The sequence below is a fragment of the Neoarius graeffei genome, chromosome 26, assembly GCF_027579695.1.
Source record: "Neoarius graeffei isolate fNeoGra1 chromosome 26, fNeoGra1.pri, whole genome shotgun sequence".
Taxonomy (NCBI): domain Eukaryota; kingdom Metazoa; phylum Chordata; class Actinopteri; order Siluriformes; family Ariidae; genus Neoarius; species Neoarius graeffei.
Window position 1 is genome coordinate 56,260,673 of NC_083594.1, and position 71,785 is coordinate 56,332,457.

Genomic DNA, 71,785 nt, shown 5'->3' on the forward strand with positions numbered 1-71,785 from the left:
TTCGAGGCTGTACAGATGAAGGAGTTCAGTTGTTTGGTCTCTTCTATGTATTCAAATGCAAGGAGCAGTGTGTGGGCTTCAGCTGTGAAAGTTTGAATTTTCTCCTGGGACGTGCAGTCCATAATGAATGTGTTCGGTTGCTCTTGGTGCAGATACGCAATTGTTCATTTTGGAACATCTGTAAAAATGGGTCTGTGGAGGGAGAACCAGCATCTTCTGTCTGAGAATTGTTGCAGGGAGACATTTGTGAGAGTCGCTGCCCTTTTTTATTTCATTAATCTCCTGGCATGTGATGAGCCACTCCTGGTGAACATCTGGGTCCTCTGCAGGCCCAGGGAGTGTGTGTTGAGTGTGTGGTCTCAGACAGTGACTTCATTCTTCATGAAGTAAAGGCTTGTGTATTTCACATTCAGGTTTTTTCATCTATAAATGAATATGCAAATTTGAAAACATCCCTTCTGTCATGATGTCGTATCTCTAACATTATCAACAAATGTATTTTTCCAGCCTCCTAAACCATCCCCCCCCCGTGCTGGGACTCTCTCTGACTGGGACACACGCTGGGGGTGTAAATATTCCAAGAGTTTGTTTTCACAGTTCACCAGAGAGAAACGACTTCTGAACACTCTCACGTTTGCTTGTGATTTATCGCTGAATAATTGTGATGTCATCTGGTCAGGTTTATGACTGGTTAATGATTTGTATATGCTTAACTTAAGCTCCGCCTTACTACCCCAGAAAATGCTTAAAAGACAGAATGGATACAAATTCATCTAAAAGAAAGAAATCAGTAAAATTTGTGAATAAAACGTTTAAATCAGAAATGTGTAGAGTCAAGAAGAGACACAACACACACACTTCTCTAAACCAGGGAGTGTTTTATATTTGTTAATTTTAATCACAGAAATCACAACAGATTATTTTTTTCCTCTCAAAGTTCAGTCAGAAGAAGGGCTTTGTGTTTTGTTGTTATTTACAACATCAAGTTAAAAATCAGGACAGATTTTAAAATCAACCACGTGTCTAAAAAAAAAAAAAAGACCAAACTGTACACATACACATGGACCTGGAGATTTAACGCTGCTCATGATCAGAACAGAAAAAAAAGAAAAAAAAAACAGGACAAAAGTTCACTTTATTTTGTCTGACATTGAGCATAAACAAACACATGACAGATTTAAGGTGGACTGGAGTTTAAACCTGATGGACCATCAGTGTAACTCAGTGGCACCTTAAGAACTGAAAGAGGAATTCCTGTAAACAAATTACTACAAATCTGGACTCATGGGTCAGATAGCCAACAGATTTAAGGTGGACTGGGGCCTTACATCCTAAATAATACAATTCCACCTTAAATTGATAATTAAATTTCATGAGCTGACCCACGAAACCGGCGGCTTTTTAACATCATTCACTGTTAGTTACGTTAGCCTCGGCGACACTGTGAGGGGAGGGACACTGTGAGGGGAGGGACACTGTGGATATTTTATTAAGACCTTTCCTTTAAACACACACACACACACGTACAAAGGCAAACATGAAACAAAAAACACACATTAGTGTGAAACATCATGATCATCTCAGTCTGAGTTACGGAGGTGTGTGTTGACGTGATTTCACGATTTGTGTAAATCACCTGATCATTTTATCACAATTTATGAAATTATCCCAAAACTTCCACATTCACACACAGACGTGACGATGAATCTGGTCCTTGATGATGATAGTGTGATTTATCACTTAATCAACTAGTGATGGATGAAAAAGCTGCGCAAAAAAAAAAAAAAATGTATTCATCATGTGACTGAAATCCATCTGGCCTCTATTTCATTATTATAAAAAATGCATAAAAGTTTAAAAACAAAAACGAAACTGTAAACAGTGCAAATTATATTTATCACAATTTGTTGAGGAAGTAAAGGTGGTTTAGAGAGAGTTAGAACAGGGGAGGGGCATAAACCCGAAGGGGCAGGACTTGGCATACAGGTGGTCACATGATATTGTTTCTCCAATCAGAAGCTCCACCCATCAGCTCCGCCTGGTTCTGGAGTGCTGGATCAGCCACTGTAGTGTGATATCTAGCACGCGCGCACACACACACACACACACACATTAAATACAAGTAGATTAAATATTTTGTGTGTGTGTGTGTGTGTGTGTGTGTGTGTGTGTGTGTGTGTGTGTGTCTCCTACCGATGTTGTCCTTCTCCTTACATGAGATGGAGTAGCAGCAGATCTCCCGGTCCTGGATGGCAGACAGGTTCCTAACGAAGAAGCGGAGTCTCCATTCATTAAGATACCTTGTTAAGATTTAACTCATTAAAAATCAGTGAATGAATCACACTCACATCCTCTCGATCAGCTCCTTCTCATCCAACGCCCCATGAAGATCCCTCTTATTCCCCAACACCAGAACCTGCAACACACACACACTGACTCACCATGCCTATAAAGACACACACAACTCTAAAGAGTTTAGATAATTTGTTGACTGTTTATTGAGTTAAGTCTGTCTGCCTGCTGTCTCGCCTGCCTCCCGGCTCGCCCATTTGCCAGTTTACCTGTCTTGCCTACCTTCTCGCCTGTCTCGCCTACTGGCTCGCCTGTCTCCCTGTCTGGCCTACCGGCTCGCCTGTCTGCCTGTCTGGCCTACCGGCTCGCCTGTCTGCCTGCCTGGCCTACCGGCTCGCCTGTCTGCCTGCCTGGCCTACCGGCTCGCCTGTCTGGCCTACCAGCTCGCCTGTCTGGCCTGTCTCGCCTCCCGGCTTGCCTGTTTGCCTGTCTCACCTCCCGGCTTGCCCGTCTCGCCTGTTTACCTGTCTCGCCTACCGGCTCGCCTGTCTCGCCCGTCCGCCCTACCGGCTCGCCTGTCTCGCCCGTCCGCCTTACCGGCTCGCCTGTCTCGCCCGTCCGCCTTACCGGCTCGCCTGTCTCGCCCGTCCGCCTTACCGGCTCGCCTGTCTGCCTTACCGGTTCGCCTGTCTCGCCCGTCTGCCCTACCGGCTCGCCTGTCTCGCCCGTCTGCCCTACCGGCTTGCCTGTCTCGCCCGTCTGCCCTACCGGCTTGCCTGTCTCGCCTGTCTCCCTGTCTGGCCTACCGACTCGCCTGTCTGCCTGTCTGGCCTACCGACTCGCCTGTCTGGCCTACCGGCTCGCCTGTCTGGCTTGCCTGTTTGCCTGTCTCGCCTCCCGGCTTGCCTGTCTCTCCTGTTTGCCTGCCTCGCCTCCCGGCTTGCCCGTCTCGCCTGTTTACCTGTCTCACCTACCAGCTCACCTGTCTGCCAGCTCACCTGTCTCGCCCGTCTGGCCTACCGGCTCGCCTGTCTGGCCTACCGGCTCGCCTGTCTGGCCTGTCTCGCCTCCTGGCTTGCCTGTTTGCCTGTCTCGCCTCCCGGCTTGCCTGTCTCGCCTCCCAGCTTGCCCGTCTCGCCTGTTTACCTGTCTCGCCTACCGGCTCGCCTGTCTGCCAGCTCACCTGTCTCGCCCATCTGCCCTACCGGCTCGCCCGTCTGCCCTACCGGCTTGCCCATCTGCCCTACCGGCTTGCCCGTCTGCCCTACCGGCTCGTCTGTCTCACCCCTCTGCCCTACCGGCTTGTCTGTCTCGCCCTTCTGCCCTACCGGCTCACCTGTCTCGCCCCTCTGCTTGTCTCGCCTGCCTGTCTGCCTGCCAGCTCGCCTGCGTGTTCCCTGAAGCTGTGTGTTAGAGTGTGTAGTTGTACTGTAGTAATGTGTGACAGAGTTCTAACATCCAGATGATATCAGTCGAACCATCTCACCACAGCTGAGGTATGGGACCCCAGAACCTGCTCTGATGAATAATAAAGTATGTGAGTGTGGTGGCGTGGGCGGAGCATGTAAAGGGTTTGCGGTGTGTGTGTTGTGAATCAGCTGTTAGTGGTTATTAGGACTACAGAGGTGTTCACAGACGGTGGATGAGAGTGATGAGTGTTCGAGACTCACAGGAATACCCTGCAGCTGGGGTTTATCTAACAGGTTGTGCAGCTCGTTTTTAGATGCTTCGATTTTCTCTGGATCTGCAGCATCCACCATGTACCTGACACACACATGCACGCGCACACACACACACAGATAGGCGTTAGTCTGCAAAAAGACTAAATGTGCTGTAAGGTAGGTGTGTGTGCGTGTGTGTACTCACACAATGGCACTGACCCCCCTGCAGTATCTCTCCCACATACTGCGGAACCGCGGCTGCCCACCAATATCCCACAGCTACACACACACACACACACACACACCAGTACAGCAGTGGTATAACAGGTGTGAGTGCAGACTCTCCTGTCACAGAAGAACTATTCTATCTGAGGGAAGGATATGGAGTTGAGTGTCTGATGGTGGATGGAGATCCAAACCCTTCAGGAAAGTGGGACATCACCAGAACTACTATATACTGTGTGTGAAAGCTACAGATAAAAGATAAAATCCTTGTAGAATGGCTACAGAGAGAGTTTCTCTGACGTCTGTCTCCTCTGTACATCAGCACTGTTCCTTTTAATCTCACAAGTTTCAAACGTTTATAACAAGTTTATAATAAAAAGAGATTTGAGTGGAAAAAAAAAACACCTCAGTCTCACCTTAATGGTAACGTTTCCTTTAGATATCTTACGCATGTTGAAACCGACAGTGGGGATCATGTCCTCGCTGAACTGTCCTGACTGCGTGCGCACACACACACACACACACACACACACACACACACACACACAACAAGGGAACAGTTAACTCTCATCACACAACATAGTTTAAAACTTTAGAAACAGACAGAGAGATTTGGAGCCCAGTAGGAAGTAAATTTAGTCCAAGCTCTGTGTGCGTGTGAGAGATGGTGTAAATCAGTTTTAGGGCTCCGAGTCGAGGGTTACCAATTTGTAAGGCATAAATTTATTCACAAATGGTCTTCCTCTGAGAGAGAGAGAGAGAGAGAGAGAGAGAGAGAGAGAGAGAGAGGGAGGGAGAGGATGTGTGATGCTAACACTAAGCAGTGACGTCTTCAGCCTCAGGGACAGTGCTGTCAAGGGGCGTGTCCATGTTCAGCTTAAATAAGCCACACCTTCAAATCCAAACAGGATGATGTTTCTATCAATGACTCTGTTGCTCTTGCTTTGTAAAAATCTGTCCAAATTATTCTCCTCCAAATGAACAAGCTCCACCTTCTAACTTTAGGCCACACCCCCAGTTGGGTATGTTGCTGGTGTGGAGTGACACCACACCGTGATGTGGGTTTGTTTATCAAGGTCCAACGGTACGGCCATGACAGCACTCAGCTCACAGGAACAGCACAAGGTTCCCCAAAGGTCTCGATCCTTTATCAGGTATTCAGGGAGCTGCGCTGTGATTACAGTGTGAACGGCACATCAGAACACTTCCTCATCAACAATCTCAGGAACACACACACACACAGTGACAGACTGTCTCACACACACACACACACACACACACACACACAGTGACCGACTGTGTCACACACACACATATATATATATATATATACACACACACGCACAGTGATCGACTGTCTCTCACACACACAAACACGCGCACAGCGACGGACTGTCTCACACGCGAACAGCGACGGACTGTCTCACACGCGCACAGAGACGGACAGTCTCACACACGCGCACAGCGACGGACTGTCTCACGCGCGCACAGCGACGGACTGTCTCACGCGCGCACAGCGACAGACTGTCTCACGCGCGCACAGCGACGGACTGTCTCACGCGCGCACAGCGACGGACTGTCTCACGCGCGCACAGCGACGGACTGTCTCACACGCGCGCACAGAGACGGACTGTCTCACACGCGCGCACAGAGACGGACAGTCTCACACGCGCGCACAGCGACGGACTGTCTCACACGCGCGCACAGCGACGGACTGTCTCACACACGCACAGCGACGGACTGTCTCACACACGCACAGCGACGGACTGTCTCACACACGCGCACAGAGACGGACTGTCTCACACACGCGCACAGAGACGGACTGTCTCACACGCGCACAGCGACGGACTGTCTCACACGCGCACAGCGACGGACTGTCTCACACGCGCACAGCGACGGACTGTCTCACGCGCACAGCGACGGACTGTCTCACGCGCGCACAGCGACGGACTGTCTCACACACGCGCACAGAGACGGACTGTCTCACACGCGCACAGCGACGGACTGTCTCACACACGCGCACAGCGACGGACTGTCTCACACGCGCACAGAGACGGACTGTCTCACACGCGCACAGCGACGGACTGTCTCACGCGCACAGCGACGGACTGTCTCACGCGCACAGCGACGGACTGTCTCACGCGCGCACAGCGACGGACTGTCTCACGCGCGCACAGCGACGGACTGTCTCACGCGCGCATAGACACGGACTGTCTCACACGCGCGCACAGAGACGGACAGTCTCACGCGCGCACAGAGACGGACAGTCTCACACACGCGCACAGCGACGGACTGTCTCACACACGCACAGCGACGGACTGTCTCACACACGCACAGCGACGGACTGTCTCACACACGCACAGCGACGGACTGTCTCACACGCGCACAGAGACGGACTGTCTCACACGCGCACAGCGACGGACTGTCTCACACACGCGCACAGCGACGGACTGTCTCACACACGCGCACAGCGACGGACTGTCTCACGCGCACAGCGACGGACTGTCTCACGCGCGCACAGCGACGGACTGTCTCACGCGCGCACAGCGACGGACTGTCTCACACGCGCGCACAGAGACGGACTGTCTCACACGCGCGCACAGAGACGGACAGTCTCACGCGCGCACAGAGACGGACAGTCTCACACACGCGCGCACAGCGACGGACTGTCTCACACACGTGCACAGCGACGGACTGTCTCACACACGCACAGCGACGGACTGTCTCACACACGCACAGCGACGGACTGTCTCACACACGCGCACAGAGACGGACTGTCTCACGCGCGCACAGCGACGGACTGTCTCACGCGCGCACAGCGACGGACTGTCTCACGCGCGCACAGCGACGGACTGTCTCACGCGCGCACAGCGACGGACTGTCTCACGCGCGCACAGCGACGACCTGTCTCACGCGCGCACAGCGACGGACTGTCTCACACGCGCGCACAGAGACGGACAGTCTCACACGCGCGCACAGAGACGGACAGTCTCACACGCGCGCACAGAGACGGACTGTCTCACGCGCGCACAGCGACGGACTGTCTCACACGCGCGCACAGAGACGGACTGTCTCACACGCGCGCACAGAGACGGACAGTCTCACACGCGCGCACAGCGACGGACTGTCTCACACGCGCGCACAGCGACGGACTGTCTCACACACGCACAGCGACGGACTGTCTCACACACGCACAGCGACGGACTGTCTCACACACGCGCACAGAGACGGACTGTCTCACACACGCGCACAGAGACGGACTGTCTCACACGCGCACAGCGACGGACTGTCTCACACGCGCACAGCGACGGACTGTCTCACACGCGCACAGCGACGGACTGTCTCACACGCGCACAGCGACGGACTGTCTCACGCGCACAGCGACGGACTGTCTCACGCGCGCACAGCGACGGACTGTCTCACACACGCGCACAGAGACGGACTGTCTCACACGCGCACAGCGACGGACTGTCTCACACACGCGCACAGCGACGGACTGTCTCACACGCGCACAGAGACGGACTGTCTCACACGCGCACAGCGACGGACTGTCTCACGCGCACAGCGACGGACTGTCTCACGCGCACAGCGACGGACTGTCTCACGCGCGCACAGCGACGGACTGTCTCACGCGCGCACAGCGACGGACTGTCTCACGCGCGCACAGCGACGGACTGTCTCACGCGCGCACAGCGACGGACTGTCTCACGCGCGCACAGCGACGGACTGTCTCACGCGCACAGCGACGGACTGTCTCACGCGCGCACAGCGACGGACTGTCTCACGCACGCACAGAGACGGACAGTCTCACGCGCGCACAGAGACGGACAGTCTCACACACGCGCACAGCGACGGACTGTCTCACACACGCACAGCGACGGACTGTCTCACACGCGCGCACAGCGACGGACTGTCTCACACGCGTGCACAGAGACGGACAGTCTCACGCGCGCACAGAGACGGACAGTCTCACACACGCGCACAGCGACGGACTGTCTCACACGCGCACAGCGACGGACTGTCTCACACGCGCACAGCGACGGACTGTCTCACGCGCACAGCGACGGACTGTCTCACGCGCACAGCGACGGACTGTCTCACGCGCGCACAGCGACGGACTGTCTCACGCGCGCACAGCGACGGACTGTCTCACACGCGCGCACAGAGACGGACTGTCTCACACGCGCGCACAGAGACGGACAGTCTCACGCGCGCACAGCGACGGACTGTCTCACACGCGCGCACAGAGACGGACAGTCTCACGCGCGCACAGAGACGGACAGTCTCACACACGCGCACAGCGACGGACTGTCTCACACGCGCACAGCGACGGACTGTCTCACACGCGCACAGCGACGGACTGTCTCACGCGCACAGCGACGGACTGTCTCACGCGCGCACAGCGACGGACTGTCTCACGCGCGCACAGCGACGGACTGTCTCACACGCGCGCACAGAGACGGACTGTCTCACACGCGCGCACAGAGACGGACAGTCTCACGCGCGCACAGCGACGGACTGTCTCACGCGCGCACAGCGACGGACTGTCTCACACACGCGCACAGAGACGGACAGTCTCACGCGCGCACAGCGACGGACTGTCTCACACACGCGCACAGAGACGGACTGTCTCACGCGCGCACAGAGACGGACTGTCTCACACGCGCGCACAGAGACGGACAGTCTCACGCGCGCACAGAGACGGACAGTCTCACGCGCGCACAGCGACGGACTGTCTCACGCGCGCACAGCGACGGACTGTCTCACGCGCGCACAGCGACGGACTGTCTCACACACGCGCACAGAGACGGACTGTCTCACGCGCGCACAGCGACGGACTGTCTCACACACGCGCACAGAGACGGACTGTCTCACGCGCGCACAGAGACGGACTGTCTCACACGCGCGCACAGAGACGGACAGTCTCACGCGCGCACAGCGACGGACTGTCTCACGCACGCACAGCGACGGACTGTCTCACACTCGCGCACAGAGACGGACTGTCTCACGCGCGCACAGCGACGGACTGTCTCACGCGCGCACAGCGACGGACTGTCTCACGCGCGCACAGCGACGGACTGTCTCACGCGCGCACAGCGACGGACTGTCTCACGCGCGCACAGCGACGGACTGTCTCACGCGCGCACAGCGACGGACTGTCTCACACGCGCACAGCGACGGACTGTCTCACACGCGCACAGCGACGGACTGTCTCACGCGCACAGCGACGGACTGTCTCACGCGCGCACAGCGACGGACTGTCTCACGCGCGCACAGCGACGGACTGTCTCACACGCGCGCACAGAGACGGACTGTCTCACACGCGCGCACAGAGACGGACAGTCTCACGCGCGCACAGCGACGGACTGTCTCACGCGCGCACAGCGACGGACTGTCTCACACACGCGCACAGAGACGGACAGTCTCACGCGCGCACAGCGACGGACTGTCTCACACACGCGCACAGAGACGGACTGTCTCACGCGCGCACAGAGACGGACTGTCTCACACGCGCGCACAGAGACGGACAGTCTCACGCGCGCACAGAGACGGACAGTCTCACGCGCGCACAGCGACGGACTGTCTCACGCGCGCACAGCGACGGACTGTCTCACGCGCGCACAGCGACGGACTGTCTCACACACGCGCACAGAGACGGACTGTCTCACGCGCGCACAGCGACGGACTGTCTCACACACGCGCACAGAGACGGACTGTCTCACGCGCGCACAGAGACGGACTGTCTCACACGCGCGCACAGAGACGGACAGTCTCACGCGCGCACAGCGACGGACTGTCTCACGCACGCACAGCGACGGACTGTCTCACACTCGCGCACAGAGACGGACTGTCTCACGCGCGCACAGCGACGGACTGTCTCACGCGCGCACAGCGACGGACTGTCTCACGCGCGCACAGCGACGGACTGTCTCACGCGCGCACAGCGACGGACTGTCTCACGCGCGCACAGCGACGGACTGTCTCACGCGCGCACAGCGACGGACTGTCTCACGCGCGCACAGCGACGGACTGTCTCACGCGCGCACAGCGACGGACTGTCTCACGCGCGCACAGCGACGACCTGTCTCACGCGCGCACAGCGACGGACTGTCTCACGCGCGCACAGAGACGGACGGTCTCACACGCGCGCACACAGAGACGGACTGTCTCACGCGCGCACAGCGACGGACTGTCTCACACGCGCGCACAGAGACGGACTGTCTCACACGCGCGCACAGAGACGGACTGTCTCACACGCGCGCACAGAGACGGACTGTCTCACACGCGCGCACAGAGACGGACTGTCTCACACGCGCGCACAGAGACGGACAGTCTCACGCGCGCACAGAGACGGACAGTCTCACGCGCGCACAGAGACGGACAGTCTCACGCGCGCACAGAGACGGACAGTCTCACGCGCGCACAGAGACGGACAGTCTCACGCGCGCACAGAGACGGACAGTCTCACGCGCGCACAGAGACGGACAGTCTCACACACGCGCACAGCGACGGACAGTCTCACACACGCGCACAGCGACGGACTGTCTCACACACGCGCACAGCGACGGACTGTCTCACACACGCACAGCGACGGACTGTCTCACACACGCGCACAGCGACGGACTGTCTCACACACGCACAGCGACGGACTGTCTCACACACGCACAGCGACGGACTGTCTCAAACACGCACAGCGACGGACTGTCTCACACACGCGCACAGAGACGGACTGTCTCACACGCGCACACCGACGGACTGTCTCACACACGCGCACAGCGACGGACTGTCTCACACACGCGCACAGCGACGGACTGTCTCACACGCGCACAGCGACGGACTGTCTCACACGCGCACAGCGACGGACTGTCTCACACGCGCACAGCGACGGACTGTCTCACACGCGCACAGCGACGGACTGTCTCACACACGCGCACAGCGACGGACTGTCTCACACACGCGCACAGCGACGGACTGTCTCACACACGCGCACAGCGACGGACTGTCTCACACACGCGCACAGCGACGGACTGTCTCACACACGCGCACAGCGACGGACTGTCTCACACGCGCACAGCGACGGACTGTCTCTCACACGCGCACAGCGACGGACTGTCTCACACGCGCACAGCGACGGACTGTCTCACGCGCACAGCGACGGACTGTCTCACGCGCACAGCGACGGACTGTCTCACGCGCGCACAGAGACGGACTGTCTAACGCGCGCACAGAGACGGACTGTCTCACGCGCGCACAGAGACGGACTGTCTCACGCGCGCACAGAGACGGACTGTCTCACGCGCGCACAGCGACGGACTGTCTCACGCGCGCACAGCGACGGACTGTCTCACGCGCGCGCACAAAGACAGACTGTCTCACACGCGCGCACAGAGACGGACTGTCTCACACACGCACACAGTGACGGACTGTCTCACACACGCGCACAAAGATGGACTGTCTCACACACGCACACAGAGACGGACTGTCTCACACACAGACACACACACACACAGCGACGGACTGTCTCACACATGCGCACAGCGACGGACTGTCTCACACACAGACACACACACACAGCGACGGACTGTCTCACACGCGCGCGCACAGCGACGGACTGTCTCACACACAGACACACACACACACAGCGACGGACTGTCTCACACACACGCACAGAGACGGACTGTCTCACACACGCACAGCGACGGACTGTCTCACACGCGCACAGCGACGGACTGTCTCACACGCGCACAGCGACGGACTGTCTCACACGCGCGCACAGCGAGGGACTGTCTCACATGCGCGCACAGCGAGGGACTGTCTCACACGCGCACAGCGACGGACTGTATCACACACGCGCACAGAGACGGACTGTCTCACACACGCGCACAGTGACGGACTGTCTCACACACGCGCACAAAGACGGACTGTCTCACACACGCGCACAGCGACAGACTGTCTGACACACACACAGCGACGGACTGTCTCACGCGCGCGCACAGCGACGGACTGTCTCACACACAGACATACACACACAGCGACGGACTGTCTCACACACGCACAGCGACGGACTGTATCACACGCGCACAGCGACGGACTGTCTCACACGCGCACACAGAGACGGACTGTCTCACACGCGCGCACAGCGAGGGACTGTCTCACATGCGCGCACAGCGAGGGACTGTCTCACACGCGCACAGCGACGGACTGTATCACACACGCGCACAGAGACGGACTGTCTCACACACGCGCACAGAGACGGACTGTCTCACACACGCGCACAGAGACGGACTGTCTCACGCGCGCACAGCGACGGACTGTCTCACACGCGTGCACAGAGACGGACAGTCTCACACGCTCACAGCGACGGACTGTCTCACACACGCACAGCGACGGACTGTCTCACACACGCGCACAGAGACGGACTGTCTCACGCGCGCACAGAGACGGACTGTCTCACGCGCGCACAGAGACGGACTGTCTCACGCGCGCACAGCGACGGACTGTCTCACGCGCGCACAGCGACGGACTGTCTCACGCGCGCACAGCGACGACCTGTCTCACGCGCGCACAGCGACGGACTGTCTCACACGCGCGCACAGAGACGGACAGTCTCACACGCGCGCACAGAGACGGACAGTCTCACACGCGCGCACAGAGACGGACTGTCTCACACACGCGCACAGTGACGGACTGTCTCACACACAGACAGACACACACAGCGACGGACTGTCTCACACATGCGCACAGCGACGGACTGTCTCACACACGTGCACAGTGACGGACTGTCTCACACACAGACACACGCACACACAGTGACGGACTGTCTCACGCGCGCGCACAGCGACGGACCCTTGTCTCACACGCGCGCACAGCGACGGAACCTAGTCTCACACGCGCGCACAGCGACGGACCCTAGTCTCACACGCGCACAGCGACGGACCCTAGTCTCACACGCGCGCACAGCGACGGACCCTAGTCTCACACGCGCGCACAGCGACGGACCCTTGTCTCACACGCGCGCACAGCGACGGACCCTTGTCTCACACGCGCGCACAGCGACGGACCCTTGTCTCACACGCGCGCACAGCGACGGACCCTTGTCTCACACGCGCGCACAGCGACGGACCCTTGTCTCACACGCGCGCACAGCGACGGACCCTTGTCTCACACGCGCGCACAGCGACGGACCGTCTCTCACACGCGCACAGCGACGGACCGTCTCTCACACGCGCACAGCGACGGACCGTCTCACACACGCGCACAGAGACGGACCGTCTCACACACAGACAGACACACACAGCGACGGACTGTCTCACACATGCGCACAGCGACGGACTGTCTCACACACAGACACACACACAGTGACGGACTGTCTCACGCGCGCGCACAGCGACGGACTGTCTCACACACGCGCGCACAGCGACGGACCGTCTCTCACACACCGGCTGTAATAACTACACTGAGCACTGACTGTCATCTTCTCCATCTTCATTCTCATCATCTTCACACCAGGTTCAGAGATGTACACACACCTGCTGCTGCTGATCCTAATGATAAACAAACACACACACAGTGACGGACTGTCTCACACACACACACACACACACTTTATTACCGCTATCACGTTGACGAAGGTGGTCTTCCCGGAGTACTGCAGGCCCACCAGTGTCAGCTCCATCTCCTCCTTCCAGAACAGAGCTTTAAACCAGTCCAGGAGTTTATTAAATAACGCGATCATCCTGGATCTGGATGGAGATGATGATGATGAAGGTGGGGTGTGTGTGTGTGTGTGTGCCGATCAGCTGACTCCGGCCCAGAGGAAGGAAAGATGGAACTGAAATCTTCCTGCTTTAACGGAGGGAAGTTTAAAAACACACACAAGAGGAGGGAGCGACAGAGAGTTGGAGCGCTCAGGTTCCGATCCAGTGCTGGTGTGTTCCGAATAAACCCCTCTCTCTCCCTGTGCCCTTGCCTGGGTGGGGTTTCAGGACTCAGCTGATCCTAAACAATGCGGGTTCGGTGGAGAGAAGGACAGAAGAAGAGCAGCTCGCCCTCTCCAGCAGCAAACTGCGCCCTCTAGCGTACACCAGGAGAAGTGACTCCTTTACCCACCCATTTTCCGAACAAACCCGGAAACTATTCTAAAAAATTCACACTCGCAGATTCTCCACATTCGTCCGCGTTTTTAACTCAAGCACATGATTTTTTTTAATCACATCTAAGTAAATAAAATATCCAATAAAATATCTAAAGTTTATTCAGATATTAAACATTTAATTGTCTGAATTCTTTATTCTTTAATGAATTTGACGACTGAAATAAATCCAATCACGTGGAAAACAAAATGGAAAAAAAGTGATGATGTTCGTCCTTCGGGGTCGAAGATGACCATGCCTTCAATTTGGTGTGTCCGGAGGTGACTAATGAGGCCAATCTGGGCTTTGAATGTACGTCCACATGTCGAGCACGTGTGGGTTGGTGCTGTAGTGGGGTGGCGACAGCCCGAGCCCTCCATGCAGCTCACGTCCCCTGGGCCTCGGCAGTGCACCCCATCTCTGCTGCACGTGTCCCACTGGTGAGCCCTGCTTCCCATGCTGGACAATCCCGAGCTAGTGACTCCCAGGAGTTAAGATTGATTTCTAGGGTTTTGAGGGACATTTTGAGATTGTTCTTGAAGCGTTTCTTCTGCCCCCCAGATGAGCGCTTGCCTTGGCACAGCTCTCCATATAACAGCTGTTTGGGCAGTCAACTGTCTGGCATCCTGACAACATGGCTGGTCCATCTGGCTTGGGCTTTCTGCAGAAGAGAGTGTTAACACTAGGAAGTCCAGGCCACTTTAGGATCTCTGTGTCTGGGATTCTGTCCCACCACTTGACATGAAAGAGTCTGCAGAGGCAAGTCAAGTGGGTGGTTTGCTGCCTAGCATGTCCACTGCAGATAGTCCATGTCCCACAGGCGTAACGTAGGATGGGAAGTATCACAGCACAGTAGACCTTCAGCTTGGTGGTAAGACTGAGCCCTCTCCATTCCTAGACATTCTCACAAGGTCTCCCAAAAGTGGTGCTGACCTTTGCAGTCCTGTTGTTCACCTCAACCTCTATATTCACTGCTCGGGAAAGGGTGCCACCCAGGTAAACAAATTTGTCAACTGCATTCATGTTCTGCCTATTTGCTGTAATATGTGGTTCTTGGTCGGGCCTTCCAGGCACGGGCTGGCACACCACCCCGGTCTCGGGTGCTGATGGCAAGACCGAAGCCGTCGCAGGCCCATGAAAAACAGTCCACCTCGCACTGTATCCTCCGCTTCATACAGGCGCAGAGGGCGCAGCCACCAGTAAACAGAAAGTCTTGGACAACAGCCCGCAGGTACCCAAGGCCAAACAGACCACTGCCAGCCCCGCACCTGAGGCGCATCCCATCCTGACAATCCTGGAAGGCACCTGCCAGCACAGCTGAGAAAAACACGCCAAAGACCACGGGGGCAAGAACACAGCCCCGCTCCATGCTGCCTGCCACTGGGATTGCCCCTGACCCACCTCCACCACCCAGCACTCTGACCATCATACCATCATGGAACTGCTGCACCATAGAATAGAATAGACAAACTTCTCCACCATCCAATTTAATTTATCATTACCTCCGCCAATGAGGTTATGTTTTCGGTAGCGTTGGTTTGTTTGTTTGTTAGTTTGTCTGTTAGCAACATTACAGAAAAAGTTATAAATGGATTGCTCTGAAATTTTTTCCAGAGGTGTGACTGGGCACAAGTAACAATCCATTAAATTTTGGCGGTGATCCGGATCACCATCTGGATCCCGAAATTTTTTAAAGGATTCTTGGCGGAGGTCTGCGCTCTCCAAGTGCTTTTCTAGTTTGTTGTAATTTGACCGCCAAGTGGGATCCTTACTAGCCGCAGTGTGCCGGTCAGGATGAGGCGAAGTAGGCCATGCCTGAGGCACCTTCTCTAGCCCCCTCCTCCATGGAGGCAAGCAATCCCAAACAGGGCTGCCCAGACATCCAGGGGCTGCCAAACCCTGCTGCTGCCCTGCTCCAGCAGAGAGCGATCCTATGCCCTGGGCTGCCTGTGTGCAGGTTTGTGACTACAGCTTCCATTGTTTCTGCACCTGCTGCTTTGCCACCTGCCCATCGCCAGAGGACTTGAATTTGAAGTCATGACTTGCATATGACTTGGATTAGAATGAGGGAGAGTTGCGCAGTCGTCAGCCTCGCTCTCTCATCCCGACTTAACTGGGTTTAGGGGCAAGACAGAATCAAGACAAGCTAGGTTGGGATGCAGTGGATGACCAACAGTGTTCTATGTGTTGCACTGTGCTCTGATTGCACTTCACAAATGCTTTGCTGGGTCCGCCTTCCTGCCAGTTGAACCACCAGGTGGTGGTCTCCTCTGCACAGTCTGCGAAGTCCAGTCTTTGGTTGTAACCTTGACCAGAGGGAGCAAGGGGTTGCTGATGCATGCTCAAGGCACCACCCCAGGCTAGTGGAGGGAAGGAGATGCCTTACTACTCCATCGCATGGCGGTCAAGGACGGCACACACCCACTGCCCTAATACAGATTTTACACTATATTCCATACACATTCTACAGTATGTTCTATAACACACTCCACACCACACTCTCTCAGGCACGTGCATGCACACACAGAGAGAAACTCATGATGTTAATGAAAGGGTTAATGATCTGCTCTGTGTTTCGTCTCCTGTTTTGGATGACTGAGTTTTACCTTTACCTGCTACATTATATTCTTGTATAAAGGATTCTGGTTTACACACACATTATTTCATCTTATTAATATGAAAGTGTACAATGTCACATTCCTCACAATTTTTGTCCAATCCTGAAATTTTTTTTTTACTTTTATAAAATACATAGTTGTACATTATGTTGAGCTTTAAAAAATAATCACTGGATAAATATGATATAATATTGTATCTGATGTGTTTTTACTCTGTGATTAAAACAGTGTGCAGTTTGATGCTTTCTGCTTTAAATGAAATGTACCACGTGACTTTCATTTATTTATTGCATGTTTTTTCCTCAATGTTTTCTCACCTGATAGAGTTGGAATTAATTTTGCAGCAGTATGATATTACATTTCGTGACATGAAGAATAAATGAGAATTTAAAAAATGAAGAATAAACATTAAACTGATATATAAATAAAAGGACACGAAATGTTTATCTCTCGGGAGGGAAAGTGAAACACAGCGCCCCTAGTGGCAGCGTTCCTCAACCGGGAGCCAGACTACTGAAAATCCCATAGACCCGATTTAAAAAAAAAAAATCCCACAAAGTTATGACGTGGAACTTGTACACCCAAAAAAAGATATGTTGTATATGTTGGGATTATCTACTAACTGTGAAAGTATCAGGTGAAATTTCGCTGTCTTTTAAAAGATCGAAATTGCGCCTAACCAGTCAGAAACGGACTACAACCAAACTGTCTATCAGAGTCGCTCAGATTCCGTCAGCAGGAGGCTCATCATAAGTTTTGTTCTTCATACTCGCCCTTCCGAGTGCTGACAGCTCTCCCTGTGAATAGGGGCAGTTGACTGCATGCCCTGATCTGTAATGGTTATCCCCACGAGGGATGCATTTCTTATTGGTACAGAAATACTCCGCCAACCACGCGATACAAATGGGCATGTTGATGTAGGCTACTCGCCGCCGCTACCTGCTGCAGACTTGGAAAGGTGCTGGACTTGCGGTGACGTCACATACGCGACGTCGGGTCCGTGTAGTCTTTGATCAGCTTATTAAAAAACATTCAAATCGGTGGAAAAAATAAAGTATGATCACCAGGATCGATAGAGCTGCCCGACATGCACAACATATGGAAGCCATTGTCTTAACTTTGAAGTGTAACCCGAAATGTAATGTTTTGAAAAGATATTCCCATTCATTTTGCCGTAGAGGTTGGAACGCATCCAGTAGGGGGCGATGAGATTACTTTCCCTCCCTATTGATATAAACGTTCTTTGTCGCAAGATTATCTCACTGTCCAATCAGAGTCCATCACACGCCTGCGCGTCCAGCCAATCACCACACAGGAGGCGGGGTTTGTTGGAATACGGGTGGGCAATAAACCAAATGCCAGTAAACGCGTAGGAGGAAGTGTGAAAATTCCGAGAGGTGAAATTTAATCGTGAAGCTCAACACCAACCTCCGCACCGTGCCTCTGTGCGCACTTTACTCCTCGCAATGTCGCTATAAACCGCTTTGAAGAGTTTACTAACGCTGGTAAAGCTCACACTAGAGTCTCTGTCAAACTAGCAAGTTAGCTAATCTTAGCCTAGCCTAGCCGTCTAGTGCTAACTTGATGTTGTTCTGATTTAAGGTTCGGTTCTTTCTTCACTCAGAGTTTTCCTGTGATTGGTGTTTGTTTGTTTGTTTGTCCTTCTGCTTTTCAGAAATTACACCATGAAAGCTCAAGCACTGTCACGTGACTTGAGGGTCCGCGCAAAAGTATTGGCACCTGTACAGGTACATCTGAGAGAGATAGTGCACTGCTTTAGGAGTGTCCTCACTGTGTAGTGCACTGCTTTAGGAGTGTCCTCACTGTGTAGTGCACTGCTTTAGGAGTGTCCTCACTGTGTAGTGCACTGCTTTAGGAGTGTCCTCACTGTGTAGTGCACTGCTTTAGGAGTGTCCTCACTGTGTAGTGCACTGCTTTAGGAGTGTCCTCACTGTGTAGTGCACTGCTTTAGGAGTGTCCTCACTGTGTAGTGCACTGCTTTAGGAGTGTCCTCACTGTGTAGTGCACTGCTTTAGGAGTGTCCTCACTGTGTAGTGTACTTGTGGCGTGACATCGGCTTCATGTTCACACAAGGTGGTCCTGTGGAACTTGTACCTTCACTTTTTTTTTTTTTAAACTCAGGATGTGATTATGAGAAGTTCAGCGTCAGAGTGTCGTCACTGAAAATTCAGGGTCTCATCCAGTTTCCATTGTTCCCTTCATCATGGGCACTACACTGAGCGAACCCTGCATCTACGACAAGCTCTCGGAGAGCATCGATATCCTGCGGCAGTCCGGGTACCGGTACGGCATGTCTGAGAGAGAGATCGAGAAGTTCATCAAGCAGGTCCTGGAGACAAACGAACCTCGCAGAGAACCGGCCCAGTTCCCTGTCCTGAGGGCTGCCATCAAGGTAGTGAGCTCACCGGCCCTGGCCCAAATCACAACTCGCACTCACTCACAGGAGGACACTGGACAGGACATGTGAACTGATAGTCATGTCTGTACACAGGTGTTTATATATATATACACACACACACGTGTGCACGCACGCATGAAGTTGACAGAAAGGTGTGCCAAACACACACACATTTTATACTGAGCGCACCAACTGACTGTCTGTGTGTCACTCTCTCTGTGCCCCGTTCTGTCTGTCTCTCCCTGGTGTTGCTGTGACTCTCTCATTGTTCTCCTCTTTATTAATCTGTCTGTCTCTCTCCCTCAGTGCTGTATGATATAGTTAAATGCGTGTAATCTTTATCCCGGTTTGTTTGGGGATCACTGTGGTGTTTAAACTCTCTCTTCAGTGTGAATGTTTTTTCACTCCAGGAGTGTTGTGTGGAACAGTTCACCTCCCCGCGTTGTTCACATTGTGGTGTTGTGGGCGGGGTCTCTGCAGGTCGCCGTGTTCATGTGCGTGCTGCTGTTCGTGGTTTTGGCGTTTGCATACACTCAGAGTTTGCCGTCATCTGGCTCGGTCAGCGTAGCAGAGCGGTACAACTGGTCATCACCTCTGAGTCACATCCGACTGCTGTCACTGCCCATCGCCAAGAAGTACAACCTGCACAGTAAGAGCAACACCTCTGCTGACATCACACAGTACAGCATTATAGTAGTGTGACATCACCACTCAGATGTCTCAGGTTCAGAGGCATATCTCTCAGTCCTATCCCGCTGTAACCCTGTGTTCACACGAATGTGTCACTCCTCCCCTGTGGGCGCGTCCTGTCCTCCCTGCATATTGAGTTCTGATGGGAAATGGGAGTAAATAAAACATGTTGCTTCTAGCATATGATTTCCTACAGTGAGAGTTCCTTTCGTTTAAAACGTTTTTTCGTGTTTTTAATAATGTGAAGAGCTGATTCGTGCTGCTGATCAGATAAAGCTGTAAATGTCGTTGCTGTCAAAACATGAGCAGGGATTAAATGAGTTAAATGACACATTGTGGTGTTTATCAGGGTGACTCCATGATACAGCGGATGAGGAAGTGGGGGGAGGAGCTAACGTTATAAGGAGGGAACTGAGGAAATATCAGACCACACCCACTGCATCAGATTGATGAATCATTTGAGTTGTCAGACCTGAAAATCTCAGGTCATGTGTCCGTTTGACACCATCACTGAAATCATGGTTCCATGTCGTGTATGTGTGTGTATACGGAGAAAACGAAAACTGTCGCTTTCTTTTGCGTTGCTGTCTGATGATTTATAGTTTGTTTTATATCATAATAAAACCAAGACAAATATGAGAGCAAGACTCATCTACAGTTCCTGAGGATCAGATCTGATCCAGGAAATAAAGCTGTGAGATTTCAGGGAACAACAGACACCTCAGAGTTCACCAGAGTCCGCTGTATGGAAGTGTCGCTTCACCACGTCACAAATAACCTGCTCTAAGTTCTTTACAAATTATATACACACACACACAGTATAGAACAATCATGTAACACCCTGAACATTTCTAATTAACGCTAAAAAAAATACACAAAATGTTGCCCACCAAGAGTGTGTGTGTGTGTGTGTGTGTGTGTAGGTTTCCATGCATGGTGGAGTGTGTATGGTGAGAGTCACACTCTGCTGAACTGTTCTGGATGTTCCAGTGTAGCGTCAGTGCTCGAACTGTCCACGTTAATCAGCACAGAGTCTGTATACGCACAAACACAGCCTGTATTCATGAAGGTGAGGACACACACACACACACACACACACTCTGACTCTCTCTCCTAGTAGTTTTGAGCTCTGAGCTTTAACCACAGAGTGTGTGTGAGTTGAATGTGATTTAATTTAATTTTAGTCATAAACATACTGCACAGAACACTGATGTAGGGGCGGGGCTACACTCTTCAGTTTTTGACCTCACAAAAAAAAGCTCTGCAACTTTAAACCAATCACGTTCAGTCTGCAGATTAATAGAGGATCACATGGAAATATTTATAATTTTTTTTTCTCAGGGTGGAGCGTCTCTGTGCTTGAGGAGGCAGCAGTTGGAGGCTCTTCACTCCTCACACTCCGGCTCTCTGACTGTCCTGATGGAGGAGGAAGAGGAAGTGATGTCAGAGGTTTTCCCTCAGGGCCCAGCCAACTTCAGCCTTCTCTGGTGCTGTACTACTTCCTCCTGTCTCTGTCACTCCACGTGTCTCTCTCTGTGTGTCTCTAATCATCTGTCTCTCTCTCTCTCTCTCTCTCTCTCTCTCTCTCTCTCTCTGCACACACTGCATGCTGGGAGTTTGGGTGTGTGAGTGAGTGAAGGTGCTGAATGAGTTTTTGTTCATTTTGAAATATTTCATTGCTTTTCTACACTTTCTCTTTTCCCCCCTTACTGCATGACAAGGTAAGGAAACATTATTTTGGTTTTGATTATTAGAAAGTGACGGAGGAGCAGTTGGTTGGAGTTTGGTGGTGTGCAAGATGGCGTCCCTCCCTGGTGGAGGTTCACCATCCTTGTCAATCAGACACGGGGTCAGGATCCCAGCTGACCCACGCTTTATTGTCAAGGATGTAGAGCTGGGCGATAAATCGATTTTATCGATTAATTTGAATTTACAGTTAAGGACGATGTGTTTTTATGAAAATCGGTTTTCTCTCAGTTTTAATTTCCGCCACCGACGCTCCCCTCTGCGCATGTGCAGAACGGATCGGGCAGCAGGGATGGATCGGGCACTGACACTATCGCCCTCCTCCCACGCGCTTGCCATAGAGAGACACACAAACAACATGGCAGCAATTGGGGGAAAGCCGCAACTTGTGCCCAAGAAAGGAGTAACTTCCTCCGTGATCTGGAATTGGTTCGGTTTTGCGGCGTCGGATGTAGACCAAACAAGTCCTTGTTGTAAGGTGTGTTTGAAAACGGTTGCTTCCAAAGGAAGCAGCACGACGAATTTATTCCAACACCTTAAACAGAAGCCTGCAGCAGAGCGGGAGAAGTGCTGCTCCCAGCGGAACGAACACAGCCGCAGCACGAGCGCACCATCCACAGTAAAGCAAGCAACCGTCCCGGGCACATTTTCGAACTGTGTGCCTGATGATCAGAATGGGGCGGTGGAAGGCAATCACAGATGTTATCGCGATGGTCTCATCTACAAGCTTGTTTTTTGCCTTCTTTTTGGTTTCTGGTTGCACTTTAACCCAAAAGGGGAAATTTTAGTGAAAACAAAATGAAGGTAAAACTTGTTTTGAACCATTTCTTTGTCATCTGTAGTTTGATTTTTAGTAGGGGGGAAAATCAATTAAAATCGGATTTTTTGTGGAAAAAATCGAAGATTTTTTTTAGGCCATATTGCCCAGCTCTACGAAGATGTTTTATTGGCTGTTGGTGAAAAAGTGGGTCATAAAATATTTTTTATGGCTCAAGAATGAATAAAGCTGTAGTGGTGTTTTTGAGAGAGGAGTATTTGGTTGTTTCCTTGGTTGAAAGTGGTGTTATTTTACAACCCCGATTCCAAAAAAGTTGGGACAAAGTACAAATAAAAACGGAATGCAATGATGTGGAAATTTTGAAACTTCCATATTTTATTCAGAATGGAACATAGATGACATATCAAATGTTTAAACTGAGAAAATGTATCATTTAAAGAGAAAAATTAGGTGATTTTAAATTTCATGACAACAAATCTCAAAAAAGTTGGGACAAGGCCATGTTTCCCACTGTGAGACATCCCCTTTTCTCTTTACAACAGTCTGTAAACGTCTGGGGACTGAGGAGACAAGTTGCTGAAGTTTAGGGATAGGAATGTTAACCCATTCTTGTCTAATGTAGGATTCTAGTTGCTCAACTGTCTTAGGTCTTTTTTGTCGTATCTTCCGTTTTATGATGCGCCAAATGTTTTCTATGGGTGAAAGATCTGGACTGCAGGCTGGCCAGTTCAGTACCCGGACCCTTCTTCTACGCAGCCATGATGCTGTAACTGATGCAGTACGTGGTTTGGCATTGTCATGTTGGAAAATGCAAGGTCTTCCCTGAAAGAGACGTCGTCTGGATGGGAGCATATGTTGCTCTAGAACCTGGATATACCTTTCAGCATTGATGGTGTCTTTCCAGATGTGTAAGCTGCCCATGCCACACGCACTACTGCAACCCCATACCATCAGAGATGCAGGCTTCTGAACTGAGCGCTGATGATAACTTGGGTCGTCCTTCTCCTCTTTAGTCCGAATGACACGGCGTCCCTGATTTCCATAAAGAACTTCAAATTTTGATTCGTCTGACCACAGAACAGTTTTCCACTTTGCCACAGTCCATTTTAAATGAGCCTTGGCCCAGAGAAGACGTCTGCGCTTCTGGATCATGTTTAGATACGGCTTCTTCTTTGAACTATAGAGTTTTAGCTGGCAACGGCGGATGGCACGGTGAATTGTGTTCACAGATAATGTTCTCTGGAAATATTCCTGAGCCCATTTTGTGATTTCCAATACAGAAGCATGCCTGTATGTGATGCAGTGCCGTCTAAGGGCCCGAAGATCACGGGCACCCAGTATGGTTTTCCGGCCTTGACCCTTACGCACAGAGATTCTTCCAGATTCTCTGAATCTTTTGATGATATTATGCACTGTAGATGATGATATGTTCAAACTCTTTGCAATTGTGCACTGTTGAACTCCTTTCTGATATCGCTCCACTATTTGTCGGCGCAGAATTAGGGGGATTGGTGATCCTCTTCCCATCTTTACTTCTGAGAGCAGCTGCCACTCCAAGATGCTCTTTTTATACCCAGTCATGTTAATGACCTATTGCCAATTGACCTAATGAGTTGCAGTTTGGGGAGGCACGGTGGTGTAGTGGTTAGCGCTGTCGCCTCACAGCAAGAAGGTCCGGGTTCGAGCCCTGGGGCCGGCGAGGGCCTTTCTGTGTGGAGTTTGCATGTTCTCCCCGTGTCCGCGTGGGTTTCCTCCGGGTGCTCCGGTTTCCCCCGCAGTCCAAAGACATGCAGGTTAGGTTAACTGGTGACTCTAAATTGAGCGTAGGTGTGAATGTGAGTGTGAATGGTTGTCTGTGTCTATGTGTCAGCCCTGTGATGACCTGGCGACTTGTCCAGGGTGTACCCCGCCTTTCGCCCGTAGTCAGCTGGGATAGGATCCAGCTCGCCTGCGACCCTGTAGAACGATAAAGCGGCTAGAGATAATGAGATGAGATGAGTTGCAATTTGGTCCTCCAGCTGTTCCTTTTTTGTACCTTTAACTTTTCCAGCCTCTTATTGCCCCTGTCCCAACTTTTTTGAGATGTGTTGCTGTCATGAAATTTCAAATGAGCCAATATTTGGCGTGAAATTTCAAAATGTCTCACTTTCGACATTTGATATGTTGTCTATGTTCTATTGTGAATACAATATCAGTTTTTGAGGTTTGTAAATTATTGCATTCTGTTTTTATTTACAATTTGTACTTTGTCCCAACTTTTTTGGAATCGGGGTTGTAGATGACAGTTTGGTTATAGTTTCTCCGCTAGCTGTACCGACCACTAGAGTGACCGTATTGGGAGGGAGCACCTCCCTGCATCCCTAATGAAGCACTGGAGAGAGAGTTACAGTGATTCTGGAAGCTCGCGAGTGGATTTAAAACCATTTGCCTCAGCTGTAAAGACCCAAAGCTGCAGCATGTTCAGTCTCTGTGGATAGGTTTATATTCTTCAACTCTCCATCACTGGAAATCTCTTTTAGAGTAAAATATGAAGAAGGGTATTATATGGTTTACGCTAATTCAGGAAATATGAAGTGTTTTTGAGCGTGGGGGTGTTGGACACAAGCGCTTTTTTTGTCTGCACTGCGCGCAAGCAGAGGGTGAGACCACGGACAGAAACTCTGGTTTAGACACCAAGGTCAGGGAGGGCAGCTCCTTTCAGGTTGGGATCGAGTCTCAGACTTGCACTGAGGGGACACCTGGAAGTGAAGCCATGACAGAGGATGAGTGAGAAGTAAACACTGTCCCAAACACTCCCCAGCCCAGTCAGGGGGAAACGCCCAGCAAACCGAACAGGTTAAAGAGACAGCAGCAGTGGGTTTAGAAGGTGAAATGGACCAGGATGAAGAAATGTTAGCTGATTCCTTTTCCGATATTTCTGATTATTTATCACAGGATGACAAACAGCTTTACACACTGCATGAAATAAATGATTTTTTGGATGAAACTTTTGGTAAACATACTGTAGACGTGAACACTTTTTTTTTTTTTTTTCCCCTGATGCTGATAAACTGATGGTCGGTTATAAAAAGGAAGTTGGTGAAGAGCAACAGAACAAGCAAAAAAGGTTTTGATTAAAAAAGCTACTGAGAAAAGAAAAAATGGGGGAAAGCTCCTCTCCGTAGACAGAAATAAAATGGGTAAAGCACTGAGGGTGTCTTTTTTTTTTTTTTTTTTTTTCTCCTATTGGTGTATTTCTCTGTGGTTCTTTCTTTCTCTTCTCCTTTCCTCATGGGAAGTTTAAGGATTAGCTCCTTAAATATAAATGGAGGTAGAGATAAGAAGAGCGCTATGATCACTGAGCTTAGCAGGACAAAAAAATCAATATTCTCTTTCTGCAGGAAACGCATAGCTCTAGTGATTAGATGGACTGGGGGATGAGGTGGAGGGGGCAGGTTTTCTTTAGCCATGGTACTAACATAAGTGCAGGAGAAGCAATACTCTTCTCACAGAGCGTGAGTCCTTCACACATTTCCTTCAGAGAAGTAGAGCAGGGTCGAACTATTATAGTGCAGGCCACAATTAAAAATACACCTTTTAGATTCATAAATGTTTACGCTTTCAATGTTGGCTCAGTGTCATGTCTGTGCTTAGAGCTCCGCCTAGTGGCCAACTTAGGTTGCAGTTAAAATAAGGTTTGTTGATTTCGTAGTTAAGGTTACGGCATCCATTTTGTCTGCATATTTAGTTTCATTTAGAACCACGCTTTGTATCGGGAGTCTTTACCTCTCCCTCCGTGACTATGAACGATTCTTTGTGTATTTTGGCTTTCTGAGAGTCCAAGGAACCATCGTTTGTAAGTAAATGATGTGCTTTATGTAATTTGTTTGATTAATGACTTAGCTGATGTGTTAGCCTACAGTAAATTAGGTGAATTTGTGCTATGCTAAAGGGCATTTATTTTCTAGCTGTCAGCTAGCAGTAAACTGAATTAACATATTTCTCCTCTTTATGGACATTTTCTAAGACACGCTTTGTATTGTTTGTGTATTTCAGTTTCACACAAAAAAGTATGTTTGAGTGCTGAATCGAAGTAAAACACTGGAGATCATACATCTTTTGGTTCCGGCTTTATTCAGTATTGGCATATCTGTTTAGCTATCTGTCGAGTTGTGAAGCTACATACAACAGGGGCAGAATAGTGAAAAAAACGTATCATCTGTGGGCACTCATCCGACCATTCTACAGTCTTCAGAAGAGTCCAGTCACATTCTTCTCATCTCACCTAGAGACGAGAAGACCTACACGAACACAAAATTATGGAGGACAAAAGAAACTCTGAAACAAGATCACAGACAGCACGATCAGCTAAGCATTCAAACAGCTCAGCAGTGAGCTTGCAGGCAGCTAATACTAGAGCAGAGGCAGAGCGCGCACGCGCACATTATGCTCAGAAAGAACTCGAAGTCCGTATGGAAGACACTCTCATTGCGTTAAGGCACGAAAAGGAGGCAGCTGCTGCAATGGCTGAAGCCAAGGTATATCAAGAGGTTGCTGAGTCAGTAAGTGAAGGAGTCTTAAGTGCTCGACAAAGTTTAGCTTCTGCTGAAGATCCTATAGAGCGTACAAAAGATTTTGTGGAGCGGCACTCTGTGACACCTCCATGCAATCAATCACTCAAAGAGGAGGATCTTAATCACCCTGAGCTCCTTGCAGATCCCAACAACCCACTGATGATAAGCTGCCTTAGAGCACCATACGTCAGGACTTACTCCATCCACGCTCTGATATAAGGAGGCAGCACCTTAGCTCAAAGCAAACCCCAGAGCATGTGAGAAGTGTGCATAATCCATGGACTAATAGCCCATCTGATTTCAAACCTTTGCCACAACACTTGGCTTTCTCCCCTTCCACATCCATCTCTCAGCGGAGAAGAACCCATGAGTGACATAGCTCGGTTTCTAGCTCGGCGTGGGCTCATTCACGCTGGACTTACTAAATTTGACGATTGCCCAGAAAATTACTGGGCGTGGAAGTCTTCCTTCGATAATGCCAAACAATGGTTGTATCTCACAGCGAGTGAAGAACTCGATCTGTTAACCAAGTGGCTAGGCACTGCGTCTTCTGAGTATGTGAAGAGAATGAGATCTGTGCACATAAGATACCCAGACATTGGGCTCAAGACTTCATGGGACCACCTTGAAGAGGTTTATGGTGCTCCTGAAGTAATAGAAAAGGCACTCCTTGACAGGATAGAATCCTTCCCGAAAATAACTAAGCAAGATCCTTTGAAGTTGCGTGAGCTTGGCGATCTTTTACATGAAGTCCTTTCAGCTAAAACGGAGGGCTTCTTGGCTGGTCTTTTCTACTTGGACATGTCAAGAGGCGTCAACCCAATCGTTGAAAAGCTGCCATATCCTTTACAAGAAAAATGGATAAATCAGGGTTCACAGTATAAAAGAAAACATCACGTGTCATTTCCGCCATTCTCATTCTTTACAGACTTTGTGTACACAGAAGCACAAGCAAGAAATGACCTGAGCTTTAACTTCAGCTCTGGCATGAGCCAGATAAAACCTGACATCAGCTTCAAGAAACGGCCTCAAAGGAAGATAGCCATCGCCGCTCACAAGACCGAAGTTGAATCAACAGCTGAATCCCCATCTGCTGGCAGTCCCTCCGACACACCTGTTGATCCGGGAAAGCACTGTCTATGGCACAAGAACAAGCCCCACCCTCTCAAACGGTGTCGGGGATTTCGAGCAAAGCCCCTGGAAGAGCGAAAGGCTTTTCTTAAAGACAAGGGTGTGTGCTATCGTTGCTGTTCTTCCACTACGCACCTAGCTAGAGACTGCAAGGTGGTGGTCAAGTGTAACGAGTGTGAGAGTGATAGGCATGTAACAGCACTCCACCCAAGACCGCCACCCTGGCAACAAGAGAACGCTGCAGGAGAGCATGGCGGGGAGGAAGATGCGCACCCTGCTCCTGAGATCAGCATGAGGTGCACTGAAATCTGCGGTGCAGGACTGAGCCCCAGGTCTTGCTCCAAGATTTGTTGGTTAAAGTCTTTCCATATGGCCATCAAGAAGATCCTGTCAAGATGTATGTAGTTCTTGATTAACAGAGCAGTCGCTCACTAGCAAAGTCTGAGTTTTTTGACCTGTTCAGGGTTAAGAGCGAAGGTCATCCCTACACCCTCCGCACCTGTGCTGGCATCACAGAAATAGCTGGAAGACATGCAACAGGGTTCCAAGCATTGTCACTGGACGGCAAGACACAAGTGCTTCTTCCAACACTCATAGAATGCAACTACATACATGACGATCGTTCAGAGATTCCATCACCAGAGATTGCCCACTACTTTGCTCATCTGAAGTTGGTCACTCATGAGATTCCAGCCATCGACCCTGAGGCCAAAACCCTGCTGCTTTTGGGAAGAGATATTCTTTGTGCTCACAAAGTTAGGGAACAGCGCAATGGCCCCTACAATGCCCCTTATGCGCAACGACTTGACTTTGGTTGGGTAATAGTGGGAAATGTCTGCCTGGGCTCTGCACACAAGCCAGCGGTAATCGACACCTTTCGTACAAGCATTCGTATGAATGGACGTCCAAGTCTGTGCACACCATGTCCCAACCAGATAAAGGTCACCAAGAGATTCGCTGCCAAGACCCACTCTGCCTCATCTGAATACACACCGAGACTCTTTCAGTCTATAAGCACAGAGTGCAACTTCGGCAGTGATGTCTTTGAGCGAACTCAACATGACGACATCATCTCATTCTCCATGGAGGATAGGATGTTCATTGAGTTAATGGATAAATGTTCGTGGACAGCTCCAACAGCTGGGTCGCACCTCTCCCGTTTCGTCCATCTCGCCAGCTGCTTCCTAATAACAGAGAGCAGGCACTGCAGCCCTTTAGGTCTCTTAGCCGAACCCTGGAGAGAAAGCCAGAGATGCGTGACCACTTCGTCACATTCATGCGAAAAATATTCGACCAGAACCATGCAGAGCTCGCCCCACCTGTCAAAGAAAATGAGGAGGTGTGGTACTTGCCTATGTTTGGTGTATACCACCCCCGCAAGCCTGGCCAAATACGGGTCGTTTTTGATTCCAGCGGCCAGCATAGAGGTATCTCCTTGAATCGTGCTACTTACCGGGCCTGACCTGAACAACAGCTTACTAGGAGTGTTAATACGTTTCAGGCAGGAAGCAGTTGCTGTCATGGCTGACGTGGAACAGATGTTTCACAGTTTTCTGGTCAGAGAGGACCATCGCAACTTTCTCAGATTTCTCTGGCACGCCGACAATGACCTGTCAAAACCCATGGTGGAATATAGGATGCGAGTCCATGTATTTGGAAACAGTCAGTCACCTGCAGTGGCGATATATGGATTCCATCAAACAGCCCAGTGTGGCGAGACTGAATTTGGGAAGGATGCCAGAGACTTTGTGGACCACAATTTCTACGTGGACGATGGCCTGAAGTCTCTTCCAACAGTAGAGGAGGCTGTGGACCTGTTAAGGAGAACACAAGATATGCTTGCAAACTTCAATCTGAGATTGCATAAGATTGCGTCAAACAACCCAGCAGTAATGGATGCGTTCCACACAACAGATCACGCTAAGAACTTTAAAGATCTGGACCTGGAAGAAGGTGCTCCCATGATTCAGAGAAGCCTGGGTCTGAGCTGGGATCTTACAAATGACATGTTTACTTACCGTATAGCCGCTGAGGACAAGCCCTACACACGCAGGGGTGTGTTGTCAACCGTCAATAGTATTTTTGATCCACTTGGCATCATCGCTCCAGTCACTGTGTATGGCAAGTTTCTGCTTCGCGAACTGACTGCAGGTTCTACTGACTGGGATGCTGCACTCCCTATGGAAAGGAAGGCCAAATGGACAGCATGGAAGAACTCTTTGCAAGATCTTATGGACTTTGAAATACCTCGAATGTACTGCAGTGTCTCACTCACTTCAGCACAAAGGCTTGAGGTTCATGTCTTTTCAGATGCCTCCACCATGGCCATCGCAGCAGTGGCTTACTTGAAGGTAGTAGACTGTCGTGGAACCTGTTATGTCAGCTTCATACTGGGCAAAGCTAAGCTCGCTCCCCTTGCCGCTCATACAGTCCTTCAACTGGAGTTAGGGGCGGCAGTCTTAGCAGTTGAGTTGTCAGAGTTCATAGTCAATGAGATGGGCATAACTCTGCATGCCCTTGAATTCTACACCGATAGCAGAGTCGTACTAGGCTACATACACAACCAAAAAAGGCGGTTCTATGTGTATGTTAGTAACCGTGTTCAGAGGATTCCGAAGTCGACCGCAACAGAGTAGTGGCACTATGTTCCAACCAGTCTCAACCCCGTTGGCCATGCAACAAGATCACTCGATGTATCAGACTTGAAAGAGTCTCCTTGGCTCACTGGTCCAGTCTTCCTCAAGAAGTGCGCAGGAGAGCCTCCTGCCAGCATGGAGTCCTTTTGACTTAGTTGACCCAGACACGGATGGGGAAGTCCGTCCGAACTGCATGGTCCTGAGAACACAGGCAGGGGAGCCTCATCTTGGTTCTCAACGCTTCAAGAAGTTTTCAACATGGAGGTCTCTCACTCGTGCTATTGGACTTCTCATTCACGTTATGGATACATTCAAAGTTCCATCTGACCAACGTGATGAGTGTCATGGCTGGCATTACTGCACAAGACCTCAAACCCCTGAACACCTCTCAAAGGCCAGAAAGGTCATCATTAAGGCAGTACAGCAGGATGCCTAGAAGGATGAAATTCAATACTTGTCCTCAGGAAAAGAAGTCTCCTGTGCTAGTGCACTGAGGAAGTTGAACCCAACAGTGGACCATGACAGTCTCTTAAGAGTAGGAGGAAGACTTACACATGCATCCACCGAGAATGATGAAAAGCATCCCATCGTCATACCTGGGGAAAAGTCATGTCGCCGTTCTTTTCGTCAGACATTTCCATGAACGTGTCAAGCACCAAGGTCGTCTGTTCACAGAAGGCGCGATCAGAAGTGCTGGATACTGGATTGTAGGAGCGAAAAGGTGTATCAACAAGGTAATCCATAAATGCGTCATCTGTCAGAAACTTCGTGGAAAGGCCCTCGAACAGAAGATGGCAGATCTTCCGGCAGATCGACTCAGTATGGAGCTGCCGTTTACCCATGTTGGATGGTCATCACACGGAAGACTCGTGGTGGCTCAGCAAACTCTAAACGGTGGGCTGTCATATTCACCTGTCTCAGCGTATGCGCAGTACATTTTGAGCTGATTGAAACGCTTGAGAGCTCCAGCTTCATCAACGCACTGAGGCGGTTCTTTGCCTTGAGAGGCCCAGCAAAGCTCATCCATTCCGATTGTGGGACGAATTTTGTGGGCGCCTGCAGGGAACCGAACGTTCTCTCTGAAGAGGAGAGTGTGAAAGGTTTCCTAACAGATGAAGGTTGCCAGTGGGTTTTCAACCCCCCACATGCGTCTCACATGGGAGGAGCTTGGGAGAGGCTCATTGGAGTAGCTAGGCGAATCTTGGATTCTATGCTCCTTCAAGCACCCTCTCAACTCACACAGGAAGCGCTGTCGACGTTTATTGCTGAAGTGTCAGCCATAATGAATGCTAGACCGATTGCCCCAATATCCAACAACCCACACTCACCTGCTTTGTTGACTCCAGCGATGCTACTGATGCAGAAGGTCAGTAGTTTTCTTCCCCCTCCCAGAACATTCGACAAGAACACCAGTCGTCAAAGGTGGAAGCAGGTGCAGCACCTAGCCAACACATTTTGGGAATGATGGAGGAAGGAATACCTGGCCACTCTCTTCAAAATCGTCAGAAATGGCAAGCGAGCAAGCCTAATATCAAAGAAGGAGACGTCATTCTACTAAAGGACAGTCAGGTGAAGAGGAACCAGTGGCCGGTTGGACTTGTCACCAAGGCCTTCCACAGTAGTGACGGGAAAGTCAGGAAAATTGAGCTAAAGGTCACTAAACAAGGAAGCATCAAGACCTTAAGGCCCATCTCTGAAGTGATTCTTCTGATGTCTTCGGATACTTAAACAAGACTCTTTGTCTTAGTTAAATTGTTGACTTTATGGATTTATAAATGGTGGCATTTGATAAATACCAGGTGGGGAGTGTCATGTCTGTGCTTAGAGCTCCGCCTAGTGGCCAACTTAGGTTGCAGTTAAAATAAGGTTTGTTGATTTCGTAGTTAAGGTTACGGCATCCATTTTGTCTGCACATTTAGTTTCATTTAGAACCACGCTTTGTATCGGGAGTCTTTACCTCTCTCTCCGTGACTACGAACAATTCTTTGTGTATTTTGGCTTTCTGAGAGTCCAAGAAACCATCGTTTGTAGGTAAATGATGTGCTTTATGTAATTTATGTTTGATTAATGACTTAGCCGATGTGTTAGCCTACAGTAAATTAGGTGAGTTTGTGCTATGCTAAAGGGCATTTATTTTCTAGCTGTCAGCTAGCAGTAAACTGAATTAACATATTTCTCCTCTTTATGGACATTTTCTAAGACACACTTTGTATTGTGTTTGCGTATTTCAGTTTCACACAAAGTATGTTTGAGTGCTGAATCAAAGTAAAACACTGGAGATCACACATCTTTGGTTCCGGCTTTATTCGGTATTGGCATATCTGTTTAGCTATCTGTCAAGTTGTGAAGCTACACACAACAGGGGCAGAATACTCAGACTGGGTCAAACTATTCCAAAAAATGAGTAATACACTCAAACAGTATAATAACTCCGTGATGGTGCTCGGAGGGGACTGGAACTGCACAACACACTTTTTACAATAGACAGGAACGGAGAGGAACCACATTTACAATCAGCTTCATTATTATCTGGTTTGTTGAAGGAACATGGATTGACAGATACATGGAGGGAATTTCTCCCAACAGGACGGCAATACACATGGGTCAAAGTGGCAGAAGGTCAAATAAGTGCAGCCAGACTAGATGGGATTTATCTTAGTAAACACTGTAGGAATCAAACAAAAACAGCAACAATATCACTTGTTGGCTTCTCAGACCATCACATGATAACAGTAGATCTATCATTATCTGGTTGTTCAACACAAAGCTCATACTGGCAGGTCAATATCAAGCTAATCCAGGACAATTCTTTCTGTAAACATTTTTCAGCTTTTTGGGAGCAATGGAGATTAAAAAAGAATGAATTTGAGGATTTAATTTCATGGTGGGGGAAGTCCAAATCAGGATCTACTGTCAACAATACTTGGTGCACACATCAGCTACAGAGAGGAACACAATAAAACAATTAGAAGAAGAAAACAAACTGGTTGAGGAGGAAATAGTTAATAGAAATTATCATAACATTACAAAGCTAGAGGATAAGAGGAGCGCTCTAGGCTCCTTTCTGCAGGAAAAAGCTAAAGGAGCCCTGGTAAAAGTATGGATCTCTGCACTCAAAGACATGGACGCCCCGACATCATTCTTCTTCAAACTAGAAAAGAAAGTGAGAGAACAAAATCTCATGCTCCACCTCAAGTGGTCCAATGGGGAAATCACAGAAGACCCTGTGGAAATGAGAAAACTGGCCATGGATCTTTACAAGGATCTCTTTAGCACTGGAACTTCTGACCCTTCCTCAGTAGAAGAGCTGCACAAAGGACTACCAATGCTGAGGCCAGACCAAGCAGCTGCTCCTGAAACCCACGTTACAATGGAGGAAATGTCGAAGGCAGTGCAGGACATGTCATATGGACACTCCTCCGGTATGGACGGCCTCCTGTCAGAATTCTACAAACATTTCTGAAGACTGCTGGGAAAAGATTTACAGGAGGTCTTCATGGACTGCTTCAACTCAGGGAAGTTACCTACAAGCTGCACACAAGCAGTTCTCTCACTGCTACCAAAAAAAGGGAGACCTTGAACTACTAAAAGATTGGGGACCTGTTTCATTACTGTGTGCTCATAGATTAAAAAAATCACATCGACACTATAGTGCACAATCATACTGCATTCCTGGACATGCAATAATGGACAATCTATTCTTAATATGTGATATCATTGACCTATCAACTATACAAGAACTTAATCTTTGTTGGTTTTTTTTTATCCATTGATCAAGAAAAAGCCTTTGATAGGGTTGATCATGAATATTTGTTTAAAACATTGAGAGCTTTTGGTTTTGGTAACATTTTTATTTCCTGGGTTAAACTTCTATACTCCAAGGCTTCTGTTATCCTAAAAATCGGTAGCGGACGTAGTCGTCCAGTTAAAGTTTTTAGAAGGATCAGACAAGGATATCCTTTATCAGGACAGTTGTACTCCATTAGCAATAGAACCATTACTACATAGACAGGATCTAATGGGGCTTCCAGGCTTACTTACTTTCAGGAAGTAAACGAATAAGGTAACATAGCTCTGTCCGCTTATGCAGATGATGTGGCTATCTTTATAAGAGGACAGGAGGATGTAGGTAGTGTTATGTGAAATTTGGCCCTATATGAAAGAGCATCATCTGCCAAAATAAACTTGGGAAAATGCGCAGCATACATGATGGGTCAGTGGCAAAGGAAAGGATTGCCAACTCTGCCAGCAAGACTGGAATGGTGCAGGGAGGGAATGAAATGTCTAGGTGTCTTCCTTGGTAGTGTGGATTTTAAAAAGAAAAACTGGGAAGGGATTATCGAGAAGGTAGGTGCCAGGTTGTCTCGCTGGACTTGGGTCCTGCCCCAGTTGTCATACTGGGGGAGAGCTCTGGTTGTGAACAACCTGATTGCTTCGATGCTGTGGCACTTTTTCACTGTCCTAGATCCACCAGAAGCACTCGTTAAGGAGATCCAGAAGAAGCTGGTAAACTTTTTCTGTTGGCGATATCACTGGACCAGACCTGCTGTGCTGTTCTTACCCCTACATGAAGGAGGTCAAGGACTAATTGCCCTGCAGAGTTGCATCACAGCCTTCTGTTTACAGTTAGCATAGCGTCTTCTATACAGGGGAGAGCTAGCGTGGACAAAAACAGCCTGCCTACTCTTATGTAAAGCTGGGAATCTGGGTGATGACAAACATCTCTTTTTGATGAGGCTGGAAGGGATGGACTTGTCTGGGACTACGGGATTTTATCAAACCATGCTAAAGGCCTGGAACAAGGTCATAAAGGCTCAGAGTCTTAACACACACAGTTTTAAAGCAATGTAGGACAGGTGTGAAAAGACCGTTTGTAAGGGCTGGGCTGGTGAAGTTGGCTAACTTAAGGAGCGGAAGGTCGTGGAAAACTGCTGAAAGACTGAGCAAGGAGTCAGGAATAAAATCAATCCGCTTGCTACAAAGACTGATAGACAAAGTCTTGTCCTCACTTCCCGGTAACTTCAGAAAGGCACTAGGAGCGGAACCTGTCCCGGAGGTTCATGGAGGGGAACTGCTCTTCCCATCTCTGGCTATCGCTGCTACAGTGGAAAGCCAGGATGAGGAGGAACAGACACTTCTATCCTTTAAAGCACCCCAACTAGTGGACTTTTCAGCAACCTCAAAAAAGGCCTTCTACTATCTGAGTGTCAAGGTCATACACAAAGCGACATTGGACGGACTGCAGGAGTCGAGGTGGTCGGGGTTGCTTGCACCAGGCTCATCCCCCAGAGAATGCTGGAGGTCCCTGTACAAAACTCCTATAGAGAAATCCACTGCGGGTCTCCAGTGGAGAATAGTACATGGGGCCGCAGCCAAAAACAGACACGCGGCACACATAGATCCCAGGGTAGACAGGAGGTGTCCTTTTTGCCAGGAAGAGGAAACATTGCAACAACTATGGCTAAAGTGCGGAAGGTTAAGAAGTTTATTTGGTTTATTGAAGGAATGGTTCAGGGAATTTGAAGAGGAGCTGAACGAGGTAACTTTCATTTTCAGCTTAAAATACAGTGCATCAAAACGAAGGAAAATTAGTCTTCTTAACTTTCTGATGGGTCAGGCTAAAATGAGCATTTGGCTCACAAGGAGAAACAAAATGCTGGGATCAGGGTCAGTCGATCCTGTTCTCATGAACAAGGGTCTAGTGGCAGCTCGGCTGAAAATAGAATTTGCTTATTATAACATGTCTAGATGAGTTTGTTGAAATGTGGGGGCGAGGAGACGTGTTATGTTGTGGGTCTGATGAATCTTTGCTTTTGTCTTTATAAATGATGATATAAATAATAGACTGTCAATCGTGGAACAAGAATATTAGTATGTGAATACACATACTGTTAACTTTTTCAAATTGTGATTGAATTGTTCTTTTTAGTTTTTTTGTTTGTTTGTTTGTTTGTTCATGTACTTGTCAGACGAATCAAAATTGTGTGTCAACTAAAATTGTTGTATTAATAAGACTAATTGAAGGTCTCTCTCTCTCTCTCTCTCTCTCTCTCTCTCTCTCTCTCTCTCGCTCGCATGCTGGGAGTGTGTGAGGATTCATGGTGAGGGTGCGATTGTTTGGGGTTTATCCCTTTCTTTTTTCGTACTTTTATTTCTTGCTTTTTTTCTTGCTTTAAGCATTAAAATAACTTTCAGTTTAGCGTTATCTAAGAATTTGTGTTAATTGTTGATTTAGTTTTGTTAGGAGGAAAGTGGTGACCATGGCGGAGTGTAGGAATGGCGTCTCACCCAGTTGGGTGTGGCCCTTCCCTTTCACTCCGCCACAGAATCAGGTGTGTCCCTAAAGTGGGATCGAGTGTGGAGGATGTGCTGCTTACAGTCGGTGAGCAGGTCGGATATGAAAATATCACTTTGGCGTCTGGGATGAATAAAGCAGTGGTAATATTTTTTAAAGAAGAACGGCTGGTGAATCATCTTGTTGAGACTGGGGTGTGGATAAATGAAGTGTTTGTGCCCACACGAGTTTCGCCCACAGTTAAAGTCGCCATCTCTAATGTTCCCCCTTTATCCCAAACAGTGACATTGAGCACGAGCTCTCAAGGTTCAGGAAATTTGCCAGCACAATGAGAGTGATCCCACTGGGCTGTAAGAACGAGGCCCTGAAACATGTGCTGTCTTTTCAGCAGCAGGTCTTCATGTTCCTCAAGTCTCCAGCATTAGATGTTTCTTTTCATGTTTTACACGGAAATAAATCCTACATGTTGTATGCAACTATGGGGAGCATGCGGTGTTTTGAATGCGGCGATATTGGTCATAAAGTTTGCATGTCCTCATAAAGCTCAGGCCGATGAGGGTGAAGGGACCAGTGATGGTTTGGTTGTGGTCCAAAAGGGACCCAAAGAAATGGAGAAACAAATGGAGATTTCTGACTCGAGCGTCTCGGCTGCAAAAGAACCAGCGGGACAAAAAAATTAATGATGATAATGCTTCAATGGGAAACATGGCGGATAAAAACAAAACAGAAACTGATACTCTAACGGAGGCAGTCAGTGGATCAGAACTCTGCGGTGCTGAACGATGGGGAAGGCACTGATCTGGGGTCAGATAGCGGGGCAGAGACCATCACTCCAGAGCCCGTTACTGACCCACCTGTCACAGACATCACTGTACTGAACACCGGAGAGCCACCGGCAGAAGAAAGGGGTGATGAGGTCACGGGGAATGAGGATGCTCTGTCTGATATCTCCAGCCTGTCTGATCTGGGCTCGCAGGCGATGGATGAACCGCTCGACTCTCTAGAGGAAATTAACAGGCTTTTAGATCAAACATTTGGGAAAATAGTAGAGGTGAGTGATTACTTCTCCAATTTGGATAAGTTTATTGTGTCAGTGGTTATGTTACAGCGGACAGTCGGTTATGATGTACTGTGCAGGAAAAAGCAATTCAGACTTAAGAAAATGTTGGCAAAATTGCAGAGGGGTAAGACCCCCGTCACTCAGGGGGGAAAGTGATAAACAGGGATGAGAGTTTTCCGCTTTTTGGTGGATTTCCGCTTTTTTCTGAGTAAAAAACAAGCTTTTTATATTATGCCAAATCCGTTGAGAAGTTTTTTTTTTTTTAATTAATTTCAGGGGGTTGGGGTATGTTCCTTCATGCTGTTCAAACTTTATTAACTCCAACGATGTTGATTTGTAAGTCGCCATCTTTAGTCTCGTTTAATCTCGTTGAATGTGATGTAAAATTCGTGTTATCTACATTATTGGTCAAAACATCGATGTCAAGACCATAATAGCCAATCAAAACAGTTTTTACAAAGACACCCACATCCCTTTTCTTTTATCAAAACTTACACATGTTCGTGAGCTGCATATCAAAAAATACGTTCCTCTAATCGGCGTTTTTTTCTCAAGATGCCGAATACTATTGACAAGCGAGATGAAGTGAAGGTACATGAAATTGATGCTGGTATAAAAAACAAGTTTAGCAAAGCAAAAGGAAAGCGAGAGAGGAGTGTGAGAGAGCAGAAGAGAGCCGGGTTAGAGCATGTAAAAACACAGGATGAGCTGGCTAATGAAAGAAAAAGGGAAAAAGAGAGGACTGATGAGCTTTTGGCTTTGGCCAAGAAGCTGAAGTCTAAATGATCAAATGAAAATTTGTTTCAAAAATAACTGGGAACTGTAAATAACTTTTAACTGTAAAAAGTGTAAATAGACATTTTCCTTTTGAAGAAAACATACAAGTGATGTGGACAGTAAGATAAAGACAGTCCCCATAAAATACGCATTTGTTTGATTCAATACATTGAATATATGATAATTTGAATTATAGCTGACAGTGTTGATAACTGTATAACTTTAAAGTTTAAATAAACATTGTGAAGAAATCATATACAAGTAATGTGCACATTAGGAAAAGGTCAGTTTCCATAAGATATGAATGTTTTTATTTAATTCAATATTGAATATATGAAAATTTGAATTATTAATGGAACTGTAAATAAATATGAATTTTAATCGACATTTTTTAGAAAAACAAGTGATGTTGACAATGAGTAATAACCAGTCCCCATAAAATGTAGATATTATTTTGAATTAATGCAATACACATTGATTTTGATACATATTGTTCTATATAATAGTGCTTTTTATTTCAATAAGTATTAAAAATAGGCATCAGGTGTTTTAATTAACTACAGCTCAGATTGCAGGAAATAAGGTGTGTAAGGTCTCATTTTGAAAAAAAAAATTCCCATGGGGCGTTCCCCCGGACCCCCCTTATTACAGATTTTCTGCTTTTTTTTCAACAGCACCCACTCTCATCCCTGGATAAAGTCACGTGGTGAAGTCTATCCTCCTGTTTTCCTCTCTGTTACTTCTGATCCTGCCCTTTTTCTCATTTCCTAATGCAGTCTTTCTGTTTAGGGTCTCTAAATATTAATGGGGCTAGAGACAGTAATAAAAGAGCTGTATTAGCAGTATACTTACGAATTTAAAAAGTTGAGGTTATATTCTTACAAGAGACGCATTCTGACAGCACTAATGAGGTGGAGTGGGGTGTTTGGTGGGAAGGGAACCATATTATAAGTCATGGATCAAACACTAGTGCAGGAGCAGCGATTCTCTTAGCAAAAAATATTAACATCACAGTGACTTCAGTAACCGAGCTCGTAAAGGGGAGGGTTTTAGTTGTTGAAGCTGAAATTCAGGGCACCTTGTTTCTTTTTATAAATGTTTATGCACCTAATATCGGTGGGGAGGGGGGCAGCAGTGTGTGTGTGTATGTGTGTGTTGTGACCAACGGTGGGGAGGGGGGCAGCGGTGTGTGTATGTGTGTGTTGTGACCAACGGTGGGGAGGGGGGCAGCGGTGTGTGTTGTGACTGACGGTGGGGAGGGGGGCAGCGGTGTGTGTATGTGTGTTGTGACTGATGGTGGGGAGGGGGGCAGCGGTGTGTGTGTTGTGACTGACAGTGGGGAGGGGGGCAGCGGTGTGTGTGTGTTGTGACTGACGGTGGGGAGGGGGGCAGCGGTGTGTGTGTGTGTGTGTGTGTGTGTGTGTGTTGTGACTGACGGTGGGGAGGGGGGCAGCGGTGTGGGTGGCTGTTGTGACCGACGGTGGAGAGGGGGCAGCGGTGTGTGTGTGTGTGTTGTGACTGACGGTGGGGAGGGGGGCAGCGGTGTGTGTGTGTGTGTTGTGACCGACGGTGGAGAGGGGGCAGCGGTGTGTGTGTGTGTGTTGTGACCGACGGTGGGGAGGGGGGCAGCGGTGTGCGTGTGTGTTGTGACCGACGGTGGGGAGGGGGGCAGCGGTGTGCGTGTGTGTTGTGACCGACGGTGGGGAGGGGGGCAGCGGTGTGGGTGGCTGTTGTGACCAACGGTGGGGAGGGGGGCAGCGGTGTGGGTGGCTGTTGTGACCAACGGTGGGGAGGGGGGCAGCGGTGTGGGTGGCTGTTGTGACCAACGGTGGGGAGGGGGGCAGCGGTGTGGGTGGCTGTTGTGACCAACGGTGGGGAGGGGGGCAGCGGTGTGCGTGTGTGTTGTGACCGACGGTGGGGAGGGGGGCAGCGGTGTGGGTGGCTGTTGTGACCAACGGTGGGGAGGGGGGCAGCGGTGTGGGTGGCTGTTGTGACCAACGGTGGGGAGGGGGGCAGCGGTGTGGGTGGCTGTTGTGACCAACGGTGGGGAGGGGGGCAGCGGTGTGGGTGGCTGTTGTGACCGACGGTGGGGAGGGGGGCAGCGGGGTGGCTTACAGTGGGAAGGTGAGCAGCTGTTGGCTTACAGTGGGAAGGTGAGCAGCTGTTGGCTAATGTCAACTGAATCTGCTCCACCCACTCAAGGTGAGTCCGGAATCTCCGTGCCTGGAGCTATGGATGCCGGTAGCAGCGTGTCAGCGTGTTGATGGAAGCTGAACAGAGCAGGACGGAGCAGGGGGAGGTCGGTATGGGGAGATCTCAGCAGGATGCGGAGTGTCCGGTTTTACACGAGGCTGATTTATTAAATGTTAGACCTGACAGTGAGGCAGAGGAGGTGTAGGTGCAATTTGTAATTAAGTGATCAATATCATTTAAATCAGTAAATCAGTGTCATTTAATAATACCATTAATTTTGGTGCCTAATAATAAATTACCAAACAGCTAAATTATGGTATATTCCAAATTATTATGATCACTTACCATATTACATAACTCGTATGCACCTTGGAATTCTTTTGAGATTGGATGACTTCAAATATATTGGGAGCAACAAATAAACACAGTTTCAATAGTAATTGAATTTATTATAACTGATAAAAATTGAATAATAGCAGTTGAATACATTATGTACAGTGAGGTATGTGTGTACATGGGAACGTGTGTGTGTGTGTGTGGGGCCACGTGTGGAGACAAAAGATTAGCCTTGTGCTACTAGCTAAGACAAAGGAATGTTATCTTTTTTTTTTAAAGATATTTTTTGGGCTTTTTTCACCTTTCATTGGATAGGACAGTGTAGAGACAGGAAATGAGTGGGAGAGAGAGACGGGGAGGGATCGGGAAATGACCTCGGGTTGGAATGTTATCTAAGGAATGTTATCTAAGGTGTGTTTGTGTGTGGGGGAGGTGACCACGTGTTTCTAAGTAGAACAAAAGAGTTAGCTTTGGTTGCTAGCTAAGATGTGTTTGTGTGTGTGTGGCCACGTGTGGAGACAAAGATTAGCCTTGTGTTGCTAGCTAAGGCCAAAGAATTCTACCTCGTGGGGTTAAGAAAAAGGTGTGTGTGTGTGTGTGTGTGTGTGGCCTAAACAGAGGGTTAGTCTTGCTTGCTAACGAGACAAAAGAATTAACCGTGGTAGCTAACTCCACTAGCTTATAACACTACTGAATCCACTGAAATCTTGATGAGGTCAAAATATGTGTAATAATGAAATTAAGGTGTTAGAAAGGATAGAGAGCACGCAAAGGCCTATCTATTAAGCAATTGAGAGATCAAAACAAAATAGAACAATCATCAATTCAACACGCTGCATGTCTACAGTGTACACAATTAAACCGTTCCTGAGTTTAATTTCACACTACTTCATAAAGCTAATTCCTAAGACTAGTTTTGTGCCCAAAAAAATGCCAGTCTTACTTTCCAGTATTTTGCTGATATGCAAGATTATAGAGACGTTCCAAAACTTCTGGAGTCCACAGGAGCACGTGGGGCTTTCGTGAAAGAAGAGGATTTCTTGGTCCGAACGCTTCGTAGTTCATGGAGAAGTCGTCTCTGATCAAACAATGTGCACAGTGCTTTAGTTAGAAGGAATCTGGTTGCTTCTAACTTTAAATTAACTGCTTTGGGTGGCAGTTCGTAACGTTACTATAATACGAATAAAAAAACCGGTTGTAACTCATGTGAGTTAGATCGCACGATTCTGGATTTTTACCGTGGCCAGTGGTAAACAACGAAAACGCGCTAAATCGTGGCTGCTCTGAGAGCAGATGTCTCCTTTGTCTGTTACCGCGTGGTTCACAGAGCCGAAGAGATAGTGTCTCTTTATGCCTACGGATTCAAGTCCTAGAACCAAAGAGAAAGAGCGGCGGATTTCCGGGTCACTTATGGCTTCATGGAGGATGTGACATAGGTGATCCCGCCCAGGCGTGACGTAGGTCAACACGGAAGTGGGTTGATGGGATATGTAGTTCTTAAAGGGACGGGCTGTGTTACCTACAGGAGGTGATGAAGTCAGATGGTTGCTATGGTAACAGTGTGACTGATATGGAGTGCAACTCTGATTCTGATAGCGCCTCTGTAGCAGACAGCATTTCGCAACTTTATTTGTTAGATCAGTAGCTTTCTGGATGAGATTTTCGGTGAAAAAGTGAACGTTAAAGATTATTTCCCTGATTTTGAAAAGTTTATTAAATCAGTTGCTACTCTTCAAAGAGCTGTTGACACAGATTTAGTAGATGAAAAGAAGCGGTTTCGTTTAAAGAAGCATGTCACTGGTCTGAGGAAAGGTTTAAAAGAATCTAAAAGTAGAATGGTTCAGAAAATCTCATCTCATTATCTGTAGCTGCTTTATCCTGCTCTACAGGGTCGCAGGCGAGCTGGAGCCTATCCCAGCTGAATACGGGCGAAAGGCGGGGTTCACCCTGGACAAGTCGCCAGGTCATCACAGGGCTGACACATAGACACAGACAACCATTCACATTCACACCTACGCTCAATTTAGAGTCACCAGTTAACCTAACCTGCATGTCTTTGGACTGTGGGGGAAACCGGAGCACCCGGAGGAAACCCACGCGGACACGGGGAGAACATGCAAACTCCACACAGAAAGGCCCTCGCCGGCCACGGGGCTCAAACCCGGACCTTCTTGCTGTGAGGCGACAGCGCTAACCACTACACCACCGTGCCGCCCGGTTCAGAAAATGAAACCCATAAAATAAAAGTTTTCAATGGCTGCACAACACCGGGTGTTTCATCTCTGCTGGTTCTATCTGTCTGTTTCTTTACTGCTCTGTCTCTCATTTTCCTACATGCAAGATTTGAGTAGCTTCTTTAAATATAAATGGGGGAAGAGATGCACAGAAAAGAGCTTTATTAACTGAAGTCATTAGACAAAAAAGATGTATATGTTATTTACCAGCTGGGAGGTTCGTATGGTGAAATACTGTGACCGAGGTCTTGAAAGTACTGAGCGAGGTCCTCTGGGCCAAGGTCAGTATTCAAGGCCGAGGTCACGGTATTTCACCATACGGACCGACCTTAAGCTGGTAAATAATATTTTTTTTTTCTTTACCAAATTCTAACAGAAAACGAGAGCGTCCGAAAGGGAAAACTGAGCCGAGCCACCATTTTGAATCCTCATTCACAGCTGTAATGCAAATTGCTTCCTCCTCAGTATACAAGTGCACTTCCATGGCAGCAAAAAAAACTACATTTTGCTGCCTATGTCGTCCCCTATTTATACAAACTTGAGTCATTCAGGATTCAGCCATGTTTTTGCTCGACCAAAGTTATACAGTATTATGACCTTTTTATATTGCATAAATAAAGCCATTTGGTGAAACTTTGTACTGGTTTAAAGTTTTTACCTAACGTAATATTATGTATTAGGATAACATGGTCCAAAATGGGCCTCATTAACTAATGAGATCAAACTGTTAGCAAGTTAGACGTTTTTAGCTTCCTCCTGAAATATTTTATTTTGTCTCTCTCAGGAGAGTAAAACTCGCTTTCGCTGTGAACGCTGTCGTTATCGCTATCCATGCTGTAAAATTAATGCTATTTTGAATCCTCATTTACGGCTGTAATGCAAATTGCTTCCTCCTCGATATACAAGTGCACTTCCATGGCAGGGAAAAAAATTCATTTTGCCACCTATGTAGTCCCCTATTTATACAAAATTGAGTCATTCAGGATTCAGCCATGTTTTTGCTCGGCGTTAGCAACAGTTAGAGGTTTTTAGCTTTTCTCCTGAAATTTTTCTTTTGTTTCTTCTTCCTCAGGGTAGTAAAACTCGCTTTCACTGTGAAGACTGTCATTATCGCTATCCATGCTGTAAAATTAATGCTAGTCTCCTGAGAAATGCGAAAATAAATGTTTACAAAAATTGCTACTATGTTGTTGTGAACAAGCAAGTTGCCAGAGGTCCGTATCATAGAATATGGACCCGCTCACCAGCCAATCAGAGCGCAGGATTTGATAGAAACCGGACCGCAAAAAAAATAAAGGATTTTACCTTTAATTTTATTGTTTATGCACCAAACCAAGGCTTTGAGCGTGACGGGGTGTTTAACTTATTAAAGGGGAAATTAAACAGCAGTGATCCAGGGGAGTGTGTTTTAATGGGGGGAGACTGGAACTGTTGCACAGATTTTACTTTAGACAGAACTGGAGAAGAGCCGCACATTCAGTCCTCCTCCATTTTATCGAATGTTTTAAAGAAAGCTGATGCGGTCGATGTGTGGAGGATGAAGCACCCTTCAGTCCAACAGTACACTTGGGTTAAGATATCTGATGGCAGAGTCGGTGCCGCAAGACCAGACAGATTTTATATTTCTGCTACTTTTACCTCAAGAGTTATTGACCGTAGAGGTCTGCACGGGTCGGATTTTTCAGTCCCGCTCCCGCCCGCGCCCGCATTGTGCAGTCCCACTCCCGCCCGCGCCTGCAAAGAATTATGATTTTCAGTCCCGCTCCCACCCGCGCCTGCCATATTTTGTCCCGCTCCCGCTCACAAATCCCGCATGATGCAGACGTTCGCGTTATTTCTCAAGAAAGTTCTTGTCTTGACACAGCGTGATGGTGCCCCGCCCCCTACTTTGAGTGGATTTGAGCATAAATATCTACAACTCACGTTCGTTATTATTTACCTTCTTTCTGAATTCAGCATGTACTGTCTCTAATAATAATAATTAGTGCTGTCAAGCAATTAAAATATCTAATCACGAATCGCACATTTTTATCACATGAGAAACCATTGTAATTCTCTGATCAGCATAAAAAAGTGAATGGGCTTGCTTTGTACCAATGGTTTTTTTTTTTGCAAAGCAGAGCTAGTAAGAGAAGTGAATTGATTTACTGCTTGAGTTAGTCTACAACTTTAATCAGAGAGACAGATTACACAGTGACGGTAGGCTTGACTCAATGCTATCCCAGAAATCCTTCCTGTAATATGCAAATTTGACCGCCTCTGATTGGACAGCCAAATTTGCATATTACAGGAAGGATTTCTGGGATAGCATTGAGTCAAGCCTACCGTCACTGTGTAATCTGTCTCTCTGATTAAAATTGTAGACTAACTCAAGCAGTAAATCAATTCACTTCTCTTACTAGCTCTGCTTTGCAATAAAAAAAAAAACACAAACCACCATTGGTACAAAGCAAGCCCATTCACGTTTTTATGCTGATCAGAGAATTACAATGGCTTCTCATGTGATAAAAATGTGCGATTCGCAATTAAATATTTTAATTGCTTGACAGCACTAATTATTATTAGAGACACTACATAACTCAATACGTAACTCAAGCAGTAAATCACTTCATTCATGGTTCTCTTGCTAGCTGGGTGTGAACTGCGAGTCATTAGAGTGATCAAAGGATTTCCCGTTAGGGTGATCAATGGCAAATTTAAGATGCCATTCCTCACTCAATCTGGCAATCTGACTCTCTCTGCAAATTTAGGCATCTTAAAATGTTTTTATTAATGCCAAATAAAATATCCAGCACAAATTATATATGATAGACACAAATTAATAATTTATAAACTTTAGTTAGCGGGACTGCAGCTTATCACCGCTCAAGCCCGCGCCGCATATGTGCACTCCCGCTCCCGCCCGCGCGCGCGCGCATATGTGCACTTCCGGTCCCGCCCGCGCCCGCAATGAGCTTTCAAAATTTGTCCCGCGCCGCACTGCTTTGCGGCGGGTCCCACGAGTCCCGCGGGACTCCCGCGGGAGTGCAGGGCTCTAATTGACTGTCAAATCTCTCCTGTTGCTTTTACAGATCATCATTTAGTTTTAATGGAGCTTTTTTATTTCCTACTGGAAAACCAAAGTCCTTTTGGTATTTTAATGTTAAATTATTACACAATTTTAATTTTTGTGAAAGTTTTAAACTATTTTGGACATATTGGAGATCTGTGAAAAATACCTTTCCTTCACATAGTGAGTGGTGGGAGGTAGGAAAGGCTCGAATTGGAGTTTTCTGTCAGCAGCACTCATCTCATTCCACAACAAAAATCAAGAGAGCTGTCCAGAAACTAGAAAAAGAAATTGGACTTGGAAAATCTCTCCATTTCACAGACTGGTCAGCAAAAAAAACGATGAACTGAACTTCAAAAGACAGGAACTTGGCTCTCTCCTGCAGGACAGAACTAAAGGAGCATTAGTCTGAGCACATTTTACCAAACTTCAAGACATGGATGCACCAACATCTTTCTTTTTTAACTTGGAGAAATCTGTGGTTCAAAAGGAACAAATGGTCTGTCTCCGTCTCCCTGATGGAAACATCACCACGGACCCAGCTGAGATGAGGAGGCTTGCAGTGGACTTTTATACAGAACTGTTCAGAGCAGACAGCTGCGATATGAACTCTGCTGCAGAGCTTCTGCAGGGGCTTCCTCAACTGAGATCAGAGGACCAAGACCAACTGAACACAGATATCACCTTGGATTAACTGACTGCTGCGGTGTCTCAGATGGCACCAGGCAGGGCTCCAGGACTAGATGGTCTTCCTTCAGACTTTTTTAAACACTTCTGGACAATACTGGGACAGGACCTTTTAGACGTTTTTAAAGAGTGTTTTGAAAAAAGGAAGACTTCCAGTTTCCTGTAGGTGAGCGGTTCTCTCACTGCTGCCTAAGAAGGGAGACCTGGCCCTGCTAAAGAATTGGAGACCTGTAGCGCTTTTGTGCTCGAACTATAAAATCCTTTCAAAGGTTTTATCAAGCAGATTAAAATTTTTTATTGAGTTTTTAATTGGTGCAGATCAATCTTATTGTATCCCAGACAGATCAATGTTTGATCATTTGGTTTTAATGCGAGATGGTTTTGATGTCTGTAAACTATATAATGTTAATGTTGGTATTGTATCCATTGACCAGGAAAAAGCTTTTTATCGTGTAGCTCTTGGGTTTCTCTTCTCCATGCTGCAGGCTTTTGGAATCGGGGGGAGTTTTTTTATCCTGGGTAAAACTGATCTACAATCAGGCTTGCTGTTTAGTGAAGAAGGGTTGAGCCCCTGTGCCAGTTCGGAGAGGGATCAGACAGGGCTGCCCCATCTCAGGCCAGCTGTACAGCATTGCTATTGAACCTCTCCTGTGTAGGCTGAGGAGCAGGTTACAGGGTTTATGTCTCCCAGAGCTGGCTCAGAGCCGCTCTGTAGTCGTATCAGCTTATGCAGACGATGTCAATGTTTTTATCCAAGATCAGAAAGATACCCAGGAACTTAAAGAAAGCCTGGCAGTGTATGAAAAGGCTTCCTCTGCCAAAGTAAATTGGGACAAATGTGAAGCCTGCTTGATAGGTCAGTGGAGCATAAGAGACATCCCTGATCTTCCTGGGAACCTAAGGTGGGGGGAAAAGAGGCATTAAAGTTCTAGGAATGTACCTAGGGTGCAAGGACTTCCAAAAGCAGAACTGGGAGGGAGTGCTGGAAAAAGTGGATGCCAGGTTGTCTAAATGGAAATGGTTGCTTTCCCAACTGTCCTACAGGGGAAGAGTTCTGATAGCTAATAACCTGGTTGCCTCTTCTCTTTGGCATAGACTGATCGTCTTAGTGCCACCACCAGGCCTCATGAAGGACGTACAGCAGCTCTTGGTGAACAACTTCTGGTCGGGTCAACATTGGCTGAAGGCACCAGTTCTCTACCTCCCTATAGCAGAGGAAGGACACAGTCTCATGGACATCCTCTCAAGAATCGTTGCCTTCATATTGCAGACGGCACGGAGGCTACTATACGGCTTTGGCTATTGCTGGCTGACCTCTGCTCAGCTGCTTCTGAGGAAGGCTGGCTGGCCGGGACTGGACAAACAGCTGTTTCTCTTACGATTCTCTGAAGTTGACCTGACTGGAATAACACCTTTCTATAACTCAGTGCTTGAAGCATGGAGGACGTTCAAGTTCACAAGGACCGCTGATCCCAGACCTGGAACGTGGATCTTTGAGGAGCCACTGTTCCACAATGACTTCTTCAAATCCACCACGCCTTCCTCCACATCATTAAGAGCCAAGTTTGTCAAGGCTGGCGTTGTTAAACTTGGTTATCTTATAAGAACATCTCCAGAAAGCCTTGGCAGAGTCACTAACATCAGGTCCTCCAGGGTGCTGAGGAAGATAGTGGAGGAGGTCTGGAAGTCCCTGACTGTACCGCTGAGGGTATACGCCTAAAACCTACCCTAATTGACCAATAGCACGAGGCTCAGGACTACATCTTTCCCGCACTAAGCATCAGGCCTGCTGTTGAGGAGTGGCGAGAGGAGAGCGGGCTGCTTTTGTCTCTGAAAACACCAGCGCTGGGCATCTTCAGCTCTTGTGGGAAGAAGCAGCTCTACCACAGCTGTGTGAAAATACTGAACTTCTGCCCTCTGGCCACAGTCAGGGAGTTAAGGTGGACTCAGGTTTTTACTTCAGACTGTACACTTAAAGGCTGCTGGCGGATTTTATACAAGCCGCCCGTTAAACGGACAGCTGACCTCCAGTGGAGGATCATCCATGGAGCAATAGCTACAAACAGACACAAGGCTCACCTGGAACCAAGCACTGGGGAGGGATGTCCATTTTTTTAACCAACCAGAAACTTTAGAGCATTTAGTGTCTCTTTGTCCTCACTTAGTGGGTCTGTTCAGGATACTGAAAGAGTGGGTGGAAAAGCTGGGGGAGAAATTTTCTGTTCCTTTGTTTATCTTTGGGCCAAAATACACAATTAATTAAAACCAGAGTCTGTCTTTTTTTTTTTAACTTGGAAGCACAAAATCGGCAATATGGAAGACCAGGAAAAAAAAAACAGATACAGCGCTGAGGTATTAGACAGGTTTTATGTTCACTTGAAGGGGATGACTCACTGGCTCTTAATTTTTAACTTTTTAGTTTTTTAATTTTAATTTTTTAATTACATATGGTGTTTTGTGTGTGCATGACTTTTTTTTTTCTTTTTATAAAGAAAGATCCTTGTGTAATGGATTTAATGAGTTGTAGAAATGAATGTTTTATAAATGTACCTTTTCTATATTTTTATTAAATTTTACTTTGAGTAGATAACACAAATGGAAACTGAAATAATTAAAGATGTTTTTAAAAGTCAAAGTCTAATCATTCTCTCTCTCTCTCTCTCTCTCTCTGCAGGAGGGTGGACTCAGGGTTGAGGGAGGATGTGTTTCATTCACTTTTTCCTAGTGCACTACTCTTTCCCCTACTGCAGAGTGTAGGGAGCGCAGTGCAGCGCTGCAGAGTCACACACAGCACCAGCTCTCAGAGCCGAGTGAGTGTGTGTGTGTGTGTGAGAATGTGTTTGAAGATGTAACACATTCGCATTGCAGTTGCATAATTTTTTTTTAATTACTTTGTTACACAGTTTCAAATGTGTGTGTGTGTGTGTGTGTTAGGGACAGTGTGTGTTAGGTTGGGTGTTGGTTGGTGACGGCTCTCCCACTGTGCATGTGTTACCACATCAGCGCTGCCAAACACACTGCAGCTCCTTCAACCTGTGGCTCGAGCCAGGAGATCTGGGTGAACACACTCACTCACTCACTCACACTCTCTCTCTCTCTCTCTCTCTCTCTCTCTCTCTAGTCTGAATGAATTCATTCACACAGGTAAAATCATTGCGTTGTGTGTGTGTGTGTGTAGTGTACGCAGACCCGCAGTTCTGGCAGCTGGAGCTGTTCCCTGGCCGAGGAGAGAACATTGTGTGTGATGGCTCAGGCGTATCTGACCCCAGTGTGCTGCCCTCAGCGCTCCACTGTGTTTAGTTTGGTTCCCACAGCAGGAGGACTTTCCTCAGGAACAGGAGCCGTGAGCTCACCTGCTGCAGCGCTGGACGTATCAAACACTGTACAGCCCTCCGGCCTCCACCGTTCCTCTAACGTTAATCCTCACTGTAACTCGGGAACACACACCATGGAACTCTGTCTTTATCAGATGCCTGATTGATACTGATGAGATGATGGATTTATCACCGTGGTAACTACACTTAACACCGTGATGTTTAACACGCCCTGCATCATTCTTATGTTCCCGTACGCAAGAACACTCCTGTTCATAAGACTGCTGTGATTGTAGATAAGATTTGTATCATGTGATCAGAGACGGGGGAAAATAAACTACAGTCAGGTGATTGACTTTACAGATCAGAACAAAGTCGTAAGGACAAACTCCACAGCACACAGTGATGACATTTGGAAATTTTTATTATTTTGGAATCAAAAGTGAAGAGGTCTCGTGTAACTGATTGTAATTTATCATAATCCTAATTATGATCTCTTAAAGTCATCAGAACTCACCTTTATTTTTATTTCTAATATCGATGTATTGTGTGGCAGCGTCGTGTTTCTGAGTCTCTCACACACTCACTGCTTCCCCTCCCACGTGTGTGTGTGTGTGTGTTAGTGAGGGAGACAGAGAGCATTCCCCTCCCTGTTCTGGTCCAGTCTATCCTATCCCTCCTGATGCGGTGTGTAACTCCCGTGGCTGTGCTGGACAGCTGGAGACTGGAGGGTTAAAGCGGTCATGTCTACTCCGGTCTTTTAAATATTTGTTTTCTCACCCACACTTCCACTGCACTTCCTCTACACCCCAACAGGGGGTGTGCCTCACACCTTGTCCCAAAACACCTGGCAGTGTCTCACTCCACTGTCTCACGAGTGGACACCTGCAGAACAAGAAGAGGATATGCCCACCAGGAACACACCTTCTCTCAGGACTCAACAGTTCATAATGTCACATCTTTAAAATGTTAACTAAAAGTATTTTGTTGGTTTATTCACTTGTAAACAGATTTTCCCATCAGTTTCTTTATCTGCCAATGAAATTGTGTCAGATTTTGTAGGGATGGTTTTGTGCTCCCTCCTCAGGGAAACTCATGAGCAAACGTCAGTGGGGACGTGTTCAAAACCAGAACTGAATCATTACCTGTTAGTTCGCTAAATAAGTAGGGCGTTAAACGAGCTAGCTTTCTGACTAACTGGCACACAGTGCATTTCCTTCTGGATCATTAATGATCTGATGTAAAAGGACTCAACTGAGGGGCTGTGGACAAGGGGAAGTGTTAAACACAGTATTGAAACAGCCACACACATCAGTGTTATTATTGTTATTGTCTTATCTTCATGTTCCAGCTCTGAGGAAATTTCCAGAAGAAATGTCAAGTACAGTTACAGTACATCCTGTATGAATATGGAGAGTCTTTAGATCTGAAACTATTAAGATAATGTTGCTGAGAATCTCTATAAGGTGATTTCTGCTTCAGAATGCTGCAGGAATAAGATAAAGAAATATAATATATTTAATAGTCATGATTTTGAGTTTATTCCAAAGGGCAGATTTTTGGAAATGTTTTTAAAATATATATATATATATATATATATATATGAATAAACAGATCTATGTTGAACACAAAGTGTGCTGAGTGCTGCATCATTTCCTGAACATTTCACTGGAATGTTAATTAACTGTTTGACTTAAGACATTAAAACATACTTTCAGTATCTTGGATTTTCAACAGGAACAGGCTGTTTTACTTTAGAAGACAAAGCCTCCAGAAGTGTAGCAGGCAGGACTTGGTGGCTCTGTGGTAAAGCTCTGATCTCTTGTGGATGAGGTGCTTGGTTTGTGTGTGTGTGTGAGAGAGAGAGAGGCTGTGAAGGGGGACAGGTTGTGGAAGAGGGTGGTACAGTGTGAGGTCCTGTCCTCAGAGGAATGTGGTAGATGAGGTGGTGAAAAGGGAGCAGGTGAGAGGATGAGGTGTGTTAAGAGGGTAGAAGAGATGGGGAGGTAGAAGAAGGATTCCCATGTGGGCTAGTTGTATGCTGGAAGACAGAAGATGGGGTAGGAGATGCTTGGGTGGGAGGATGGGCTCTGAACAGTGGGGGGGGGCCCTGTCCTTGGGAGAGGTGTGTGAAGTTAGACCAGATGGTATTAGCCCCAGGGCCCTGAAGACTTGTGCCCTCCAACTAAGTGGAGTACTTCAGTATGTCTTCAACATGAGCCTGGGTCTTCAGAGGGTCCCTGTGCTGTGGAAGATGTCATGCCTCGTCCCAGTGACCTCAAAGACTACAGGCCTGTGGCATTGACGTCACACATCATGAAGACCCTTGAGAGACTCATCCTGGAGCAGATCCAGCCTATGGTCCGACCACTTCTTGACCCCCTTCAGTTCGCCTACCAGCCCCGTCTTGGAGTAGAAGATGCAATCATCTACCTGCTCAACAAAGTCTACAGCCACCTGGACAAGCCAGCCAGCACTGTGAGGATCATGTTTTTTTATTTCTCCAGTGCTTTTGACACCATCCGTCCGGCTCTGCTGGGTGAGAAGTTGACAGCGATGCAGGTGGATGCCCCACTGGTGTCCTGGATTGTGGATTATTTGACTGGCAGACCACAGTACGTGCGCTTGCAGTGTTGTGTGTCGGACAGAGTGATCAGCAACACCGGGGCTCACTCTCTACACCACTGATTTCAACTACCGCACGGAGACCTGCCCCCTCCAGAAATTTTCTGATGACTCTGCAGTGGTTGGACGTATTACCGGTGGTGATGAGAGTGAGTACAGGATGGTGGTGGACAACTTTGTCACGTGGAGCAGGAAGAACCACCTACAATTCAACGTGATGATGAAAGAACTGGCGGTCGATCTGAAGAGAATCAGGGCTCCGGTGAACCCTATTAACATCCAAGGGGTCAGTGTGGACGTGGTGGAGGAATATAAATACTTGGGGGTGTACTTGGATAATAAACTGGACTGGTCCAAAAACATGGACACTGTATACAAAAAGGGCCAGAGCCGTCTCTATTTTCTGAGATGGCTGAGGTCCTTCAACATCTGCCGAATGATGCTGCGGATGTTCTATGAGTCTGTGGTGGCCAGTGCCATCCTGTATGCTGTTGTCTGCTGGGGCAGCGGCTTGAAAGTGAAGGACACTAACAGGCTCAATAAGATCATCAGGAAGGCCGGCCATGTTGTAGGCGTGGAACTGGACTCTCTGACAGTGATGTTGGAGAAGAGGACACTGTCCAAAATAAAAACAATCTTAGACCATCCTTCCCACCCTCTACATGAGGAGCTGATCAGCCACAGGAGCACGTTCAGTAAACGGCTGATTCTTCCACGCTGCACAACTGAGAGACCCAGGAAATCATTCCTTGCAGTCAAGCTGTACAATGCCACTGTATAACTGTGGTACACTGTCTTACCATGCATACTGTATCCTTAACTCAGGTGCAATATATGTATATAGGAATCATTGTATATAAAATCACTTCATTTTGCTTTTACTTAAGTTATTGAACTTATTTAAATTTATTTTATTTATTCTTTTTTCAGACGATTTTATCTTCTATTTTTAGACATGTTTACTTCTCTGATTCAGGAGCTTGGTAGCATATTTGAATTTCCCTCCAGGGATTAATAAAGTAATTCTGATTAAAGAAATTTATTTTAGATTTCTCACTTTGGTTAAGAAGGGTGTTGTTCACTGTTTCTCACTACTCCTTCAAGTTCTCCACATCACCTTTCCCCCAGTTTTTGCACTTCCTGGAAGGACAGGACTCCTCACTTCCCTCTCCTCCCCCAGCCTGTTTCTCACACACCCCCTGGAGCTCTGTAGGGGTTTTGATCCCAGCACTTCGTAATCCAGAGAGGCAACAGTGCAACCACCTGAGCCACACACGCACCCTCAGCTCCGTCACACCTTCATACTGCAAGGAGAGGACTGTGTGTGTACTCTGTCAGAGAACGGCAATAGTTAAAATTTTTATTCATGCCCTCTTGCCTATCTCATCCCCTACACTGAGGACAGGAACATTCCCTCTCCCACCCTGTCCTTTCCTAATATTCACCTTCATCCTGCTCCAGCACCACTGTATATTCTTTAAGTTGCCAAAAGAAAGATTCAAACCTGAACCTTCCCAAGCCACAGCACTGACACTAACCACTACACTATAGAGGGATGTGTATGAGACATTTGTCTTCATAAAATACTTCATGAGGGCAACACCTCATTCTTAAACCTGCCAAAAGGAAGTAGAGAACCAACACCTCTAGAACCGCCACTATACCACAGGAGAAACAGCTGTATGTTGGATTTTTGTCTTCATGAAATGCTTCATGGCAAGACAAACAAACTGAAAGATGGAGCTGCATCTGTCCCTGAGCTCCTGAAGGATGGGTTTGAGGACCTCGTTTCATTAGCAGTAACTCTAACCTCCACCTCATTAACATTTGTGATAACTCCATCCTGCACTCACACACTGGTGTTCCTGAGAGACCACAACCATCCAGAAACACAACACCAAAGCAAACACGAACCATTAGAGCACAGAGGGACAGAAGAGACGTGTCTGTGTGTGCAGTTTCTTCTTCAACCAGTCAAAAGGGTGAGAACTAATGAGGTGGAGATGAATGTTTCTGTTGATAAGACGGGCCTGAGGCTGATATCAAGGGTGGCTGGTGCATAAGGGCAATTGGGTGACGCACTCCCAAAACGGGGAAAAAAAAAAAGTTTTTTTTCTTTTTTTTAAAACAAACTTTCACCAGTGCTGCTCGAGGCCGTTTTAATCTGTCTCTGGGTATCATTGTCCAGTCAGGGTGGTCTTGCTTCTAGAGTACCGCCCCTTTTGGGGCGATTTCAGTCACGCTGAAAATCGCACAAGAGTTCACTGATAGAGTCCCATGCACTAACGTGCTTACGTCACTGCGCAGCGCGGCAAAGTTGCGTTCCATAGACATATAAACATAGACGCCGCCTTCTGCGTAGAATCATACGTCATCCTCGCCGCCATATTGGATGGGGCAAAGTGGAGATTCTTCAGCCGTCTCTGGTATAGCGTCTAGACAGTAGCCGAGAATAAAGATGCCTCATTCATGTGCTGCGTTTAACTGTACCAACAGGTTTACCGTCCAAACGAGATCACATGGGATTACCTTTCACAGGTGAGACTGGAAAAATACTTTTCAATACTGTTCCTTCAGTCTTCAGTTTCCCAGCTCATCTCCACCGGGGGGGTGTAGAGTTATAAGCAGTGAGAATTAGATAATACAGTGCCACACTATGATGAACGTTTTTGAACGTATGATGAATGTTTTTAACCTTTCTGAATGTGAAGGAATCAGTGATGTATTTTGTTTTGGTATGACGTTAGAACCTGGCCGAACTCAGTTTGGCGCTCATTCAGCTCACTTTATTCAGCGAGAGCAGGTCTGTGTGGTGACTCAATAAATAAAACAGTACATTTTTATTTTCATTCACTATTTCCAGTTTTTCCACTATTTCCATCATTTATCATATTCAGTGGGCGGCACGGTGGTGTAGTGGTTAGCGCTGTCGCCTCACAGCAAGAAGGTCCTGGGTTCGAGCCCCGTGGCCGGCGAGGGCCTTTCTGTGCGGAGTTTGCATGTTCTCCCTGTGGTTTTCCTCCAAAGACATGCAGGTTAGGTTAACTGGTGACTCTAAATTGAGTGTAGGTGTGAATGGTTGTCTGTGTTTATGTGTCAGCCCTGTGATGACCTGGCGACTTGTCCAGGGTGTACCCCGCCTTTTGCCCGTGGTCAGCTGTAGAAGGATAAAGCGGCTAGAGATAATGAGATCATATTCAGTCTTGTAGGTTGGTCATTGTGGCCTCAGGTTTGGGTAGCTTGCTACGGTATGCTGACTGATTAGCTTACCTGAGCTATCTATCGCGTATCTGTCGCTAGTTTGCAGTGTACAGGGTATTTCGCACACTATTTATAACCATCACATTAAAAGTTATATACTGTATGTTGTTTTGATGCCTGTTTGTTTCCCAAATATATACATGTGTGTCTTAATGGGTGAATAAAAGGCAGTTAAATATTATTGTAGAAAGGGGCTTTATTGCCGTGGTATTTTTCTGGGTTTGGTTGACTATTGACTTGCTACCTAGGTCAATTTACTTCAGTCCTGTGGAAATTTATGATCCGTGTAGACATAACGGGGGAAAATTGCCCCCCCTGAAAAAAAATTCAGGAGCCGCCACTGGCTGATATGAGGAAGGTTAGACGTGTGTTCCTGAAACTTATCCTTCAGGAGCTCAGGGACTGAAGCAGCTCCGTCTCTCGTGTGTGTAATTTTCTAAACTGACCAGCAGGAGGAGACACAGCGCGTTTAAACACAGAAACTCTGTTGGGGCGTGGAAATGTCTATATTTCTATTGTCTTTGTTGTTGATGGTTTCAGTCTCTGAATTCGAGAACAGAATGTTCAGGTAAAAGTAAATTTAATGTCACCTGAACTTCCTGTTAAATTTCTTGTAAAACCTTTTTTTCTGGGTTTTTGTTCACAGAAGCTGCAGAATCACTTTATGTGAATGGAAATGAAAGTTTCTGTGAGATCAATAAGATCTGAACCCGAACTTTTCAAAGAAAGATAAACTTTGTGTTCAGTCAGAACCTGTACTTGCTTTAGCATTAGCTTAGCCTCCCTCAGTTTGTTGTGTCCTGATGATGGCGCTGCTGCAGTTCCACAGAGACATTTACCTCAGCGACTGCTCTGCTTTTTTATCTTTAACGAGGTCTCCTTCCCTAACGAACACACACACACACACTCACTCACACACACACACACTCACTCACACTCACACACACACACGGCCCGGAACGTCCTGTTCTCTGTTCTGCCTCAGCAACAGCTTCTGATTGGCTGAGCCGCAAATGACGTCACTTCTCACTACAACTGAAACGCAGCTGCAGAGCGCGAGACCGAAGGACAGATTTGTTTTTAAGGCAAATTCAGAAGATGGCGCCTCTGTGTTTAATATTTACTATTTTGACTCAGTTGTGAATAAAAACTGAGACAAATCCCACAGAGAAACACAGACTCGCTCTAAAGTCTGTGTAAAATTACTAATAATAAACATTAAAGCTCCAGAGGAACAGCACAGTGCAGTGTGATATCATACATCACCCCATCAAGCCCCCATCATCACCCCCATCATCACCTCCATCAAACCCCCATCATCACCCCCATCATCACATCCATCAAACCCCAATCATCACCCCCATCAAACCCCCCATAATCACCCCATCATCACATCCATCAAACCCCCATCATCACCCCATCATCACCTCCATCAAACCCCCATCATCACCCCATCAAACCCCCATAATCACCTCATCATCACCCCATCAAACCCCCATCATCACCCCATCATCACCTCCATCAAACCCCAATCATCACCCCATCAAACCCCCATAATCACCCCCATCATCACCCCCATCGTCACCTCCATCAAACCCCCATCATCACCTCATCAAACCCCCATCATCACCCCGTCATCACCTCCTTCAAACCCCCCATCATCACCCCATCATCACCTCCATCAAACCCCCATCATCACCCCATCATCACCTCCTTCAAACCCCCATCATCACCCCGTCATCACCTCCTTCAAACCCCCATCATCACCCCGTCATCACCTCCTTCAAACCCCCATCATCACCCCATCATCACCTCCATCAAACCCCCATCATCACCCGTCAAACCCCCATCATCACCTCCATCAAACCCCCGTCATCACATCCATCAAACCCCCATCGTCACCTCCATCAAACCCTCATCATCACCCCATCAAACCCCATCATTACCCCATCAAACCCCATCATCACCTCCATCAAACCCCATAATCACCCCATCATCACCTCCATCAAACCCCCATCATCACCCCATCAAACCCCCATCATCACCCCATCAAACCCCCATAATCACCCCCATCATCACCTCCATCAAACCCCATCAAACCCCAGTAATCACCCCCATCATCACCTCCATCAAACCCCCATCATCACCTCATCAAACCCCCATCATCACCCCGTCATCACCTCCTTCAAACCCCCATCATCACCCCATCAAACCCCCATCATCACCCCCATCATCGTCTCCATCAAACCCCCATCACCACCCCATCAAACCCCATCATCACCCCCATCATCACTCCATCAAACCCCATCAAACCCCCATCATCACCCCCATCATCACCCCCCAAAAGGTGTTTTTATTCCTTACATTAGACACAGAGAGAAAATAAACACATTATGGGTTTGTTTTGTTTTTAATGAAGCCTCATTTCTCTTCTATTCTTCAATCAGTGGAACATCATTCAGGTTTATTTCTCTAAATCTGCTTTGTGATCATGTCCCCTGTTAAATCATAAATCAGATCTAGAAATAAAACTGAACTGAGTCGAACAGAGTCTCTTTCCTTCTGTTCCAGAGCCGGAGAATGTCCTGGACTTCAGTTTCACTGAAAACAGAAGGTGTGTGTGTGTGAGTGAGGTGGGACGGAGTTCCTGCACAAAACAGCATGTGGGGATTTCCACTTTCTCCCACACATGGAAACACACACACACACACACACACACACACACACACCAGTGGTGTTAAAGGGGGCCATTAGTGTAACCAGTAGGGTGGCGTGTTTGTGTGCTGTATGTTATTCATGTTGTATGTGCAGATCTGAGACGAGTGTGAGCGCACACACACAGAGCTGTGATTCACATGTCACTCACAGTTCTCCCACACACAAAAGAACTGTGAGTACATTTAGTTATTTACACAGAGCACAGTAAAGGGCGCACACACACACACACACACAGTTGCCTCACAGCAAGAAGGTTCTGGGTTTGAACCCAGCAGCCGGCGAGGGCCTTTCTGTGTGGAGTTTGCATGTTCTCCCCGTGTCTGCGTGGGTTTCCTCTGGGTGCTCCGGTTTCCCCCACAGTCCAAAGACATGCAGGTTAGGTTAATATGGGACGGCCTTGGGCTGAGGTGCCCTTGAGCGAGGCACCGAACCCCTGACTGCTCCCCGGGTGCTGTTACCATGGCTGCCCACTGCTCTGGGTGTGGGTGTGTGTGTGCTCATTGCTCATGTGTGTGTTCACTGCTTCAGATGGGTTAAATGCAGAGAGGAAATTTCACAAGTGTGTGATGAATAAAGTTGTGCTTTCTTTCTTTCTTTCTTTCTTTCTTTCTTTCTTTCTTTCTTTCTTTCTTTCTTTCACATACATACAGAGCTCATGACAGATGTGTTGATGTTAAATCTCAGTTGTTTATGTTATTATCATTACAGTATGTTGTGCTGCATAATGCTGCTTTCATCCCTGTTCATCAGGAACGCTAGGTAGGGCGTAACTGTAGGGAACAGAATTAGGGAATGAAATAAACAATTTCACTCACTCCATCTCTCTCTCTCTCTCTCTCACACACACACACACACACACACACACACACACACACACACACACACACACACTATAGTATCATTGTATACAGTGTAAATGCACAACAGTACAAAGTGTTCTCAACACTCACCCAGTGAGCTGTGGGTATTATGGGATGTGAGAAGGACACACAACCCTTAAGATCTGTCCAAGAGATTAAAAGACAGACGTCCTGTAGAAACATGAGACAGCCATCTTAACAATAAGTGTGTGTGTGTGTGTGTGTGTGTGTGTGTGTGGTACTACCACATACCTAATCATCAGTCCTCCTCTAAATGCTGTAAATAAGGGTGTGTGTGAGAAAGCTTCTCATAGTCACCTGTCTGGACATCTCCTGAGGTAAACTCCTCTCTCACACACACACACACACACACACACACACACACACACACACACGTTCCACATTCAGACACTTTATACAGAACACGAGGAGGAGGAAAGGAAGAAGATTCCTGACTTTAACACACTGTGGGAAAGGGGTCAGTGAGTTTGTGTGTGTTCTGTGAGGGAGAGCTGTAACGTCTGATGGCAGTGGGGTAGAATCTGTGTCTGAGTTTGGAGGTGTGTGTGCTGAGGGACTGGGGTTGTTTACCAGAGGGCAGAAAGGAGAACGGTGACTCTCCAGGATGGTTGCTGGAGTCTTTTATAATATGACCTGCTTTTCTGACATAGTGTGTGGAGTAAATGTCATGTACGGCTGAGAAATGTGTGTCTGAGATAACTGGTGTGTGTTTCTTTGGTGATCAAACACACACACACACACAAAAAAACCATCTGCATCTCAGTTTCTGTAGTAAACTGCAGGATGTGTGAAAAAGAATTTCCACAGTCAGCAGAGCCACAGCTGAATAGCTGCAAAAAGGAGAGAGTGTGTGTGTGTGTGTGTGAGAGAGAGAGAGAGAGAGACTTTCCTTTGCCTTTATGCCTCGTTTATGTCCACAAACACACACTCAGCTCAGGTTGCTCTCAACCCCCTTCAGTGCGGCACGCTCTCTCTCAGCTGTTGTGCTTGAGGGTTTAGCAGCTGCTGTGGGTGTCGCCTCCACAACAATAAGAGCTTTGTGAAGTCGAGGAAAGGCGGTGTGTGTGTGTGTTACAGGAAAGACAGACGAAGAACTCAGAGTTAATAAAGAACTACTGCTGAATCCATAAACCCTAACTTGTTCAGTGATGTTGATGCTCTCTTCATCTCGTCCAATTCCTTTAGAAGTTCCTCTCATTTTTCACTCTTTTGGTTTTTCCTCTTTCAGCTCTCCAGCAGGTTTTAGATTTTAATTCAGCTCAGCAAGATTCACTCCTGTCCACCTCTCTGGGGTTCCAGCGCACTTTGTTTGCATCTTTTACACACTCGTGTTCACGTCTTTATGTTCCTTTTGTTCACTCTTTGTTGATCTGGGTTTCAGCTTCTCTGATGTTGAAGAGCACCTCACCAAGACCATTGCTCACGCTCACTTATCTGTATTGTAAATTTCTCAATTCTGACATTTAATACACACACGCACAGAGAGAGAGAGAGAGAGAGAGAGAGAGAGAGAGAATATCTCATCTCATCTCATCTCATTATCTGTAGCCGCTTTATCCTGTTCTACAGGGTCACAGGCGAGCTGTATCCTATCCCAGCTGACTACGGGTGAAAGGCGGGGTTCACCCTGGACAAGTCGCCAGGTCATCACAGGGCTGACACATAGGCTACGTTTACATTACGTCGAATCAGCGGATCATCAGATTAATGTTCTTAAAACGATTCGCGTTTACACTAAAACCGTTAGCCGTGCACACAGCAACACCAATACGCGGATACGCTCGGCTCCGCAGGCATCCTGCGCTCCAAATCACTCCGCCCTGAACAGCGAGTGCCCTCTGGAGGGTGTGCACTCCGGCCCTGCGCAGCTCACAGAGCGCGCGAGTGAAGTGAACAAGCCACGATTCGGGACTGAGCCGCTGTGTGTGTGATCCCAGCGCATATCACTTATTACTTGCAAGTGGAAGGATGGCAAGCCTAAAGACAATCATAACTACACAATGGGCAGTATTTGCATCAGTATTTTCATACTTTTATACTCTTTAATGAAAGGTGATACAAGGCGGAAGTCTGCGCCGTTTTTCAGCAGTCGCGTCACATGACCAACGCCAGCGAATCAGGAAGGTGGATGTCACAGTGACGTTGTCCAATGAGACGCCAGCTAGAGCTCAGCACAGCGTATTCGCGTATTCTCAATGTTTACACAGCACCGGAGCTGATACGATCTAGATTGAATACGTGGACACTGGCGGATTCCCGTTTCCCCGCTTTTTCAGGGGGGTTAATGTAAACGGACAGTGCATCCGCGAAGAAAACGAGACAGATACGGTCTAGTGTAAACGTAGCCATAGACACAGACAATCATTCACACTCACATTCACACCTACGGTCAATTTAGAGTCACCAGTTAACCTAACCTGCATGTCTTTGGACTGTGGGGGAAACCGGAGCACCCGGAGGAAACCCACGCGGACACGGGGAGAACATGCAAACTCCGCACAGAAAGGCCCTCGCCGGCCACGGGGCTCGAACCCAGGACCTTCTTGCTGTGAGGCGACAGCGCTAACCACTACACCGCCGTGCCGCCGAGAGAGAATATTTACTGAAAATAAAGATTAATTTGCTACTTTTGTGGAGGTGTGCTGAAAGTGTGAGAGCTTTTCCTCCAAGTGTAGGTGTGCAATGGCATGTACAGGAAGTGCTTCAATGTTTAGGAAATTATATAAACACCACCAACAGGACTGGTGTGTGTGTGTGTGTGTGTGTGTGCGCATGCGCGTGCAAGCTGAAAACAGCAGGAGCCTTTACACACACACACACACACACACAGCTGTAATGGGTCGTCAACAGAGGAAAGGAAACTTTGTTCACTCACACACACACACACACACAGTGACTTGCTGTTCATTTCCTGACTAAACCGACTTTTATGTGAATTTCCACTGAGTCAATTTCGTTGCTAATTACAGGCATCTTTCTACACTGTGTGTGTGTGTGTGTGTGTGTGGGTTTCCAGGTGACATTACTGTCAGTTGGTTTTGCCCACATTCAAACACAGGTTCTGTTTTAAATCAGCTAAAACCAAGGCTAACAGTTTCACTAAAGCTTTAGTCCAACCTACACACAAACACGGTGACAGTAGCTTTGCGAGCTAAATGTGGAGAACAGAGAGGAGATTAATGCGAGTGTTTTACTAATGGACACTCGACAGAATCGAATTGCTTTCTCACTAACTCAGAGGAAGCAACATTTTGTCACTGAAGATGTAACTACCACAAACTCTGCCCTCTTCAAAACTAATAAAGTTTGACCCCTTTCCTTCTCAAAAAGGGAAAAGCTCAGGAGTCAAAAACATCTCGACACACCAACCATACTGACTGCTAACGAGCCGCTAACGTCGAGCTCCTGGAAGAGACGAGCTCTGAAATTAAGATGAGAAAAGCTACTTTTATTTTTTTAAATACAGTATCATATCAGTGTCTGTACCACGAAGGGACAGGTACAAAAACCTGAAACACTGATTTTGATTTCAGTAGCACATAAAAAAAAAGAAAAACTCCAGACAACTAACATTACGCTTAGCATCAACTGCTAACACAGCTAACATGAGATCTGCTCAAAACATCAACACCAGGGCAGGAATTTCATGAGGGCCACGAGGGCCATGGCCCTCGTGCACTCTCAATTTGGTCTTGTGCCCTTGGAAAAAAATATCTGCCGTAAGGCCACAGTGGCCTTGATGCCCTGCGGTTTTGTAGTCTGCCTCGTGACTGCCAATAGGCTTTAACATCACCTGCGTCTATTGAGAAAAAAATATGTCTTTTGATGACATTCTGGATTCTTATTGGACAACTCATCAGTGGTGGATCGGACTCGAGCCTGGCATGAACCGCTCCGACGCGCTATAATGACACCAATCTATCACCAGCCAACCAGGAGACTTAATCAAACGCATCCCCCGCCCACTCGTGTCCATGTCTGAGACGTTGAATTTTCACAGAAGGAGGGAAGAACATGACTGAGGTAAGACTGTGTGATAAATTAACGAACGAATAAGAGAGGAATTTCAACATACAGGGCTTAAGTTTGTTACCATTAAATAAGCATTGCTTGTACAGTAACGTTATGTCATTACAACATTGACCCACTTTTAACGTGCCGAGTACCGACTGTAGCCGCTAACAAATGCTAATTAGCTTGCTGTCAATTTTTTCCTTTGTCGAGCTTTAAGCGTGAGGTCATGGATGTTACTACTGCTTGTTCCTGCCGTAATATGATGCGTGATGTGTGCTGTTGTCTGTTCATAGCCACTTTTTTAATCTATGCAGTTAGCATTGTTTTGTTACTAGTATTGTAAGTTTATTTTTGCTGTTTAACCGAAGTGTAACTGCTGCCATCTTGACGAGATCACCATCGCAAGAGATTTTATCTCATTGTTTTTGGCGTCATTACAACATTAACATTTACTTTTATTAATTTACCCCCCAGTAATAATTATGCTAAAAATATAAAAATGAGTAACCCAATGACTGTCTCGTATACTCTTCATATACTCACACTGTTTAAGTAATGCAATAAAACTCATCTTTAAAAGTGGAATTTACTCAAACTGTTTGCGTTGAATGAACTTTGGGGTTAACGGTGTAATAGTGTTGCAGTGTTCCGCAAATTTGCAATTTAATATTTCAGATCTTGAGACATGAAAGTGCTATTTTAAAAAATGAAAGGTCAGAAATGTTTTCTTTGTCGTCTATTTAGTTCATTTTATTTCCTCAATAATTTTCCTTGATTGAGAAATGGGTCTGGGCTCTTATGGGTTAATCAGTAGCCTGCATGCTAGTATATGTTCCATTTACAGTCAAACATTTTGATGAACTCCAGGCTCAATTTTGATGAATCAAAAATCTGCGTAGTAGTACAGTCTGAAGATGCTCTCGCACATTCAGTGTCAACTGAACAAAAATGATGGGAGGATATAGGTTTAATAAGTTTTACAATTTTTGAAGTGAGTGATGGATTGATAAGTTTAGATGTGTTCAATATGTTCTTATCTTCAGACATAATAGTGTAGGAGATGTTTCTTTACCTGCTTGATAGTTTCGACTGAGACTCCAATCTTCCTCAGAAGAATCATTAGTCCTTAAAGGAACAGTCCACCGTATTTCCATAATGAAATATGCTCTTATCTGAATTGAGACGAGCTGCTCCGTACCTCTCCGAGCTTTGCGCGACCTCCCAGTCAGTCAGACGCAGTCAGACGCGCTGTCACTCCTGTTAGCGATGTAGCTAGGCTCAGCATGGCCAACGGTATTTTTTGGGGATGTAGTTAGATGTGACCAAACTCTTCCGCGTTTTTCCTGTTTACATAGGTTTATATGACCAGTGATATTAAACAAGTTCAGTTACACAAATTGAAACGTGGCGATTTTGTATGCTATGGAAAGTGCGCAGTATAATGACAGGCGTACTAACACCTTCTGCGCGCTTCGGCAGCGCATTGATACGGAGCTCAGATATCAATGAGCTGCCGAAGTGCGCAGAAGGTGTTAGTACACCTCTCATTATACTGCGCACTTTCCATAGCATACAAAATCGCCACGTTTCAATTTGTGTAACTGAACTTGTTTCATATCACTGCTCATATAAACCTATGTAAACAGGAAAAACGCGGAAGAGTTTGGTCACATCTAACTACATCCCCAAAAAATACCGTTGGCCATGCTGAGCCTAGCTACATTGCTAACAGGAGTGACAGCGCGTCTGACTGCATCTGACTGACTGGGAGGTCGCGCAAAGCTCGGAGAGGTACGGAGCAGCTCGTCTCAATTCAGGTAAGAGCATATTTCATTATGGAAATACGGTGGACTGTTCCTTTAAATTAAATTCATTATAGACACGAACTTAAAATCATTGTTTTATTTTATGGCCTTCGTGCCCTCAAAAAATTGACAGCACAAAAGGCCAAGTGGCCCCGCCCCTAAAATGATGAAATTCCAGGCCTGATCAACACCAAGGAGCTGCAGGGAGACCTTTAAACACAGTGACACACGACTGAGTCTGAGGCCTGAGGACTCACCACACAGCTGTCTACCTCTGCCTTCTCTCTCACACACAGAGTAATCAGGTGAAAGATGGGTGAAACTCTTTTACAAGTGTGACCTTTGACCCTTCAGCTGTGGAAACCAATCAGAGTATGTTTGTATTTGTTGCTGCTGTGTGATTGGCTGTTCGCTGTATCCAGGCAGATCTGAGGAAATTCACTCACAGTCTCACACCACGCCCTGGGCTCTGGGAAAGTATTACTTTAAATCTCCTTTATACTTTTTTTTTCTTTGCGTGTGTGTTCAAATGAAATTAAAGGGTTGTGCTTCTGCTCCACTGATATCACACTATTCAAGAATAAAGCCAAGCAGATGGAATAGTTTGGGACTTTTCTGATTTTCTTGACAGAAAACAGTCAAAGACAAGTTCAGATATGATGGAATCAAGAGAACATATAATATAATAACATATAAGCCCTGCCCCCTGAAAGGACCCCCTGCTACAGTGAACACGCACTGAAACACCACGTTTATACGTGAGGAATAAAACACTCAGGTGTGCTGTTAGAGGAAATTAATCAGAGATGGGGTGGGGTGATGATGTGGACTGATTGTTACCACCTCAGCGTTGATTATTTTTCTCAAACAGCATGTCCCCAACTGTGTCCTAGTCCCCACATACCTACCACAGCAATTTACCAACAATTACTGTTGTTTTTTTTACTTTTTATCTGTTTATACTTATACTGGGTTCACAAAATGAGTTCCTTCCTGTTACATTATAACATCTACAGAGTCGTTCCCTCACCAGTCTCTCTTTATTCACTCTCTGAGAGTTCATTAAAAATGCAGCTTGTTATTCATGTTAGTGAGAAACTGTACAGAAGTGTAAACTCCTAAAGTTCCAGCTTCAGCTCTGACTGTTCCACACACACTTCTCCTTACACAAAACTTCACATCACTGATTCCATGTTTTACTGCTGTATGAGTCCCTGTGAATGAGCTGTTACTATGGAAACAATAACATATCAGAAGGAGTGCATTAATATAAATCTGCACGACTGTCAGATAAAATTAATCAACACCTGACAACCAGCCCCAGTTCAGAGCTGCAGCAGACTGGTACTAAACATTCGTTATGTAACTCTGCTTAATTAGTGCGTGAGAGAGATTTATGGCTATAGTAAAGAGGAGTGTAAGCAGACTGAGGACTGACTTGAGTTACAGATGTTACTGTATCACAGCTCTCTCTCCCCCACTTCCTGTAACAGTGTGATCTGAAACATTACACTTCTGTCATTTAAAAGGAGATTAATGTTTCTGTCTCACGGTCTCTCTCTGTCCGTCTCTCTCCTCTTGGACATGCCGCCATCTGTCACTTCTCTGTGCAGTTACTCTCAAAACACCACACAGGCTTGAGGAGCTTCATAATGAGCATTCTTATGGAAATGACCTCCTGCTCAGCGCTCTGTGTGTTTGAATAGGAAGTCTGAGCTCCGCTGTGCCATCTGCTCACTGCACACACACTATAAAAGTGCTTTAGAAAGGAAACTCCTTATGGTCACCACTGTACAGCTTTCCATTCTCATTCTTTTCTCTTTCACATCATCCTTCAAGTCCTTTTTCTTTTTGAAACATCTGCCAGGTTTGTTTTTCTTAATCAGAAGCCTTTTAGATTTTTAGCTGCAGCTCACAATCCAGTCAACATTTAAACAGCAGAGTAAACACGAACACTCAGACAGCTCATCACACCGTTTACAGCTCTGTGGAGAACTGAGGTCATTAACCGTTTAAGAGATGGTGGTCACCATAGCAACAACAGTGAATTGTTGTCTCAACCACACAGTCTTGTACATGCCCAGGTGTGTGTGTGTGTGTGTGTGTGGTAGCACACACTAATTAGCACAACTAATCTCCCTCTCACACACACAGCTGAATCAATTTTGCTCACATCATGAAACAAGAGCTTCTGTTTACTGTAAATACCAAGTCTGTGACCAACTAGAATGATCGTGTGTAACTATCATGGCCAACCTTAAAACTCACACTGCACACACACAAAATGGAATTCTAGGCCGTGTAGGAGTTGGGGTTGGGGAATAATCTGAAGCACATTCAGAGATTCATAAACACTGCAGTGATAAAACTGAAGGACACAATATCAGTTATAAACTTTTATTGTGATAAAAATTCACACAAAACTGTACAGTTCTCTATATTATGCACAAATCCATTAAAAAAAAAAAAGGTACAATAAAAGCGTACTGTGCTTCAAATAGCTTACAAACTACAGTCCCTCTGTCTAAACCCAGTAAACCCAGAGCTGCTCAGCAGCCCAGAGAGAGAAATGCTACAGGAGCACAACAGGGACACGCTTACTTTTCCACAGAGATTCATTTCATGACATTGATGAAGAAAAGATTACTGGAACACTTGATATTGCACGATAAGAGTCGAGTTTGGCAGAAAAAAAAGTTCAGTGTTTAAGGCAGCAGAAGTCTTTAGGAACCCTTTAAGCAGCTGCTCTGTGCAGCAATAACGATTATAAAAATAATGCCACCAATAAGAGACGGCACTCCCGAGTGCCGTCCCCGAGCTCTGATATGGTGTAAAACTACCACCAACACATTTCACTGACCACATGTTTAACACGCATCGCGTTTCAGTGCGATAGGCTCGTGCCGAAAAATCACAGGATGGAAGTCATCATTTTCATCCTCCCCGAGGAGGCACCCTATGGAGTAGGCAGCATATTTGGGCATTTTCCATTGAGGTTGAAGTATGAACTGTCACCCATGTGTGGATATAACAAGCTACATCACAAATACTCAGTGTTGTAATAATAATAAAAAAAAATCCACACGGGAGGAGGGCCCCTACTTAAGCAACACTTTGTGGTAAATCAAGTTGAGACGAATGAGACGCAGCAGAAGCTCCTTTGCAGCTCAAGGTTGTTTTCTTCACACAATATGGTGATCATAAAATTTGCGATACACAATTATCGCAGGAGAGCGAGCTTGAGTATCAGCAAACGCCTACAGTGCAAGTGGAGCAGCATCCAATCACAGGAACATGAGGCAGTGCTTTAGATTAAAAAAAAGGGTTTAAAGAGCAAACAGAAAGAAGTCAAGAAATGGAAAGTCTTAGGAAAATTAAACGTCCTGTCCACAGGGGTGTCCCCACATCCCCTCAACTCGACACAGTCATGAGGTAGTGTTTAGGAGGACTTGTTCTGCCACTCAGCAGGAAACCCTTCTTACAGTTCAGAGGGTCGAATGGCAACAGTGAGGATGAAGCCGGAGTGGACGGCGGGGGCTGGGCTTCATACAGGACGCAGATGGAGCCGTCCTCACCGATCCTGTAGGACACTTCATAGGGGTCAATCCACAGCGTGAGCTCTCGGGGGAGCAGGGAGAAGAGTCGCTCTGCACTCAGGCCCACCCGACTCGCTGCTCCGCCAAGGAGAGGGTCCATCTCATGGTTGATCCGGATGCAGCGGTAACCTGAGCCCTTCTGAGGCCTGTCTGGGAACCAGTGGTGCCTGTAGCGCTCTAGGGCAAGAACACAAATGGAGAAGATGAGGAAAGAAACCACATCAAGGATGTAAGCTATAGATAAGATCCACATGATGAGGATGGAAGAGACAGAATCTACACCAAGGAAGTATTGGGGGGGGGGATTAAGAGGGTAGCTAATGAGCTCATGAAAGAAAGAGTGAAGGGAGGAAATACTGTGCTACAGGATTCCAACTAGAGAGAGAGATCTACATTAGGGAGATGGTGTGGAACAGAGGGACGACAACAAGGAGAGAAATACTAAACCCTGGAGGAGGAAAGTGCTGATAAAGGGGAGCTTCAGGGTAGAAAACATGAGTGGATATTATCCAGCTGCTGAACAAGGACAAGAATAAACATCTGTGTTCGACCCAATGAGGACCTGAATTTGCGTATGCAGATTAGCACAATTAAGTGAGCAGTGCAGTTATTCTGATCAGAAATAAAGGACTAGCTTGGAAAATAAGAGAAGCAAAATCTAAAGCAGCAAAAATAATGAAAAGGAAAAGTTATTTCTTGCTGAAAATTATGATAATTTGGACGACAAAAATGAGGAGGAGACGCAACTGTGTAACACAGCGATATCAGAGTCTGACGACAAAAGAAGAGAATGTGTTTAAGGTCAGACACCAATAAGACAGGAAGTGAGTTGTGGAATAAAACTGGATTAGTTTATGGACAAAAACACGAGAAAAAAAAAAGTGAGAAATAAGTGTGTGTGTGTGTGTGTGTGTAAAGTGACCGATTCCAGCTCAGAGACCCAACACACAGATTCTCCTCACACACCAAACTGGAGAACTTCATTCATCTCCACATTCAGGCAGGAGTCAGTTACAGGGGGGGTTTGATGACCGACAGACAGACAGACAGACAGACAGACAGACAGATAGATAGATAGATAGATAGATAGATAGATAGATAGATAGATAGATACCTGACAGTGCCTGCTGGAGACAGTCTCTGAAGACCTGCAGCTGTGAGTCTGGGAGGAAGCCGGAGCTCCTGAGGAGTCTGACCAGAAAACTCACTGCTGCTTTAATCTCAGGCACCATTTCAGCTCGAGCTGCGCAGCCAGGAATCACTCACTCCCGGATCACTCACTCCCGGATCACTCACTCCCACCCGCCCGGATCACTCACTCCCGGATCACTCACTCCCACCCGCCCGGATCACTCACTCCCGGATCACTCACTCCCACCCGCCCGGATCAGCGAGGAAACGTCTTCCCCGGTGAGAAGCTTCAGCTCTCGGCCAAAAACAACAAAGTCCTCCAGTGAAGCGCACTCACTCCTCTAACATCCCTCAGAAGTGAACCAAGTACAAGTGGGATTGGAACCGATTCCGAACTCCGGAAACAACAGAAGAGCGCAGCGGAAGCGTCTCGGTCTGTCTGTATCTGTGCGCGTGTATCTGTCTGTCTCTCCGTTTCCGCTCCGTTCGCCATTTTTATGCAGAACCCCCAGCAAAGGCTGACGCCATTTCATCACGCGCTTGATCGACGCGCACACGCAACCAATGGCACAACGGAGATAAATTCTAAATCCCGCCTCATCAGAAAAGCCAGACTCTGATTGGTCGTCGTCATGGAAAACACGCTGTATTAGAAGTTGCAGCGGATTTCCATATATGGAGATTTACGTCATCCCACAGCGTGCTCAGTATTGATGACGACAGCGAGGGAAAACAAAGAGTTTACCGTAAATTTCTACCCACATTTCGAGCAAAACGGACCGGATTAAATATAAATAAATCTCACTATCAGTCTGAAGAGGCCCACACGGCAGATATGGAGCTTCTCTCCTCCTGATGCTCAGACCGAGCAGGTTTCCGACTGACACAATAAACTGTTCGGTGTTTCTTTCGGTTCTTGGTTTAATA

General features: G+C 47.3%; 4 protein-coding genes across 4 annotated transcripts; 2 read left to right on the forward strand and 2 right to left on the reverse strand.

Annotated features, from left to right (window-relative positions):
* Positions 1–858: 858 nt before the first annotated feature.
* arl8a (ADP-ribosylation factor-like 8A) lies at positions 859–14,247 on the reverse strand. The gene is made up of 7 exons (XM_060911043.1): positions 13,792–14,247; positions 4,595–4,675; positions 4,159–4,232; positions 3,963–4,056; positions 2,349–2,416; positions 2,194–2,264; positions 859–2,078 (listed from the first exon to the last, which is right to left on the reverse strand). The coding sequence occupies exons 1-7, from the start codon at positions 13,912–13,914 to the stop codon at positions 2,029–2,031; spliced, it is 561 nt and encodes a 186-aa protein (XP_060767026.1). The 5' UTR covers positions 13,915–14,247; the 3' UTR covers positions 859–2,028.
* Positions 14,248–18,275: 4,028 nt separating this feature from the next.
* Positions 18,276–51,201, forward strand: c26h6orf89 (chromosome 26 C6orf89 homolog). Its single transcript, XM_060910269.1, has 9 exons — positions 18,276–18,434; positions 18,605–18,677; positions 19,072–19,342; positions 19,829–19,997; positions 20,962–21,107; positions 21,380–21,525; positions 50,188–50,323; positions 50,448–50,571; positions 50,692–51,201. The coding sequence occupies exons 3-9, from the start codon at positions 19,154–19,156 to the stop codon at positions 50,811–50,813; spliced, it is 1,032 nt and encodes a 343-aa protein (XP_060766252.1). The 5' UTR covers positions 18,276–18,434; positions 18,605–18,677; positions 19,072–19,153; the 3' UTR covers positions 50,814–51,201.
* Positions 51,202–55,158: 3,957 nt separating this feature from the next.
* Positions 55,159–58,698, forward strand: LOC132874233 (uncharacterized). The gene is made up of 2 exons (XM_060910222.1): positions 55,159–55,396; positions 57,989–58,698. Exons 1-2 carry the CDS (start codon positions 55,159–55,161, stop codon positions 58,696–58,698), a joined length of 948 nt encoding a protein of 315 aa, XP_060766205.1.
* A 9,816-nt stretch (positions 58,699–68,514) lies between these two features.
* btg2 (B-cell translocation gene 2) lies at positions 68,515–71,348 on the reverse strand. Its single transcript, XM_060909960.1, has 2 exons — positions 70,842–71,348; positions 68,515–69,904 (listed from the first exon to the last, which is right to left on the reverse strand). Exons 1-2 carry the CDS (start codon positions 70,957–70,959, stop codon positions 69,543–69,545), a joined length of 480 nt encoding a protein of 159 aa, XP_060765943.1. The 5' UTR covers positions 70,960–71,348; the 3' UTR covers positions 68,515–69,542.
* Positions 71,349–71,785: the final 437 nt, after the last annotated feature.

What these genes read in the sequence shown, in the direction of transcription:
- c26h6orf89 (XM_060910269.1), top strand. Translation starts at nt 19,154, where the DNA reads ATGGGCACTACACTGAGCGAACCCTGCATCTACGACAAGCTCTCGGAG. An exon ending in CACAGCCTGTATTCATGAAG is followed by an intron (nt 21,108 to 21,379) that starts GTGAGGACACAC and finishes TTTTTTTCTCAG; the next exon opens with GGTGGAGCGTCTCTGTGCTT. An exon ending in GCTCGAGCCAGGAGATCTGG is followed by an intron (nt 50,572 to 50,691) that starts GTGAACACACTC and finishes GTGTGTGTGTAG; the next exon opens with TGTACGCAGACCCGCAGTTC.
- LOC132874233 (XM_060910222.1), top strand. Translation starts at nt 55,159, where the DNA reads ATGCTTCATGGCAAGACAAACAAACTGAAAGATGGAGCTGCATCTGTC. An exon ending in CAGAGGGACAGAAGAGACGT is followed by an intron (nt 55,397 to 57,988) that starts GTCTGTGTGTGC and finishes CACCCCATCAAG; the next exon opens with CCCCCATCATCACCCCCATC.
- btg2 (XM_060909960.1), bottom strand. Translation starts at nt 70,959, where the DNA reads ATGGTGCCTGAGATTAAAGCAGCAGTGAGTTTTCTGGTCAGACTCCTC. An exon ending in TCTCCAGCAGGCACTGTCAG is followed by an intron (nt 69,905 to 70,841) that starts GTATCTATCTAT and finishes TTCTTGCCCTAG; the next exon opens with AGCGCTACAGGCACCACTGG.
- arl8a (XM_060911043.1), bottom strand. Translation starts at nt 13,914, where the DNA reads ATGATCGCGTTATTTAATAAACTCCTGGACTGGTTTAAAGCTCTGTTC. An exon ending in CCTTCGTCAACGTGATAGCG is followed by an intron (nt 4,676 to 13,791) that starts GTAATAAAGTGT and finishes GTGCGCACGCAG; the next exon opens with TCAGGACAGTTCAGCGAGGA. An exon ending in AAGGAAACGTTACCATTAAG is followed by an intron (nt 4,233 to 4,594) that starts GTGAGACTGAGG and finishes GTGTGTGTGTAG; the next exon opens with CTGTGGGATATTGGTGGGCA.